Consider the following 72,089-nt stretch of genomic DNA (forward strand, 5'->3'; position numbering starts at 1 on the left):
GTCCTTGACATGAGGATAGGGCAGGAGTGATCAAGGGAGAAGCTCTCTAAGACAAAGCAAAGACCCCTTCACATTCCATTGGCTTGACAGAGGCCACTAGGGAAATGCAAATCAAAACCACAATGAGATCACTTTACACTAGGATTGCTATAATCAAAGAAACAGAAAATTATATGTATTGGTTAAGATGTGGAAGAACTGGTACCCTTGTGCACTGCTGGTGGGAAGGTAAATTGTGCAGCCTATGTGGAAGACAGTTTGGTGGATCTTCAAAAAGCTCACAGAGAGTTACCAGATGACCAAGCAATTCCACTTCTAGGTATATAGCCAGCACTGAAATCAGGAACTAAAACAGATTCTTATAGACAAATATTCATTGCAGCATTATCACAATAGCCAAAATGTAGAAGCAATTGAAGTATCAACACAGAAATGGATGAATAGAACACAATATGCATACAATAGACTATTATTCAGCCATCAAAAGGAATGAAGTTCTGACACGTTACAACATGAATGAACCTTGAAAATATTATGCTGAGTGAAATAAGCCAGACACAAGAAGGACAAATATTGTATGATTCCACTTCCATGAGATATCTAGCATAGGCAAATTCATAAAGAAAGGAAGCAGATTAGAGGTTAACGGGGCAGAGGGGAAAGGAAAATGGGAGTTACTACTTATTGGTTATAGAGTTTCTGTTTAGGGTAATGGAAAAAATTTGAAAATTTGAAAATAAGTAATGGTGATGGTTGCATGGCGTTGTGAGCATAATTAGTGTCACTAAATTGCACACTGAAAAATGGTTAAAATGGCAAATTTTATGTTATATATATTTTACCACAATAAAAAAAATGTTTCAATTATCTTTTTTTTTTTCTTTTTCTTTTTTTTTTTTTTTTTTGCGGGCCTCTCACTGCTGTGGCCTCTCCCGTTGCGGAGCACAGGCTCCAGACGCGCAGGCTCAGCGGCCATGGCTCACGGGCCCAGCCGCTCCACGGCATGTGGGATCTTCCCGGACCGGGGCACGAACCCATGTCTCCTGCATCAGCAGGCAGACTCTCAAACACTGCGCCACCAGGGAAGCCCTTAATTATCTTTACTGTAACTACTAACTAACCTTTCCACAACTGTCCTGATTCAGCTTCCTGATACTCAATTCTAGCTTTAGTTTTTTGTTGTTGTTGTCGTTTTACCTATATAGCCTGTCCAGAAAAGTTCCTCAGAGGGCCAGAATTTTATGTGTGCATCTTAGAATTTGAGAACTGGGATGAATTTAGACGTTATTTTTTTAAACACTCCAACCCTGTTTTTTTAAAGTTTAGATCCTCAAGAACAAAAATTCACCCATATATTTCCAGGTGCTATCACAATGCCTGACATGTCGCACTTGAAAATTGTTAATTTGAATAAACGAAATGAAAGAAAAGAAGGAAGCAAAATGAAACCCAGAGAAGTACATTTCAGTTCATTTTCTTCCTTAATCTAGCCATACATTCAAACAAAATTTGTAACTGCCTGCTTGGTGTTAGGGCTACAGGATGCTGATATGGTGACTTTTATCCCTAAGGAGCACAGATTCTATGGTGGGATACAGATATAGAGGGATATTTCCAGCACAATGGAGTGTATGGGCATATGTACAGTCAGGGGTAACATAGCCGGCCAGTTGGAGGACCAGACCATAGTCTCTTGTTTCCTATTTTAGCTTTATTCCTAAAAGAAGATTTTATTCTAAAAAAAGATTGAACAATATAAGTTGTTCCAATAACCTCTCTCCATTAAGGACTGGAACTAGGCCAAAAAAAGGTCACTCTGGTCTCTAACATTGTAGGGACTCTTGAAATTGCATGACTTGTGTTGGATTAGGCCACTTCCTAATTTAGGTGGCTGATCCTGTTCCTGGCTATGGTAAGATATGGGAAGTCTCTGGGAGATTATATCAGGACTCAAGATGCTCAGCATATGTATGGACTGAATATTTGTGTTCCCCATTATACATATGTTGAAGCCCCAATCCCCAATGTGATGGTCTTTGGAGGTGGGACCTTTGGGAGGTAATTAGGTTTAGATGAAATCATGGGTTGACCCCCCAGGATGGTTTTAGAGTCCTTATAAGATGAGGAAGAGAGCCAGAGCTTGCTCTCTCTCTACCAGGTGAGAACACAGTGAGAAGACAGCCAACTGCAAGCCAGGAAGAGGGAATTCACCAGGAACTTAGTCGGCCAACACTTTGATCTTGGATTTCCCAGCCTCCAGAAATGTGAGAGATAAATGTCTGTTGTTTCAGTTACCAAGTCCATGGTATGTTGTTATAGCAGTCTGAGCTAAGAGCATATACATGAAATGGGAGGCTATAGGTGCCTGGAGAGGGGGTGGGACTGGTTTGTCTGTTCTGGGTTAGGGTAGATGGGAGAAAGGTACTGGAATGCCTGTCAATATAAATGTCAATGCATGAGCTCAGAAGGTCAGCTTCATGCCCTGTGGTAGGACGGGGACAGCAAGGTGGGACCAGGGTAATAAAAGCAATGTGGACATTCAAAGCCAGCAGTTTACAAAAGAAGAATTGAGAGTTAACGTCCAAAGTTTAAAAAAAAGGGAAGATGAAAATAAGATGAAATATAGACCGTGAACAGGAAAGATGGGCATATTTCAGAGGCAAATTTATACATACACCTGTATAGGTTGAGCAGGTCCCTTTTAGGGGGCTGAGATGGGTTATACCATAGTACAGCCATCTTCTCACCTTGATTTCACTCGCTTGGCTCAGCCACCAGGAATGAACTTGGTTCCCTTTACCAGGACCATCATGGGTCTATGTGTTTTTCAAACTGTCACAATGGTCACAAGTCTGCTTCCTCAGGAACCTTGGAGGAAGTTTGTGAACATCACAGGGATGCCCAACGACAACCCTGACTCAACGAAGGAAGAAACCAAAGATACATTCATGACTCAGCTTCATCAGTGAAATATGATTTGAATTACTTTGTTCCTTTTTCCTCAATGGTTCATCTAGTTTGGCATAGGCCAGACACTTCAGAACCATACAAAAATTTCCTCTAATTCACTCAACTGTGTAACTGGAAACATCTATATTATCCTGAAAACCTTTAGCCAGATCAAAACTGCTTATCAATTTATGCATGAACACTGCATAATTTGTAAAAAAATTTTTGCATGTCATTGAAATTGCTATGTTTTACAATTGACAAATGCTTGGAAGTTAAAATTGCAACTACTTGCAATTTTTCATCATGCATATTTCTGGAAATCTGAGGGGTCCCAATTTAGAAGCTCATTTTTCTTTCTTTCATCCTCCTTAGCATTCCAACCTTGTTCCAAACCAGGCTCTATCTTCCAAATAAAAGATGCAAAGAGATTGCTCATGTTCAATTTTTTCCTTTTGGTTCATTCAGAGTGTCCGAACTGTTTATTTTGCATTGCATTTTAGGTTAGGTATTACTCTTTCTATATACTCTAGCTTTGGTAGCAAAAAAAAAAAAAAAAAAAAAAGCCCTGGTTGAGAATTTAGAAAACTGGTTCTTTCCCACCACACCAGCTTTGGGTAAATTTCTTAACTCTCCGAATTTCAGTTTTTATTGGCAAAATAGGAACAATAATTCTTGCTCTACCCACAATGCTAGGCTGTTGAGATGATTAAATGAGGATACCAGATATGAACAAGGCCCTGTAAAGAACACAGCACAACTCCAAGAATGCACAATACAAAAAACAGAAAAGAGTCCTGGAAGCTTAGTCATTTAACTATATTTTCAAACAAAGAACAAGTTGGAATCTTTCTGGAGCAGCTTTCATCCTGCTCCTAATCCCCATACTTGAGCAAGCAGTATGAGCTCTACAATAAAGTAATTGAACCACATGCCTGGAGAGGAATTTCCCTATGAATGTTAGGAGTTGAGAAAGAAGCATGGAAGAGCTTGAGGTAATTCCCAATCCCCAAACAGATAAGGAGGGGTTACAGGAAGGAACAGCAGCCCTATCCAAGAGAGAAATACTCTAGAATTCTCTATACTAGAGGGTGGAGTCCTTCTTACTTAGAAAACTGAAGAGATCCAGGGACTTCCCTGGTGGTGTAGTGGTTAAGAATCTGCCTGTCAATGCAGGGGACACGGGTTCCCTGGTCTGGGAAGATCCCACGTGCCGCGGAGCAACTAAGCCCACAACTAAGTTGTGCACCACAACTACGGAGCCTGAGCTCTAGAGCCCACGAGCCACAGCTACTGAAGCCTGCGCGCCTAGAGCCCATGCTCCACAACAAGAGAATCCACCACTATGAGAAGTCTGCACACCGCAACAAAAGAGTAGCCTCTGCTCGCCGCAGCTAGAGAAAGCCCATGTTCAGCAACGAAGACCCAATGCAGCCAAAATTAAATAAATAAATTTAAAAAAAGAAAGAAAAGAAATTGAAGAGGTCCAAAAGTCGACTCTGCTTTCTGCTTGCTCTCCCTTGAGTGCAACCAGACTTTCTGCCTTTCCCATACAGGAGAGAGACAACTGTTGGGAGAACAGACTAATTTAAACACTGAGGAAAACTACACAGTCCCTTTCTAATTAGCTAGTCACTAAATTAATTCATGGGTAGAGATGGAAAGAATCATCAGATAGCTGAAAGGGAGAAAATATATAAAAGGGAAAGATTTTGATCAGTTAACAGAACTGATACCAGAAGAACTAGAGATAATGTAGCAAATAAAAAAGAACTTAAAAATAATATTTTTTCTCTGGGAAATTTTAAAATATATTGTAGTCATAATATAAAACTATTTTGGAATGCAAACTAAGATATTTAGGACCAAGATAGCATCTTAGAAATTAGAAACATAATTCCTTAAAATGTAAAAGATCTAGAGTGATAGCTGAAGACAGAAATTTTGATCTGGAAAACAAAGTGTGGCTAATCTCCTAGAAGACAATGCAAATACATAAAATAATAGAAAAATAATGGAGAAAATGAAGAGATGTGGAAAATTATTCCAGAGGTCCAATATTTATCTAAAGGAGATCCAAAAGCATAGGAATTAGAAAGTGAAGATGGGAGGAATAATTTTTAAAAGATGATTATTTTTTCAAGCTGAGGAAAGTCACAGGTGGAAAGCTCTAAGTGCCAAAATGGGATGAATGGGGTAAACATATAGACAAAAGTGACAGGTAGATAGACAGATAAACAGACAGATAGATATCCATCCTGATAAAATTGTAAATAGTCAAACATAAAAAGAGTATTCTCAAAGATTTCAGAAGGAAGAAAAGCAGCTTATTAACATAAGAAGGAAAACCAGATAAATATTAAATTCTTTACAGATGCAGATACTAGAAGATAGTGGAACAGTAGCTTTAGAGTTCTGAGAGAAAGGGAGTTCAAATTTAGAGTTTCATACCCAGCCCCACTGGCATTAGAATGTGAAGGCAAAGTAAAGATATAAATCTGCCAAGTTGACCATCCACTTTACATCCAGAACTTTGCTAAAGAGTTGTTTATGAATATATTGCAGCAAAATAAAAAATGAATGACAAAACAAGGGAGGCAAGAAATAGTAGTGAGCAAAGAATCCAGTAGAATGCATAAACGGAAAGTTTACCTCTGTTTTAGGAATCCCGGTAGTATTCATGGATTAAACTGTACTATTAAAAGCGTGAAAAACTTAGATTATAATTAAGAAAACCTCACTCTATTCTTTTAATAAGTATACCTAAAAAATAACAAAGAAAGGTAAGACATACAGGGGGTGAAAGATATAATAAGCCTATAAAAATCACAAAAACTAGGAGTGGCAATATTAATATCAAACTAAAATTCAAGGCCCAAAATAATTGAACTGGACAAGGGGGAGACATTTCATACAGATGAAAGGCATAATCCACCTAGAAAATACAACATAAGCCTTTATTCTTTTGACAATATAGCTTCAAAATGTATGAAGTTATTATAAAAGAGTTGTTATAAAAATTAACAATTTCCACAAACTTATTGGGAATTTTACAGGCGTCTCTCAGAAATCAACAGATCAATTAAAAGACAAAGTATAAGGGCACAGAGCTGTGCTGTCCAACACAGTAGTCACTAGCCATATGTGGCTACAGAGCACTTGATACGTGACTAATTCAAATTGAGATGTGCTGTAAGTATAAAACACACACCTGATGCGAGAGGGGGAAGATGGCAGAAGAGTAAGTCGCGGAGATCAACTTCCTTCCCACAGATACATCAGAAATACATCTACACGTGGAACAACTCCTACAGGACACCTACTGAATGCTGGCAGAAGACCTCAGACCTCCCAAAAGGCAAGAAACTCCCCACGTACCTGGGTAGGGCAAAAGAAAAAGGAATAAACAGAGACAGGAGAATAGGGACAGGACCTGCACCAGTGGGAGGGAGCCGTGAAGGAGGAAAGGTTTCCACACACTAGGAAGCCCCTTCGTGGGCGGGGACTGTGGGTAGCGGAGGGGGGAAGCTTCGGAGCCGCGGAGGAGAGCGCAGCAGCAGGGGTGCGGAGGGCAGAGCGGAGAGATTCCCGCACAGAGGACCGGTGCCGACCGGCACTCACCTGCCCGAGAGGCTTGTCTGCTCGCCCGCCAGGGCGGTCGGGGCTGGGAGCTGAGGCTCGGGCTTCCGTTGGAGCGCCGGGAGAGGACCGGGGTTGGCGGCATGAACACAGCCTGCAGGGGTTAGTGCACCACGGCTAGCCAGGAGGGAGTCCGGGGAAAAGTCTGGACCTGCCGAAGAGGCAAGAGACTTTTTCTTACCTCTTTGTTTCCTGGTGCGTGAGTAGAGGGGATTAAGAGCGCTGCTTAAAGGAGCTGCAGAGACGGGCGCGAGCGTGGACCCCAGAGACGGGCATGAGACGGTAAGGCTGCTACTGCCGCCACCAAGAAGCCTGTGTGTGAGCACAGGTCACTATCCACACCTCCTTGCCAGGGAGCCTGTGCAGCCCGCCACTGCCAGGGTCCCGGGATCCAGGGACAACCTCCCCGGGAGAACGCACGGCGCACCTCAGGCTGGTGCAATGTTCCGCCGGCCTCTGACGCCGCAGGCTCGCCCCGCACTCCATACCCCTCCCTCCCCGCAGCCTTGGTGAGCCAGAGCCCCCGAATCAGCGGCTCCTTTAACCCCGTCCTGTCTGAACGAAGAACAGACACCCTCCAGGGACCTACAGGCAGAGGCGGGGCCAAATCCAAAGCTGAGTCCCGGGAGGTGTGCGAACAAAGAAGAGAAAGGGAAATCTCTCCCAACAGCCTAAGAAGCAGCAGATTAAAGCTCCACAATTAACTTGATGTACCCTGCATCTGTGGAATAACTGAATGGACAACGAATCATCCCAAATTGAGGAGATGGACTTTGAGAGCAAGATTTATTTTTTCCCCTTTTCCTCTTTTTGTGAGTGTGTATGTGTATGCTTCTGTGTGAGATTTTGTCTGTACAGCTTTGCTTTCACCATTTGTCTTAGGGTTCTATCCATCCGTTTTTTTTTCACTTAAAAAAATTTCTTTTTCTTAATAATTATTTTTTATTTTAATAACTTTATTTTTTCTTACTTTATTTTCTTTTATCATCGTTCTTTCTTTCTTTCTACTTTTTCTCCCTTTTATTCTGAGCCATGTGGATGAAAGGCTCTTGGTGCTACAGCCAGGAGTCAGTGCTGTGCCTCTGACATGGGAGAGCCAACTTCAGGACACTGGTCCACAAGAGACCTCCCAGCTCCACGTAATATCAAATGGCGAAAATCTCCCAGAGAACTCCATCTCAACACCAACACCAAGCTTCACTCAACGACCAGCAAGCTACAGTGCTGGACACCCTATGCCAAACAACTAGCAAGACAGGAACACAACCCCACCCATTAGCAGAGATGCTGCATAAAATTATAATAAGTCCACAGAAACCCCCAAACACACCACCAGACCTGCCCACCAGAAAAACAAGATCCAGCCTCATCCACCAGAACACAGGCACTAGTCTCCTCCACCAGGAAGCCTACACAACCCACTGAACCAACTTTAGCCACTGGGGACAGACACCAAAAACAACGGGAATTACTAACCTGCAGCCTGCAAAAAGGAGACCCCAAACACAGTAAGATAAGCAAAATGAGAAGACAGAAAAACAGAGCAGATGAAGGAGCAAGATAAAAACCCACCAGACCTAACAAATGAAGAGGAAATAGGCAGTCTACCTGAAAAAGAATACAGAATAATGATACTAAAGATGATCTAAAATCTTGGAAATAGAATAGAGAAAATGCAAGAAACACTTAACAAGGACCTAGAAGAACTAAAGATGAAACAAGCAATGATGAACAACACAATAAATGAAATTAAAAATACTCTAGAAGGGATCAATAGCAGAATAACTGAGGCAGAAGAACGGATAAGTGACCTGGAAGATAAAATAGTGGAAATAACTACTGCAGAGCAGAATAAAGAAAAAAGAATGAAAAGAACTGAGGACAGTCTCAGAGACCTCTGGGACAACATTAAACGCACCAACATTCGAATTATAGGGGTTCCAGAAGAAGAAGAGAAAAAGAAAGGGACTGAGAAAATATTTGAAGAGATTATAGTTGAAAACTTCCCTAATATGGGAAAGGAAATAGTTAATCAAGTCCAGGAAGCACAGAGAGTCCCATACAGGATAAATCCAAGGAGAAACACACCAAGACACATATTAATCAAACTGTCAAAAATTAAATACAAAGAAAACATATTAAAAGCAGCAAGGGAAAAACAACAAATAACACACAAGGGAATCCCCATAAGGTTAACAGCTGATCTTTCAGCAGAAACTCTGCAAGCCAGAAGGGAGTGGCAGTGATAAAGGAGAAAAGTGTTAAAGGAGAAAAACCCACAACCAAGATTACTCTACCCAGGAAGGATCTCATTCAGATTTGATGGAGAAATTAAAATCTTTACAGACAAGCAAAATCTGAGAGAGTTAAGCGCCATCAAACCAGCTTTACAACAAATGCTAAAGGATCTTCTCTAGGCAAGAAACACAAGAGAAGGAAAAGACCTACAATAACAAAACCAAAACAATTAAGAAAATGGGAATAGGAACATATATATCGATAATTACCTTAAATGTAAATGGACTAAATGCTCCCACCGAAAGACACAGACTGGCTGAATGGATACAAAAACAAGACCCATATACACGCTGTCTACAAGAGACCCACTTCAGACCTAGAGACACATACAGACTGAATGTTAGAGGATGGAAAAAGATATTCCATGCAAATGGAAACCAAAAGAAAGCTGGAGTAGCAATTCTCATTTCACACCAAATAGACTTTAAAACAAAGACTATTAGAAGAGACAAAGAAGGACATTACCTAATGATCAAGGGATTGATCCAAGAAGAAGATATAACAATTGTAAATGTTTATGCACCCAACATAGGAGCACCTCAATACATAAGGCAAATACTAACAGCCATAAAAGGGGAAATCGACAGTAACACATTCATAGTAGGGGACTTTAACACCCCACTTTCACCAACGGACAGATCATCCAAAATGAAAATAAATAAGGAAACACAAGTGTTAAATGATGCACTAAACAAGATGGTCTTCATTGATATTTATAGGACATTCCATTCAAAAACAACTGAATACACATTTTTCTCAAGTGCTCATGGAACATTCTCCAGGATAGATCATATCTTGGGTCACAAATCAAACCTTGGCAAATTTAAGAAAATTGAAATTGTATCAAGTATCTTTTCTGACCACAACGCTATGAGACTAGATATCAATTACAGGAAAAGATCTGTAAAAAATACAAACACATGGAGGCTAAACAATACACTACTTAATAACGAAATGATCACTGAAGAAATCAAAGAGGAAATCAAAAAATACCTAGAAACAAATGACAATGGAGACACGACGACCCAAAACCTATAGGATGCAGCAAAAGCAGTTCTAAGAGGGAATTTTATAGCAATACAATCCTACCTTAAGAAACAGGAAACATCTCGAATAAACAACCTAATCTTGCACCTAAAGCAATTAGAGAAAGAGGAACAAAAAAACCCCAACGTTAGCAGAAGGAAAGTAATCATAAAGATCAGATCAGAAACAAAAGAAAAAGAAATGAAGGAAATGGTAGCAAAGATCAATAAAACTAAAAGCTGGTTCTTTTGAGAAGATAAAAATAATTGATAAACCATTAGCCAAACTCATCAAGCAAAACAGGGAGAAGACTCAAATCAATAGAATTAGAAATGAAAAAGGAGAAGTAACAACTGACACTGCAGAAATACAAAAGATCACAAGAGATTACTACAAGCAACTCTATGCCAATAAAATGGAGAACCAGGAAGAAATGGGCAGATTCTTAGAAATGCACAACCTATGAAGACTGAATCAGGAAGAAACAGAAAATATGAACAGACCAATCACAAGCACTGAAATTGAAACTGTGATTAAAAATATTCCAACAAACAAAAGCCCAGGACCAGATGGATTCACAGGTGAATTCTATCAAACATTTAGAGAAGCGCTAACACCTGTCCTTCTCAAACTCTTCCAAAATATAGCAGAGGGAGGAACACTCCCAAACTCATTCTATGAGGCCACCATCACCCTGACACCAAAACCAGACATGGATGTCACAAAGAAAGAAAACTATAGGCCAATATCACTGATGAACATAGATGCAGAAGTCCTCAACAAAATACTAGCAAACAGAATACAACAGCACATTAAAAGGATCATACACCATAATCATGTGGGGTTTATTCCAGGAATGCAAGGATTCTTCAATATATGCAAATCAATCAATGTGATACACCATATTAACAAATTGAAGGAGAAAAACCATATGGTCATCTCAATAAATGCACAGAAAGCTCTTGACAAATTCAACACCCATTTATGACAAATACCCTCCAGAAAGTAGGCATAGAGGGAAATTTCCTCAACATAATAAAGGTGATATATGAAAAACCCACAGCCAACATTGTCCTCAATGGTGAAAAACTGAAACCATTTCCACTAAAGGTCAGGAACAAGACAAGGTTGCCCACTCTCACCACTCTTATTCAACATAGTTTTGGAAGTTTTAGCCACAGCAATCAGAGAAGAAAAGGAAATAAAAGGAATCCAAATCGGAAAAGAAGAAGTAAAGCTGTCACTGTTTGCAGATGACATGATACTATACATAGAGAATCCTAAAGATGCTACCAGAAAACTACTAGAGCTAATCAATGAATTTGGTAAAGTAGCAGGATACAAAATTAATGCACAGAAATCTCTGGCATTCCTATACACTAATGATGAAAAATCTGAAAGTGAAATCAAGAAAACACTCCCATTTACGATTGTGACAAAGAGAATAAAATATCTAGGAATAAACCTACCTAAGGAGACAAAAGACCTGTATGCAGAAAATTATAAGACACTGATGAAAGAAATTAAAGATGATACAAATTGATGGAGAGATATACCATGTTCTTGGATTGGAGGAATCAACATTGTGAAAATGACTCTACTACCCAAAGCAATCTACAGATTCAATGCAATCCCTATCAAACTACCACTGGCATTTTTCAGAGAACCAGAACAAAAAATTTCACAATTTGTATGGAAACACAAAAGACCCCGAATAGCCAATGCAATCTTGAGAACGAAAAATGGAGCTGGAGGAATCAGGCTCCCTGACTTCAGACTATACTACAAAGCTACAGTAATCAAGACAGTATGGTACTGGCAACAAAAACAGAAAGATAGATCAATGGAACAGGATAGAAATCCCAGAGGTAAACCCACGCACATATGGTCGTCTTATCTTTGATAAAGGAGGCAGGAATGTACAGTGGAGAAAGGACAGCCTCTTCAATAAGTGGTGCTGGGAAGACTGGACAGGTACATGTAAAAGTATGAGATTAGAACACTTCCTAACACCATACACAAAATAAGCTCAAAATGGATTAAAGACCTAAATGTAAGGCCAGAAACTATCAAACTCTTAGAGGAAAACATAGGCAGAACACTCTATGACATAAATCACAGCAAGATCCTTCTTGACCCATCTCCTAGAGTAATGGAGATAAAAACAAAAATAAACAAATGGGACCTAATGAAACTTCAAAGCTTTTGCACAGCAAAGGAAACCATAAACAAGACCAAAAGACAGCCCTCAGAATGGGAGAAAATATTTGCAAATGAATCAACTGACAAAGGATTAATCTCTAAAATTTACAGGCAGCTCATGCAGCTCAATAACAAAAAAATAAACAACCCAATCCAAAAATGGGCAGAAGACCTAAATAGACATTTCTCCAAAGAAGATATACAGACTGCCAACAAACACATGAAAGAATGCTCAACATCATTAATCATTAGAGAAATGCAAATCAAAACTACAATGAGATATCATCTCACACCAGTCAGAATGGCCATCATCAAAAAATCTAGAAACAATAAATGCTGGAGAGGGTGTGGAGAAAAGGGAACACTCTTGCACTGCTGGTGGGAATGTGAATTGGTTCAGCTACCATAATTCAAAAAACGTCATGTACCAAAATATTCATTGCAGCTCTATTTATAATAGCCAGGAGATGGAAACAACCTAAGTGTCCATCATCGGATGAATGGATAAAGAAGAAGTGGCACATATATACAGTGGAATATTACTCAGCCATAACAAGAAACGAAATTGAGTTATTTGTAGTGAGGTTGATGGACCTAGAGTCTGTCATACAGAGTGAAGTAAGTCAGAAAGAGAAATACAAATACCGTATGCTAACACATATATATGGAGTCTAAGAAAAGAAAAAATGTCATGAAGAACCGAGGGGTAAGACCGGAATAAAGACACAGACGTACTAGAGAATGGACTTGAGGATACGGGGAGGGGGAAGGGTAAGCTGTGACAAAGTGAGAGATTGGCATGGACATATATGCACTACCAAACGTAAAATAGATAGCTAGTGGGAAGCAGCCGCATAGCATGGGAAGATCAGCTCGGTGCTTTGTGACCACCTATTGGGGTGGGATAGGGAGGGAGGAAGGGAGGGAGACGTGAGGGGGAAGGGATATGGGAACATATGTGTCTGTGTGACTGGTTTACTTTGTTATGAAGCAGAAACTAGCACACCATTGTAAAGCAATTATACTCCAATAAAGATGTAAAAAAAAAAAAACACACACCTGAATTTTAAAGACAGTCCAAAAAATGGTAAAATATCTTATAATTTTGTATTGATTGGATACTGAAAGAGTAATATTTTGGATATATTGGGTAAAGCAAAATATATTATAAAAATCAATTTCACCTATTTACTTTTTTAATGTGGCTACTAGAAATTTTTAAATTACATATGTGACTCACACTACATTTCTATTGGACAGTCTTGGTATACATGGTTTGAGTAACACAAAATTTAAGTTTGATCTAATAGAACTTTCTGGTTGTATATCAACTTTGTATCTCCAAAATAGATAATTTTATTCTAATACCCATGAAAGCTTACAAAAATATATGAAGTATTAGGTCTCTTGAAAAATATCAATGAATTTCTCCAAAAGACAACATCAATGACAAAACCAAAGACAGAACAAATTAAAGAAGAAAAAAATCAAATATGCTCCCCAAACATTATTACTAATCTAAATAATCCTCGTACTAATACACTGGAGACATATATGGACAAATAGTGACCATGAAATGCCCACTCATCCACAGTCTAGCACCTTGATAATTTCTAGTTTCAAGGTAACTTGGTGATAGTGACAGTAGAGTGCAGGTTGCAGGGAGAGAAGGTATGTAGGCCATGGCATGGGTCTGAGTCCACCTCTGCTCTCCAAACAGGCCTATAATGACAATGTAGCACTTACATATTAACACAAATGCCATAGTCTATACATCTGTCATTCAGAACCAAGTTCATTGAGCATGAGATCTGAACAAGATACTGAGCTGCACCAAAATGAGGGGAAGCAGACTGGGGCAATGTTTAACAACATGGACTTTGGCATCAGACAAACTTGGGTTTGAAACCTAGCTCTGCCAGTTGTAAGGCTTGGACAATTTCCTTAATCCTTGTGAGCTTCAGTGTCCTCATCTGTCAAATGAGCCTAATAATAATTGCAAATTAGATATAATCCATGTAAAATAGGTAGCACAGACCTGGCATAGAGCAGCAATTAAAAAGAAAAAGTTTGTGGTTAATATCATTGTTATTTTAGGAATTAGCTAAAATAAAGGGCTAGAGGAATTCTAGTTAGAAGGAATAGAAAGAGGAAGGACTGAAACATGAAACAAAATAGTGTTTGGGGGTAAATACAAGCAATTTGATCTACTGAAAGGCGAGGAGTGGCAGGGAAGAACCTGCTGAGATGGGCAATGGCCATGTCGTGGAGAACCTTTAGATGACATGTCAAAGGGCTCACATTTTATGAAGTGATGGGTAGTTTTTGAAAGGTTGTCTTGCCAATAAAGACCTTTGCAATTTATAATGATAAGGACAGACTGTATTTTAGATAGAGAACTCTCTTCATGGGGTGGTAAGTGGATTACAGTGGGTCAAAGCCTAATATACACATACATACATGTTTATGTATATGTACATATACATATTTATATACATATCTATATATCCATACACATATAGGATAAACTTAGTGAAAGTCTGTGATTAAGTATAACTGGGAGGGAGAATAAAGTAGGTCAAAAATCAAGTTATCACCAAAGTGATAACTAGGAGAATGGTTATGCATATAATAAAGAACATATAAGGAAGAGCAAAACCGGGAGAGAAGATGAAGAGCTCAGGTTTGAATGTGATGAGTTTCATGGGCCTATGGGACATCTAACAAGAAGGCTATAGGAGTTTGTTTAGTAAGATTCAAAATCAAGGGAAGGCTGGAGGTATTGGATTGTGAGTCAGTGGTACTTGCACTTGGAAGTGCAAACATCAAAGGGGCAGTCAAAGGAAGGAATGGCTATTAGGGAGACTGAGAAAGTATAATCAGGATAAGATAGGAACTGGAGAGTCTGATGTAATAGCAAGTGCAAGGAAGGGGTGTCCAAAATCAGAGTAGTCTGTAAGGTGAAAGACAACAAAAAAGTCCACCAAGGTGAGGACTGAAGTATCCTCTCCTTGAAGAAATTTTTAAGCCACTATATTGTGAGTTTGAAGGAAGAATGAGAGCATGAATGAAATCACAGAATATGTAATAAAAAAGTAAGAAAAACAGGGGCTAGAGTGGAAGATAAAATGAAAAGATTTTTTTGGTGATTAAGCTGCAGCCTGCTGCACATCCCAAGTTATATGTTGTTCCACAGGCACAGCAAAATTAACAGGTTCAAAGTTAAACTCACCTTCATCCTGTGTTTTTTATTTTTTATGGGACTTCAACATGTTTGCAGAGTGAGGGAAATCAAACAGTAAAGAGGATAATGTTGAAAATATAGGAAAGAGAGGTGATGACTAACAGAGAACTATACCAGAAAAGATGGGAGAGGCTGGTATCAAGACCATCATGAGGAACTGTCCCACAACAGATGCAGAGAAACCCCATCCTCTGAACCTAGAGGCAGGAAGGTGATATTGGCGATTGTCTCAGGGTGAGGTGTGTTTGAAATTTTCCAGAAAAGGCACACTTTTGAGAGTGAGGGGTGTTAGGCTGGACGGGAGATTTGGTGAAAATGTGAGAATTTAAAATGACTTTGGACAGAGTCAGGGAAAGGAGAAGACTATGCAAAAGTGGAAGAAATATTGGTTGGTGTCTATCAGGTGTACAACTTTCCCCAACAGCACTCAGTAGCCTGGGTGGAAGGGATATGATGTATTGCAGTACTGATTCCCAATGGCTGAGTGTTCTACTGAATGGGTGCTGTAGCAGAAAAGTACTGTGTTGAAGGTGCTGGTGAGACAGCTGTTGAGTGAAATAGCCATGAGGCTCTGACAGAGTGAAGAAGTAAGTGAAGCCTAGAGAAGTGGTAAAAAAGGATACAAATATTTGGAGGTCTTAGTGATGTAAAATAGAGAATCATGAGAAATGGGATATAGAAGAATGAAATGGATGGGAGATTGTGGTAAAAAAAAAAGTCAGTTACTTTGAGTGAACTGATTTAGAGCCATTTTGGAGGATGATGAAAAGGCCTGTGGTAGGACTGAAGTGGAGTAGAAATAAAAATAGAAATAGAAATAAAAATCCCAATATTGAGGGCGCCAATGGGAGGAAAGGCCCTGATGTTGGATTATCCACCTGGCAGCTCCATTACCCAGGATGGTGATACATTAAGAGGAAGAGCTAACATCTCGGCCAGATGCCAAGAAGCTCAAGAAATGTGAAATTTGCAGTAGGTAAGAGGAGCGAGGTTCTGGTGTCACATGATCTTGGAAGATGGATGCGGTAGGCTGAATAACACCCCACCCCCCAGAATGTTATGTCCTAATCCCTGGAACCTGTGAATATGTTATCTTATATGGTCAAAGGAGCTTTGCTGATGTGATTAAGTTAAAGATCTTGAGATGGGGAGATGTCCTGCATTACCCTGATGAGCAAGCGTAATCACAAGAGTTCTTACGAGAGGGAGGCAGGAGGGTCAGAGACAAAGTGATTACCTGAGCCCACATCAAAGCGATGTGGGTCCATGAGTCAAGGAATGTGTTTTTCCCCTAGAGCCTCCAGAGGGAATGCAGGCTTTCTACCTCCTTGATTTTAGGACCTCTGACCTCCAGAACTGTAAGGTAATATATTTGTGTCATTTCAAGCCACTGAGTTTATGGTAATTTGTAACAGAAGCCATACAAAACTAATGCAATTGGTTTTGTTCAAACACACATGGGAGTGATAAAAGCCTCTACCAGGAAGACACATGCCAAGACATTGAAAGGAATATCTCATGGATGCAGAGGTCTTTGGGATGGATAGCTAGATGTGAGGGATGGGCCTTCTTTGAGTGAAGTGTGGTCCATGTGCTACTGATGAATCAGCCCTGACTTTCAATAACACCTCTTTCAACAATACCTCTCATGGTAGCTTCTTGAGGGACAAATTCTCAATGCAACTGCTATGGCCCTTCAGGTCTGGCTTTTCTCTTAGGATCTCCGATTCCGCAACCTCACATTTTCTTTCTCTCTAATATGGTGAAATTAGGGAAATATTTACTTCTCTCTAAATGAGATGTTTTCTCATAGTCACCTGGACGAGTTTGGGTTTTTAGAAACCAAAGCCTAGAAGACACCTTTTCACTTTCTGCTTCCTGACTAGTTCTATCTATCACCAGATGAATGAATTACAAAGCCTATGATCTGCTTGAATGGGAGGGAGGCACAGAAAGAAAAGGGTAGGAGCTTGGAAATAAAAGTTTCAGGAAATCAAAAAGTGGTTCTAGGCAGAAAGGTAGCAGAAACTCCAGACATTATCTAGATACCTATACAAAGTTCCAAGTAACAGGTATAGGGTATTAGAGTCAGAAGGCAGCTAGCTATTTACTTTGTTTTGAGTCACTTATTTAGTACTTCCTGCCCAGGGCAAGAGCTGGTCCCAGAGTTCAAAGAGTGGGGCAAATGGGTAAATATGACTATAGTGGAAGAGAAAAGGAACATGAAACAAAGGAGTTCTTGACAAGGTAATATTTCTCTATATTCCAACTGGCTGAGGATTAGAATCATGCAGTATTAAAGCTGAAAAAGTCTTCAGAGTCAAGAAATACTAGTAACGATTGAGCAGGGTGGGTTAAGTGTTAAGGTTGTGTGCTAAGTGATTTATATCCATATAATCTTAAAAATCAATCCATGAAGTTGACATTACTATGCTCATCTGACAGATGAAGAATCTGAAACTCAGAGAAGTTAACTGAACTGCCCAAAGGCATTCAGCTCAAAGGAATTCAGTAAATGTTTGAGACAGAAATAAAACTCACATACATCAATAAAAGATTACAAAACCCAAAATGTATGCAGTCTTGATTTCTACCATATTGTTCCCTAATAGTCTCAGCATGAATTTTCTGTTCCTATCTAGAGTTCACAACTGCAAAAACATTCTAGCGCAATCTTAGGCTATGCTTATATGAGAAGTCACATGCAGTCACACGGTTTTAATTTAACATTCAATCCATTTCCAAATGATATACATTGATATTTCCTCTTAGAACTATGGGCAAATCTTTCAGTACCTAGTAAAATGTGTCTGTAATCTCCCTGGATTCTACTTATTTCTGGCCAGCAAGGCACAGCCCAAATCACACTGCTTCGGTTTCTAATTTAATGGAACATTAAGCATCCATTTCTGGTACCTAAATTATCCAGTCTCTATTATTTTTGTTTTTGTTTTTGTTTTCTTGTGGTACGCGGGCCTCTCACAGCTGTGGCCTCTCCCGTTGTGGAGCACAGGCTCCCGACGCGCAGGCTCAGCGGCCATGGCTCACAGGCCCAGCCGCTCTGCGGCATGTGGGATCTTCCCGGACCGGGGCACGAACCCGTGTTCCCTGCATCGGCAGGCGGACTCTCAACCACTGCGCCACCAGGGAAGCCCAGTCTCTATTATTTATAGAGCTTACATGCAAAGTGTTTAACTAAAAAGTGGAAATAAAAATAGGAAATGGATGGGTGCCTGTCATTGAAGTCTCATGAGTGATTCCATAATATTATTAAGTCCAGTGGGTAATGAGTGTTAAACAATTTACATTTTAGAAATTTTAAAATAAAGACTTAATTACTTTCTTCTACTAATGAGCCTCCCGTTTTTCTTTTGTGTTGCAAACAGGGGCTTCTGCAAATAGGTCAGCCATGCTCCATATATCATTCAGACATCTCTTGCTCTTGGTGGTGGTACAGTAGGACCTCTTTCTGTCTCCCCCTCTCCCTCCCTCCTTTCCTACAAATCAGTGCTGTGATGCAGAAACCAGAAATGAACTCTAATACTGCACATGCTTGGCAGGGCAGCACGTTGTAAGCCTGTCCAATACAGTTTCAAAATTCCACTAATGAAAATAAATATACCTAATCTGAATGCTGTCTTTTGCTAGGGACATTCAAAATGGATATTTATTTTTGTTGATCTATAAGCACACGGAAAACAAATTTTTTGCTGACAGATTCAGAAATTCCAGCGGGTACTTAGTAAGGGTTTGAATACCTAGGACATAGATCTCCCCGCACACCAGTCTGACATCTGATTTCACTAATTGTTTGTTAAAAAGCAGTTGGGAGTCACAGAGTGTCTCTCTACCCTTCTCTACCTCATATGAGGTCCAAAGTCCAATCCCCTCTTTCCATGCAACTGTACCCATGCACACATGTTCTTTTCTGTCAGCGTTTCCCCTAGGGTACCACCCACATTCTTTTGATTCCCAAAGTACCCCCTGACTTTTCCTGATGTTTGGGGGCATCAGGTGTTTTACACGCTAGAACACCAATGATTGGAAGGAATATTAACCACCTGGAGTCCCTCCACTGTCCCTCTCACTAACGATTTCAACCTGGGCTGCTACTCGAAGGAAAGACTTGGCCCAGCGCCATGTTGCTCTGCTGCTTCCCCCCTCCCCACCCTCATCTCCCCGTATCACCTCCGCACACATTCAGACTTTCCAAGCAAGTTTCAACTTCTTCCTACTTTATTATGCAGAGCAATTTAATTCTCTCTACCTCACCCTCTGTTCATCCTGACCAGGCCGTGGGGGCTTTTGTTCTAGAACCATAGGTTGTTTGGCTAAACAAAACAGTTCTTGCGTGCAAGAATTCTGCAGCCAGGATTAACTGTATATTAGATTAATCCTTTTTCTCCTGATCTCACATTCCTGACAGCATTCTAACCTCACAAAGTCATTATCAGTTAGGCAGGACTTATACATGATCCCCATTCTATGGACGAAAGATCTGAGTCATAGAGTGGCAGTGACTTGAAGCTAGAAGATTAAAGATCTAAAACTAGAATACAGACCTTCCCATGCCTTGTCTTCTGCTTGTATTCTACACATGGTATGGGCTCCATGGATCATCACAGTTATAGCCAGTATATGCAAGGAGTGTGGCCAGTGGGAGATGTGGTGGTGAATTTTATGTGTTAACTTGACTGAGCCAAGGGATGCCCAGATGGCTGGGAAAACATTATTGCTGGGTGTGTCTGTGAGGTTTTCTCTGGAAGAGCTCAACATTTGAATCTGTAGACTGAGTAAAGAAGATTGCCCTCCCCTAATGTGGGTGGGCATTCTCCAAACCACTGAGGGCCTGAATAGAACAAAAAGGTGTTGGAAGGGAGAACTCTCTTTCTCTCTTGGAGCTGAGACATCCATATTCTCCTTCCCTCGGTCATTGGCACCCCTAGTTATAGGGCTTTTGGATTCATACCAGGATTTAGACCACTGGCCCCTGATTCTCAGGCTTTTGAACTTGAATTGAATAACACCACTGACTTTCCTGGTTCTTTAGCGTACACATGGCAGATTGTGGGACTTCTCAGCCAATTGGCCATGTCAGCCAATTCCTATAAGTCTCTCTCTTTCCACACGCACACACATGTATCTCCCATTCGTTCTGTTTCCCTGGAGAACCCTGACAATATACAGGGTTCTGTGGGTGCTCTGATAGCACGCACAATATACAGGTGCTATTGGAGCAATGCACTGTGATGAACATAATCATTGCTGGGCTCATGAATAAGGACTGTAATATATTGTCTACAGAAGGGTGGCATTAAACGCTTCCCATAACTGGACAAAATGTGTCCTCTCCTCGCCTGGGAGAGAATGAAGAGGAAAGAGAGAAGGAGGAAGAAGTCATGCCCCATGAACAAGCTCATACGTTTGGAATCAGACAGCCTAAATATCACCTTAGCTCTGCCACCAGACTTGAACAGCCAGACCTTGGACTAGTCTGTCAGTCAGGTCCTAGCAGGAGACAGAGGACTAAAATGATTGAAGAGAGTTTCAGAGATTATTTGCAGAGTTGTAGGAGGGTTAAGGAAAAATCAAGAAGGAATAGAAAAACTCTAAAATTAGCAACCTAGGGAAATTGCTACTACCTCTAGAGCAATGGGCCAGGGCCAATAAAAAGAACTCCATGAGACCTGGCAGGAAAGTGTCAGAAGAATAAATACTCCAACCTCTCTTTCTTCCCACCCACTCATCTCCTGCCAGTACCTCCCTTTGGCTGAAGCCAGCTGAAAGTCAGAGGGCATGGGAGGCCACAATGCAGTCCACAGACATCAGCCTCCTAAGGCATGGAGCAGGGTGGAGAAGGGTAGAGGGTTGATCTGGAGAGAGGTAAACAGAAAATATTCTGCACAATCAATATTAATAACAATCTCCTGGTACAAAATAGAGAACAAAAGTGCCCATCTCAAAGTTTTGTCCATTTTGCTTTTGCTCACTGAATGAGAGACAATGATTGCAAAGGACTTAGGTAACCTCTAGATATATGTTATTTGCAAAGCAGTGCTCTGCCAAAGAAGAAAAGTGACACTAGCGTGAAAATTCACTGGATCCATCTGGCACCATTATTTCTATAGTGCCTTTAAGTCAATTTATCCATTTACTGCACAGTCTCTGTGGGTGGAGGATGGGGAGTGGTGGTCCAAGCCACCTAAAAGCACCCAGGGTTGGTAGCAGCGCAGAGGCAATCCTTCATTACACTGATAATCCTTACCTCCTAGAGGATGATGAAGTGTTCCCTCGAGCAGTGACTATGGTTTATAGAAACACGTGTGAAGTTTGATTTATTTATCAGAGATTCTAACATGAACAAAGTAGTTCTGTAATCACATCCAAGAAAAAAAATGAGGCACTTGAGCCATATAACAGTGTCTGGGAAGGCATATTCTTGTCCCCAGCCTTACCAGGCCATGAGGACCAATTGTAAAGGGACTAATCAATATTTTTACGGCTGGTAGCACTGATTGGTTTTGGTTTCTCTCAGATGGGAACATAATCTCAGCTTAAAGGAAGGAATTCTCTGAGGTTTTGAATTTCATTCTCCTGGATTTGTAAAGATAAGGAATTTGTGACTTCATGTTTTAACTGTAAGCCTGAGGAACATTCAAAATAGCTCTGATCTAACTACGTTAGGTGCATACTAAAGCCCCAAGTTTACTAGATTGACATGACCACTGTCTACATTTTAAAATGAGGGGGAAACTGAAGGGACGGAGGAGAGATGTGAGTCCTGGGGAATGCAGAAATAAGACATTAATAATTTTGATGAAAATTTGGGATCCGTGCTTCCAAACTTAAAGGCTCAGGTGGGAAGAAAGAGCAGAGTAATTGAGAAATTCTGAGAAAACATCTAGCAAAATAACCAGTTCTGGGAAACACTGTTCATCCACTAACTCACTCATTCAACAGATGTTTATTGAGCAACTACTACAACTCAGGCACTGTCCTAGGTACTGGGGATATAGAAAAATTCAGGAAAAAAATGTCCTCATGGCATACAGTGAGCAAGTGACATCTGACAGTAGGAAAAGTAGGCAGGAGCCAGGTCACAGAGGACATAGAGATTTGGGTAAGAAGTTTGTAATTTATTCTACGTGTAGTAGTGTAGCATCAATAATGCATTCATCTACGAATGTTAGAATGCCCTAACTTAACTGACATTTAAAAGGGAGAAGGTTTATTATCTTATATAGTACATGCCAGAAGTAGGGTGGCTCCAGGAATTGTTAACTTAACACTTCGATAGAGCCCTCAAAGACCCAGGTATTTTACATCCATCTGTTTTGTCATCCTTAGCACACTGCTTTGTCTTCATGATTGCAAGATGGCAACCTAAGTTATATTCTGCAACTAGCAAACATGAAAAAGTTTAACGGTAGTAACTAAAATAAAGCAAATAATAGTGGCTTAAAGAGACAGAAATTTATTTCTTTTTGCGCAAAAGAAACTTGGAGTTGGAGTTGGTATGGTGTCAGCCTAAAGTTGTCAGACTCAGGTTCCTTCCAGCTCTTTACTACCATCATCCCTAGGATGAGACCCCATCCTCAGAGACAAATATAACTGTTGGAGCTCCGGCTATTTTATCCAGTAAAATGCAATGAGGAAGAAAGAAAATAGGTATATACCACTTGTCTCTTAAGGGGAGTTTCCAAAAGTACACTCAAAACTTCTACTCACATCCTATTGGGTAGCACTTAATGACAATGCCACATGTAACAGCAAGGAGATCTGTGACATGTGGTCTTACAGCAGGGCAGCAACATAGCCAGTTAAAAATTAGAAATTTATTAGCAAAGAATAAAAGGAGAATGAATATGGAGGAGAAATTGGAAGTCTCTGGCACTAAGAAGTATCTTCTTTTCTTTATGTCTCAATTGGAGAGCATGGAAAATTTCCAGAAGCATCTTAACAAACAGCTTAGTTATATAGGTTCTGAATTTAAACGAGTGGTTTGGAACCTAAAAGTTGGTTTTGCTGGATTGGCCAATAAGTTTCGTTCCGGTTTTTCCATAACATCTTACAGAAAAACCTAACGAACTTTTTGGCCAACCCATATCCCAGCTCTGTTATGCTGAGGTTCAATTTATAATATATAAAATGGGGATTCTAAGATTGTTGGGTGTATTAAATGAAATCATGTATTACAACAAATGGTGATGATAATAATAATAATAATAATTTAAAAGTGGAATTGCATTTCACTCCTGGGATCATCCTAGTGACCAACACAGTTCATCAGTTGATTTGATTTTTTTTTTTTTTTTTTTTAAGATGCGGGCGTCTCACTGTTGTGGCCTCTCCCATTGCGGAGCACAGGCTCCGGACGCGCAGGCTCAGCGGCCATGGCTCACGGGCCCAGCCACTCCGCGGCATGTGGGACCCTCCCAGACCGCAAAAGAAACTTGGAGTTGGAGTTGGTATGGTGTCAGCCTAAAGTTGTCAGACTCAGGTTCCTTCCAGCTCTTTACTACCATCATCCCTAGGATGAGACCCCATCCTCAGAGACAAATATAACTGTTGGAGCTCCGGCTATTTTATCCAGTAAAATGCAATGAGGAAGAAAGAAAATAGGTATATACCACTTGTCTCTTAAGGGGAGTTTCCAAAAGTACACTCAAAACTTCTACTCACATCCTATTGGGTAGCACTTAATGACAATGCCACATGTAACAGCAAGGAGATCTGTGACATGTGGTCTTACAGCAGGGCAGCAACATAGCCAGTTAAAAATTAGAAATTTATTAGCAAAGAATAAAAGGAGAATGAATATGGAGGAGAAATTGGAAGTCTCTGGCACTAAGAAGTATCTTCTTTTCTTTATGTCTCAATTGGAGAGCATGGAAAATTTCCAGAAGCATCTTAACAAACAGCTTAGTTATATAGGTTCTGAATTTAAACGAGTGGTTTGGAACCTAAAAGTTGGTTTTGCTGGATTGGCCAATAAGTTTCGTTCCGGTTTTTCCATAACATCTTACAGAAAAACCTAACGAACTTTTTGGCCAACCCATATCCCAGCTCTGTTATGCTGAGGTTCAATTTATAATATATAAAATGGGGATTCTAAGATTGTTGGGTGTATTAAATGAAATCATGTATTACAACAAATGGTGATGATAATAATAATAATAATAATTTAAAAGTGGAATTGCATTTCACTCCTGGGATCATCCTAGTGACCAACACAGTTCATCAGTTGATTTGTTTTTTTTTTTTTTTTTTTGAAGATCAATGCTCCTGGATAGACTTTGTGACCAGATAGTACAGAAGGGACTTTGGACTCACCGGCTCCTCTGTAGGCTATGTGTATGAGCATCAGAACTTGGCCTTTGAAGCCACAGAACACATGGATCCTTTCTCCTGTAGCAACTAGAAGTTTTATCATTTGCCACTTTCCATCAGGGAAAACTTTAGGATATTTTAGAATTTTCTTAAGTAGGGACTCAGCTGTAAAATATAAACTTTCAGAACACACGGTATGGAGTACAACTAATGCGAAAGTTCCAAAAAGAAGATCAAAATCCTAAAGGACTAAAAATACTTTCTTCAAACAACCTTTTTCGGTACAGCTGTTTCTTTGTTAAACCAGCTGTTAACTGACTCTCAAGGATACTTCTCACATGGGGCTGTATTTGCTTTTTTTAATGATTTAATTCTTATAGCTCAAACTGCATTGTGTTCATAATGGTTTTACATTTCTACCTCTGAAAGACAGAGAGAAGCAATGAAAAAAATTAAAGGCTGGAGGAAGACTGATGAAGAGTGGTGTATATCAAATTCAAAGTGTGGTGGTAGGGAGGAGCTGGCAGTATAGCCAAGAAAATGAGGATGTGAAAAATAAGGATGTTCCTGATGGAGAATAGCTGCAGATTTAGCAAATTAGGATATGCTCAATCTGCAGATTAAATAATTTCTACACCATATTGGCCAAAATACAGGAAAGTAGCTGAATGTGCTATTGAAGACAGTGTTCTTGGGAACACAGTGGATTGTGGAAATCTCAGTTCCTCCACTTATTAGTGGTGGGACCTTAGCCTCAGAAAAGTTATTTAGTGTCTTTGAACCTTGATATCCTCATTCTAAAACAGAAACAATAATGGTAATGTCTACCACATGGGATGACTGTCAGGGTCAACTGAGGCAACGTGTGTAAAGCATTTAGGACACTGCCTGGCACATACGGAGCCCACAATGAATTTAATGAATATTATTACAATTTTGCTTTTTCAGAAAAAGTTCATACTTGTCAAGAAAAAAATCAGTATATAAGAAATAGATTAAAATATACAAGAAAATGTTCTCTTTCATCATGGGCTCTGCAAGAAAAAAAGTTGTATAGTCATATCCTGTCCTTGAATGGGTCAAACTTTCTTTCTCATACTCGAAGCACACTGCCTAATATTATTCAGGCTTAAAAAAGAAGGAAACTGTCACATGCTACAACATGGTCAAACCTTGAGGATATTATGTTGAATGAAATAAGCCAATCACAGAAGACAAATACTGCATGATTCCACTTATATGAGGTATCTAAAGAATCAAACTTATGGAAATAGAAAGATAGAATGGTGGTTTCCAGGGGCTGGGGGAGGGGGAAATGGAGAGTTGTTCAATGTTAACACACTGTTGCACGAAGTTAACAATACTGTAATGCACATTTAGAATTTGTTAAGAGAATAAATTTATGTTATGTTTTTTACTGCATTCACATGCTACAACATGGATAAACCTTGAAGAAATTGTACTAAGTGAAATGAGCCAATCACAAAGGGGCACATATTATATGGGACCACTTATATGAGGTACCTAGAATAAATTCATAGAGACAGAAAGTAGAACAGTAATTGCCAGAGGGGAGGAGGAGGGAGGAATGGGGAGTCACTGTTTAATCAGTATGGAGTTTCAGTTTAGGAAGATGAAAAATTTCTGGAGATAGATGGTGGTGACGGTTGCCCAATAATGTGAATGCACTTAATGCCATTGAACTATACACTTAAAAATGGTTAAATGGTAAACTTCATGTTATATATTCTGTACCACAACTAAAACAAACAAACAAGCAGTCTTGTCTGTGATGGGGCTTACCAGTATGTCTTTACAATTGAATTGGTCTGATGGTAGCACGACCAACTGAGCACTTAAACAGCTGCCATATTCAAAGGCCCAAGAAAGAATGGGGCCCCACTTTCCCATGCAATGTGTGACACTCTGTGTAATGGAAGAAAGGTAAGTTTTGCTTAGACAAAAATCTTCTAAGGAGGGCTCCTTGCCTGATATATCTTCTGAAAGAACAAGAATCAAGGACATTTTTCCTTCTAGAAAAACACATAACGTGGATACTTAAACTCAGGACTTTAAGAAGATGGCAAAAGGATTTGCTGACCATGTTTCAAACCATTCTCTTAGTTCTGTAACCAATTTGTAATATACATTTAGGGATGGCACATTTTAAAAGATATATTTATTTATAATTCTTCCCCAATAAAGAACTTGTGTCAATCCCTTAACAGAAAGGCAAAAGAGATGATTCTTATCCAGACTTCCTTCTCCTTTCTTCAAACTCGATGTCACCTTATTCTGTCCCGTGAATTCTGGGACAGAATAAGGGGTGTCAAATATGGCTTCAGGGCCATTATTTATGATTTCTTGAACTTATGTAGGTACTTGATTAAAGTAGAATCATTTTGTTCTGAGCCTTTTGGAATCAATTTCTATAGAAGGCTTTGCTTCCTCCAAAATAATCAATACTGTTCTGGCTGTACAAATTCTTTACACCCCTAGTTGTTCTTCTGTGATCACCAACTTCTCAACACTGTAAATGGGAGGTGAATTTTAAACTGATTTTAGTGGAAAGGGTCACTTCTTGCTCAGATCAAAAGCTGGAAGCTAGTACTCAGCATGGAGTACTTCCTAGTAAAACCATTGTGTGTACCCAGCCCCCCAACAAGCTGAAGTAATAATTCAGAGCATTACTGTTTGACTCTCTATGTACTGTATCATTTTGATTTTATAAGGTGGAGATCTTTTGAAATGGAAGTTCATGAAAAGTAAAGAGGCTCTTTCTTTAAATGTTTTCCTATGAGAAAATTAAAAATAAATAGCTTAAAAAGCGGCAAAGCACTCAGAAATGATAAGCATAAAGAATATATTTTCAAATCACAAGTGAGCTCACAGGAAAGCAAGAGAAATCCCCAGGGGCCACAAAGCAAGAGAAGGAAAAGCGTTAAATTAATACCAATGCTATGGTTGCCTTGCGAATGGTTGGCATTTACAACACCCGTAACAAGGGTCTGGGATTTCAGCAGCCACACCAAGATATAAGATAAGCTGTTGGGCTTGTATAAGGTAGGACAATTGTTACTGAGACTCTTGAATAATGCTGAGACCCCGTAAGGGCAAACTCTTAGTGAAAAGGAAAATTAGAGGAGAAATCTATGCATTGCAAAGGGAGATAAGAAAACGTAAAACTCTTCTATTTCAGCACGGTCTTTGATAGAAAAAATTTTCTGTAACCATAAGTTTGTCCTCATATAGAATTGAGTTCCAATGTATTCTCCCTCTGCAGTCAAGAATACTTTAACCTAAAAAATTCATTTACAGGATACAGAGCTAATAGCAACGCAAGAAACTTGGCAAAGGAAAAGCAAATCATGTTTCAGGCTCATACCCTCAACGCAGGCCACCCATAATTCCACAAAAAAAGTTTGAATAAGTAAAAGGATATAATTACAAATTACATATTATGGTTAAAGCAAACCACCATGAGTGAGGGACAGAACGGCTATCATCAAAAAGACCACAAACAAATGTTGGCGAGAATATGGAGAAAAGGGAACGCTTGTAGACTGTTGGTGGGAATGTAATTTTGTGCAGCCACTGTGGAAAACAGTATGTAGGTTCCTCAAAAAACTAAAAATAAAATTACCATATGATCCAGCAATTCCAGTACTGGGTATATATCCAAAGAAAATGAAAACATTAATTAGAAAAGATATATGCACCACAATGTTCATAGCAGCACTATTTATAATAGCTGAAATATGGAAGCAACCTCAGTGTCCATCAAGAGACAAATGGATAAAGATGCTGTGGTATATACATACACTGGAATACTATTCAGCCATAAATAAGAATGAAATTTTGCCATTTGCAACATGGACAGACCTGCAGGGTATTATGCCTAGTGAAATAAGCCAGACAAAGAAAGTAACATACTGTATGTTATCACTACTTCTATGTGAAATCTGAAAAATGAAGCAAACGAACATAAGAAAACAGAAACAGACTTACAGATATAGAAAATAAACTAGTGATTACACATAGGTAGAAGGAAGGGGGAAGGGCAAGATAAAGGTAGGGGATTAAGAGGTATAAACTGCTACGCATAAAATAAATAAGCTTCAAGAATATATTATAGTGCACAGGGAATATAGCCAATATTTTATAACTTTAAATGGAGTATAATCTATAAAAATATTAAATTATTTGTTGTACATCTGAAACTAATATTATAAATCATCTATACCCAATAAAAATAAATGAATAAATGATAAAAATTTTTAAGTAGGTACTATTGCAAGTTGTCAGTTTGGGTACAAAATATGTATAATATCATAATCATATTGTAAAAGTTTATAATTAGTTGTATTAGTTTCATTTTCTTATATATTTTAAATAATCTTATAAATTAAAATTTATGGTATACTTATATATGAGCAGCATCTCTTTATATAAAAATATAGCTAGCTTATATTATGCAATTATAATTACATGATATAAATTTTTTATAAAATTTTGACAACTTTTATTTCCATTGATCAGATTGTTCAAATGCAAATATGAATTGCTTTTGAACCACAACGAATTCTAAGTAGACTTCTGCCACATTTATTAAGAATGTTATTTTTACAATGACATTGTGAGCCACCAAAATTTATTATTTGCATGATTGTTTCAAAAATCATTTTATCTTCAGTTGTTTAACTTTCTACTTGAACTTACAATAGCATGTATATCAATATCAGATGTTTTACTTTTGGCAGAATAATCTTTTAAAAGCTTTACTTTTGATTTCAAAAACTTATTAAAAATTGAATGATTAGTACTGATTTAATACTAGCATCATTTAACTGTTAGAAAAATCATGCTTTTAAAAGAGCCAATGTAGTAAATAACATCACCTCAATTTTCTTAGATATTTAAGAACCTTGGATTTGAAAATGAGCAAAATTAACTTTAGAAAAAAAGTCATTTTGTTTAAATAAAAGAAGTGAGGTTTCACAGTGGACAACTGCTTGTGGTAAATCACCATCATCAGAGACAGGCTCCCTAAAATACCTCCGAACAATTAAAGGTGATGCTAGGACTTCCCTGGTGGCGCAGTGGTTGAGAGTCCGCTTGCCGATGCAGGGGATACGGGTTCGTGCCCCGGTATGGGGAGATCCCACATGCCGCGGAGCGGCTGGGCCCGTGAGCCATGACCACTGAGCCTGCGCGTCTGGAGCCTGCGCTCCACAACGGGAGAGGCCACCGCAGTGAGAGGCCCGTGCACCACACAAAAAAAAGGTGATGCTGATGCTTCTTCAGCAGATATGTCTCCTGTGATTTTCCTGAGCTTAGTGATTTTGACATGATACCATGATATTGTGTAAATATCAATAAGCATTTTGTACATGGTCATTATCACCTTTCTTGAGAATGAAAAACAAAATTCAATCCTTAAATTTTTATTAAATGTACACTTCTTTCTTTGGCTCATTGTTGTGTAAAGGGTTCATTGTAAAATAAATATACATAACCAAGAAATAAATATGTATAGCTTTGTACCATATATTAAGTGATAAACTGCTATAGGAAGGCCAGATTACTCTCTTTACACTCCATGGCAGAACTGCTCAGCCTCTTATAAAGACTTCATGTATATCTAACTTGCAGCTTCCCCTGTTCACTATTGACCTTGCCAGCTGGTGGCTTGGTACCTTTATGTTTCTTCCTGGCCTTGGCCACAGCTGGCCAGCAGGGGCATCTGCATCCCTTACTTCTCCCACTACCACTCAGGGCAGGAAATAGGTAGCTATCCTCGCTGCTAGTACCTGACAGTACTTTGTTTTATTAGGGAATGATCCACATGCATTGCATTTCCTTTCATCTGGAAAGGTGAGAGAAAAGAGTTAATATCGAGAATAGTGTACTATGTGGAAAGTTCTGGATGCTCACAAGGTATATCTTTAAAAATGTAAAAATGTAGCTACCATACTTTCACTTCAATTTAAAGTGTTAGATATATTTAGTGGCAGTAAAAATAATTTTTTCATTAGGTTTCAAGTACAAAATTCAAAACCTGGTCATTTCTTAATGGTTTCACAAATGCTGATTTCTACCTTGTCAATTCTATTATAAGAAGCACTTTTCTGTCATGCATAACTAACAGTAATAATTTGACACAATTTTTGTACTCTGATCATTGACTAATCTTTAGTAGTACAAATTCTAGCATCATTTAAATATTCCTTTCTTTTACCAAGTAAACAGTCACTTTTGCATCACTACATATTTTGACCTAATCTCTTAATTTAGGAACATGTTTCAAAAGAACTCTCTCATTCACAGACTAAATCCATTTTGAACATACTAACATTGCCTGTGGGTCTTCCCTAAATTCTCACCTCCATAACTTCCTTTCTCATCCCCACTCTGCAGACATTTGATTTCCACCTCTCTCAAAATGCTCAAGTTTCTCTTTATCTTAAATGTAAAAGGCAAATACAGGAATTAAAAACAAATCTTTCCTGAGACTGTATGCCAGTGGCCTCTTACTAGTTTTAAAAATGCGCTCTATGCCTAATTTTCTGCTTCTGGTTTACTGCAATGTGGAGGTTTCAATCTATTTTTAGTTTTTCCCTTGGACACAAACTAAATTTGATTTTAAAATTTGCCTCTATTTTTGTAGAACTTGATCTCATATTTCACAGTTAATTTGGGGTTAGATACATTCAGTTGTAGTCTTATATTCCAAGTTGATAATCCTACCCAACTAATGTAGAACATGACCATAAAATCTTAATTGGTATGTTCCCCTGGTCCTAGGCACTGAGAGACAAATATTCTCTTACTTTCCAACATATACACATATGTTTTGATCATTATTGCTTAAGCCCTCTGACAGAGTTCAGATCATTAAACAAAGATTCTCTTGGTGCTTCCTTCTCTACAAGAAAAAAAAAACCTGAATTGCTCTGATATGATTTGAATTTAGATACTCTATGCACAGCTTTCTCCGAAACACGGCTGTTACCAAACACATTTTCCTCCTTTCCAGTTAAACACATCTAAGTATCTTATAGTGAAAGACTATAAAGCTTTTGAAAACATAAACAGACCAGTTTTTTCTAATCAAGTGATTTCAAATTGGGATTTTTGAAGAATTTCTAGGGAACAAATGTGCAGAATAATCTAGTGAAATCACAATTTGAATTTCTCCAAAGACCAGCAAAACTTAAATACCAGTGACTTTTACCTTAGACATGGGTTTGGTTAAGTCTGAGAATAGTACTGTAGCAGGGAGAAATGCCTGAGAGGTGTGAGATTCATCCACAAATAGGAGTTTGTGGATGAAGTCCAGGAGAAATGCCTGAGAGGTGTGAGATTTTTTGGTTTGTTTTTTATTTTAGGGTTTTTTTCCTTTTGTTTTTAATAATATATTAGGGAATTGTACAAAACTTAGAAACAGATCTGGTCAATACCATAGGAAGGGAAGAGATGGTGATTATGTAGTGGCAACATCATATAATGCAGAAGGGCAGATAATATTTAGACACTTTCTCCCACCTCTCTGAGCCTTGTTTTCCTCATCAGAAAGAAGAGGACAGTATCTTATGTATAGAGTGATGTACAACTGCAAAAAATTATGATAAATGCAGTGTGCCAAGGTCATTAAAATTTTTGTGCAGAAACAAATCAAAGAAAAAAAGAAAATCAATGCTAAATCAGTTAAGACACCAATATATCAGCCATAAACCAGGTAGGATGACCTGTGAATAGCTAAATGTGCCTACTTTTGCAAAGCATACTGTTTAGGGATTCTCTCTTGGCCTTTTCTCTATGATCTATAGTTGGTTTTTTTTTTTGTGGTACGCGGGCCTCTCACTGTTGTGGCATCTCCCATTGCGGAACACAGGCTCCCGACGCACAGTATCAGCGGCCATGGCTCACGGGCCTAGCTGCTCCACGGCATGTGGGATCCTCCCGGACTGGGGCACGAACCCGCGTTCCCTGCATCGGCAGGCGGACTCTCAACCACTGCGCCACCAGGGAAACCCTGATCTATAGTTTTTTAATCTTGGTCCTTTTTTGAATAATTTCCTCTTATGCCACCAGTGAGGTAACCCATCAGAAACATGTCTCAGAGGACTGTATTAAAAGACAGTAGGTCTGAACTAGCTCTGTTCTAATATTTATGGAGGAAAGGCTCATTCCTTTTTAAATAATCAGAGTTAGATCTGCCTTGGAAGGCAAGATTCAGGAGTGGATCAAAGCTAGAGAAGGAGAGGAGGACTCTCAGCATGCTTATGGCCAAAGCTTTGACAGAAGGGACAAATTATGTCACCAACTGCTATTTGAGAGTTTGAGACCAAAGCCACCTAAGAGGTTCCAAATAGGAGTTTGTGGATGAAGTCCTGCTTTAATCATAGAGTATCATTACCAGGAATCTCCCTCTTGCACATCTTTCTCACGAGTCTACAGAAGTTAGATTTTCAGAGTAACAACTCAAATCTACCATCTTCACCCACAAAAGCCTATTTTCCATTATCATGTCTGAAAAAATAGTATGCATGGTATAATTTAAGCCTGGACCCTGAAATCAGAGCATCATATGACAGAAAGAGAGTCTAACGATGAGTTTGTTCCCAGTCCCAGGGGAAGAGCTGGTCCTAGGACATATTTTAATAAAGACTCTACCTTATATATTCTCCCTGCCTTTCTCTTATATGTTCATTCTACCTCTTACACCCCTTCACGAATCCCATGCCATCATAATGCCTTAAGATATTATGATACTGTGATTTCCCAACTTGGCCTACTCTACTTCTATAAGTCTGCAAGTTCCTAATTTCCTATCTCCTAGCTCTACCCCAAACCCTCATGTTCTCTATACAGCTGGCTCAGACAGGGGTATGAAGGAATGCAGCTGATTAAACCAATTCACAGAAAGACTTGTATGCCTGACCTTTCACACCCCCCCAGATATTTGCATTTTGGGAAGAGAAAGCCCGTTAACTCAAATAAATGTATCATTAGTGAAATTTTTTGACAACTTATCAAAGAGAAGAAAAAAAAAAAAGTCAGGCTTTGACAGGAAAAGAGATTTAGGGAAGGGTAGCAGAAAGTAAACTCAATTTTGTCTGACCATCTCATTCCCAAGTATGGTTTTACTCTGGTTTCATAAAATTCCTCAACATACCAAGGTTAATAACAATGGTTCTCATGCAGCAATCCAAACACAGATGAAAATGCATGCATATATATACACACATGTACGTGTGTATGTGTGTAAGGGAAACAAGTTTGATGATAGGGACAACAGTAATGAATTACTTGTTTAATTGAGATCTGGCTACCACTAATGCCTGATGGTGGTTAAAAATAAAATAATTCTAGCATTCACATGAAAGGTCTCAAGTGTGAAACAGATGTTTCCTTTGGATTGGCTAATTATGCATTTGTCAGTAAGAGACTGGCAGCACTGGGAAACATTTAGGATGACTGTATTGGTTAACCTTTGCTGAGCAACAAACACCCCAAAATATAGAAGCTTAAAGCAATAATTGTTTATCTTCCCATGATTCTGTGAGTCAGCAATTTGGAATGGGCTCAGCTGGAAGATTCTTGCACTGGTTTTGCCTGGACTCACCTATGGGACAGCAAGTAAACAGGGGCTGAATGGTCTAAGGTGGCCTCATTCAACATGACTTGCAGTAAGAGCTTTAGGCTGGACGCCTCAGTTCTCCACATGACCTCTCCATCAGGCTTAGACTCATTCACATGGAAACAACACTCCAAGAAGGCAAGAATGAAAGCTTCAAAGCTGTCTGTGTCTAAGGCTTAAAATACACACAATGTCACTTGCTTGGTTCCATTACACTCTATTGACCAAAGCAAGTAGTAAGCCCAGCCAGAATCTAGGGCTAAGGAAATAGCTCCACTTCTTTATGGGGACCACTGCAAAGAACCAAGTTGTTAACAACCATAAAGACTTAGGAGTAGCACAAAAGGTTTGAAATAATTTTCTATTTGAGGTGTTTTCTTTTTTCTTTCACTTTCTCCCTAGTTCAGTCCAATGAGATTATCTTTTTCATAGAGAAATCACACTGGGAGAGCTCATGTTCCATTTATAAACTAGGTTTATGAGAACTGAGATGTTAGGTTGCAGATTATTCCATTTTAGGAAAAGTGAACAAAGCTAGACCTTATAGTTTTTAGGACATTTCAAGAATGACATGTAATCTTTTTTTCCCCAAAAAATGTCCTCTAGTGGCACTCTTTGGAAGAATTATACCACTAGAAAATTCATTGTATATCTTCTAAAGTTTTTATTTTAAACTGTTTGAGCAGATGTGCTAAGATATTTGCTTCACACATTTCCCAAATATTGACTTCTTTAAAGGGCGTGTTTAGCTTTTATCCCTTGGGACTCAGATTTTTGTTTCCTACCACACTTAATAAGGACTTGAGAGCTATTTTTTTCTGGCTGAACATCTTATTTCCATTTTTTAGGCTAATAAGGAAAAACGTTTAGGGGACTATTTTCTTAGTTTGTAATGACAACGTTTATGAGAGGCACTGATTTCTTGTGGTAAGCATCTGGTCATGGTTCATGATGGAATGTAACAGCTGAAATTATGTTGTGAGAAGTTGATATAGGTGTCCCAAGATCGAGCTCTGTAAGTAACATAGCCTATAAAATAAGATGATCAAGGATTCAGTCTAAACCAGCTTGGCACTAGAGCCAAACCAGCAATTTTGAAGAACAACAAATACCTATTTTTAGCCTCACCTTCTAAACAATGGAGACAGTAGGTGTGATGGGAACAAATCATGTGTTAAGGAAACAGAGGAAAGGAGCAACCACTGGGCACAAGAGGGTTCTTGTACCTTCAGACTCTCTGATCTTGAACGCCACTCTTCACCTCCATCTGTTTCTGTGCTTTATAAAGTTCAGTGTCATGAGCCAGGACAAGAATTAATCCACACTCTGATAAGCACCAACATCCACAAGGACCTCAGAAAGTGAAAATCCAGTCGTCAACTGGCCCCTGGCTTTCTTAAACCCTCCTTATAAACAAACTCTAGGCACAAGCCCAAATGTTGTGATAAGCTCCTCCCAACTTCCTCCTACTGAGGTGTCCATGATTCCTCAGTGTGCATTCTCCTTTGCTGCAGCAAGCTCAATAAACCTAACTTTAACTTTGATTACAAAAATAATAATAAATAAATAAATAAAAATAAAGTTCAGTGTCTTCGGGTTAAGAGCTCTGATTGAAGAGGTGACAGTTTCTATTCCCCATAATGTAAAGACCTGTGATTACAATCTAGTCCTCAAGGAATCTTTCACTCTGTTTTGTTTTGTTTCCAGATGAATTTTCATGCCTTATCTTGTTTTTGTTCATTTGTATTTCAGCATTTTGGAACAATGAACATACTTTATTTTGGTGAAAGGAAAAAGAAAAATGAACATTGTTTCTATGACTTGAGTTAGATTATAAAGGAAATTAGCCTGACCACCTATTTTAGACCACCTATCCTTCTTGCAAAATCTACAATAAACATACAGTGTACAATTTGCAAGCCATATCTCAATGAAAACCCAGGCGAGAAGAGTTTTCTACATTATAGTTGATTTTTTGTTTTTACATAATTTAGCCCATTTGACAGAAACCATGACCTCAAGAAACGTGAGTTCCTGCTGCCATTAAATGTATCTGTTTCTAATGTATGCTGCTCCTAAGATGATAATATTGTCTAGTGAAGTTTCTATGACTACTTAGATATTACATGCTCTAAAAAACTCTTTGTCATGAGTGTGAATCTTTCATAATAACTCAGATATTAAGCAGTTCATAGATATCATCCCTTGAGGAGAAGCCCTAAAAGGTATTGCAGGGCTTCCCTGGTGGCGCAGTGACTGAGAGTCCGCCTGCCGATGCAGGGGACACGGGTTCGTGCCCCGGTCCAGGAAGATCCCGCATGCCGCGGAGCGGCTGGGCCCGTGAGCCATGGCCGCTGAGCCTGCGCGTCCGGAGCCTGTGCTCCTCAACGGGAGAGGCCACAACAGTGAGAGGCCCGCGTACCGCAAAAAAAAAAAAAAAGGCATTGCAGCAAACTTGATGAAATTAAATACATATCATATGAAAACTTTTATATTGATTTTAAGTTTTATTCTTTATATACTATTTCCCACTATGGATGATGATGAGGCACACATTCAACTACTTTTCTTCCTCTACTTAATTTTCAAATTGCTATGGCTATGTAACTATTACAGTTGAATCCTTTGGTATACTATGATTCCATTTCCTTTCTTATAAACTGGATTTTTTTCTAGCTTTATTGAGGTATAATTGAAAAATTAAAACTGTAAATACTTAAGGTGTATTAGGTGCTTTAGGTGATGTTTATTGTGGTGTTTTAGGTGGTTGTGGTTATAAGATACAACTTTCAGTTAAAAATGAATAAGTTCCAGTGATCATTAGATGTACAGCATGATAACTATAGTTAATAATAATGTATTGCATACTTGAAATTTGCTGAGAGTAGATCTTAAGTGTCCTCACCACATACACACGTAAAATGGTAACTACGTGAACTGGTATGTTAATTAGCTTGATTGTGGTAATCATTACACAAGGAATCTTTCACTCTCTTGCCTCTATTTCCAGTCTGCTTTTTCTTCTAGTCCCTATTCTGTTTCTCATGTCCAATATGGACCTCACACTACCAAATCCAGTGGTCATTTCTTATCCTTAATCTTATTTGACTTCTAAGCAGCAGTTGTTATCACTGATCAATTTTTCCTTCCTAAAATTTCTTTTCTTGGTTTCTGTGATGCACTCTCTCCTGGACTTTTATTCTCAGACTCCTTTGCTAACTCAGTACTTCTCTTTGAACTCTGAATATTGGTACTTCCCAGGTTCAGTCTTGGATTTCCTTTCTTTTCTATTTCCACTCTCTTTCTCTACACAGTCTTAACCATTTTCATGATGTTAAATACCAGCTATGCCCCGTCTTCGAAATTTTTACCACTAGTCTTCATATAATTCTGGAATTGGATTGGAATAGCCAACTATCTACTTACAATTTCCATTAGGATGTCCAACAGGAATCTTAAACCTCACATGACTGAAGCAGAACTATTGACTTTGAGTCCAACCTGTTCCTCTGTCTGCTTTCCCCAATTTAGAACAGTGTCACCATTCTCCCAGTTTATGTAAACCAAAAATCCAGGTACAATTTTTTTCCCACTTCAAATTAATCCAATATCAAACCCTACTTACTTTATCCCCAACATGTATTCAGAATCCATCCACTCTTCCCATCTCAACTATTTTACCCAAGTCCTATCTACTTCTATCCCTTGCCTGAACTACTACATTAGCCTTTCCCCCTTACTCCATGATTGGATATTATCTTTTGTTGTTTATGTTTTAACTTATTACTAGAGTAAGTTTTAAACACACACAAAACTACAGAGAATATTATAATAAATCCCTAACAAAACCTTCATCTCGTTTCAGCAATTAACATCCTGCAAGTCTTGTTTCATCTATCATTTTCTCTTTCTCCTCCTTTGATCAATGAAGTACACTATAAAAGAAAACATGGACATCATTTGATTTCACTATAAAATCCCAGTATCTATCAATAGCAGAAACTGACTTATGATTTTAACATAATATAACTATACACCTAACAAAAAAACCCAATAATTTTGTTGCATCATGCAATATCCAATCCACTGTTACATTTCCTAGATTGTGTCAAAAATGTCCTCTTATGGTTGTTCTATTTGAATAAGACTCCAAACAAGATCCACACACTGCATGTACCTCTCTTAACCTATAATATCCGCCTGTATTTCATGTCATCCATTCGTTAAAGAAACCAACTTATTTGTCCTGTAGTGTTACCCACATTCTAGATTGGCTGGTTGCATATTCATAGTTCTTTAAACATATTTCTCTCTCCACATTTTTCCTTAGATTATCAGACCTAGAGACTTGACTATATCTAGGTCCAATCTTATTTTGTCAAAAATAATTTCACTTCATAAGTGATGTGCTATGTACTTCCAATTGCATGATATCAGGGGTATCAAACGTCTAGTTGTACCACTTTAAGTGATAATGAGATTAATCTGTGGGTTCAGGTGATGTCAGTTTGGCCCATTCATTGTATAATTCTCAAATAACTTTTTGCTTTAATGTTCTAGGAAACAGGGATGACCACTCTCTGTATCCATTGTTTCTGTATGGGTTACAAAAGGTGATTTTAAAAAATTCTGTCCTTTCACCTGCATATGTTGGCTGAAACTCCTCTGTAAAGAACATTCCATCAGCAACTATTTTGTTATCCTGAAAGCCACCTTACACAGGAAGGACGGGATGTATGTTAAATCTTTGCCCTTAATTTACCATTTTTCAGAATAATGAGCCAGTGCTTTGGAAACTACAACAATCAAAAAAATTTAAATTATTGTTTAGTTCTGTTTTTATTACCATTATGAATTTGCATATGTTTGATGGGTGTGAGTCCACAAAATATTCTTAAAATTATTCACCCCGTTACAATTAGATTCTTACAATATTTTTACTACATTGCAGTCAGTGTGATCTTTGAAAAACCCGAATCACATCATGCCATCTGTCATTTAATACCCTCCAGTGTCTCCCCATTACAATTAGAATATTCCCCAAATTCTTTATCCTAGAAACGTCTACATAACCTGCCTATTTCTCTAACTTCATCTCATATAGATCCCCCCTTCAACATCAATGCTATTCTGTTTCACAAATGCCTGTCATTCAGGGACTATGCACTGTCTATTCCCTTTATCAGTAGTGCTGTTATTCCGGATTTTTGCCTATGTCCTTCTACAGCCACCCAGTTATTTTACATCAGATCTCTCACCATGTTTTTATTCTTAATGTAGAATTACCTGATATTCTCTTACTAATGTATTGCTTTTGTGTGTTTGTTTTTATCTTACTCTCTCCTCTGGAATATGTCCTATTGAGAGCAGGGATCTTGCCTATCTGGTCTACTACTGAATCCTCAGTGCCTAAAAGAAGCTTAGCACTAGGTTCTCGGTAAATACTTCTGAGTGAATAACTGATTGAATGCATGAAGGGCTCACCAAATTTAAGACTGAATCTCCCCAGAAAAGAGGACCCTTGACATAAACAGATACACTAGTGACTTCTTGGTGGAAGAGATGGCTCTCATATTGCTGAGAAGGCTGGAGTTGCTCTAACCCAAGGATGGCAAGTAAGTTTCAACTTACAAATAAATAAAAGAGAAAAAATCCTTTGAACAATTTCACATTGAAAGAAAAATTTAAAATCAACACAATTTATTTTAAAATCTTTGTTAGTCTTTTGCAGCAAAAGTATTAATTTCAATTAATATTAGGAGTGATTTAAGTTTTACAGTTTGAAAATTTCTGTTTCATACTGTTAGCAGTGCCATACAACTTATTAAAACTGTATTATACTGCAGTGTGACACACAAAGATATTCTTTTGGTGTTTCTTATTTCTGACTGGATAAAATTTCATGTGCAAGGAAATTGACAAAAGACTTTTGGACTAATAAGCTCAATAGAAAAACGTCAAAAAGTACAAAGGTTTTAGGCCATAAGAACTACTAGGCTCTAATTGCCAAACTTTTGAACAATATAATATCAAGATTTTTTTTAGGTAACTATAAAATTTCATTTCATATACTGATGTTACTCCATCTCAATTACATGCTGGCTTAATGTCAAAATTCTGGATGTAAGTCTTTGTGGTCCATAAAGATTTTTGAAATTGTACATATATTTTATTTCTGATTTCAAAATATAGAAGTAATACCACAGTAACCTATAATACTTTTACAAATTAAAAACGTGAAATTATTTTGATTGTTTTGATTACAAATATGAACATAAAAATTAACCTTTATTTTAAATATTAGCTAGTGGGAAGTGGCTGCATAGCACAGGGAGATCAGCTCCGTGCTTTGTGACCACCTAGAGGGGTGGGATAGGGAGGGTGGGAGGGAGACACAAGAGGGAGGAGATATGGGGATATATGTATATGTATAGCTGATTCACTTTGTTATAAAGCAGAAACTAACACAACATTGTAAAGCAATTACACTCCAATAAAGATGTTAAAAATAAATAAATAAATGTATTTTAATAAAGAAAGTATTTGTGTTTTCTACTGCAACAACTACTGAAATACAATTTTGCCCAGCTATTTATTTTTGAGGATGCAACTGATTCTAAATATTAACAATTTCTTTGCATTAAAATACACCAAAACAAAGTGAAAAAGTCACAGTTTGGAAGACAATATTTACAATACAACTAACTAATAAAAGACTAGTATCCCAAATATACATAATGCTTAGAAGTCAATTTTTTAGAGTAAAATGGGCAAAGAACAGACATCAAGAGCAGATACTTTACAGAGAAGGAAACATGAATAGTAAACCAGTACATAAATAGCTGCTGAACCTCATTAGTAATCAGAGGAATGTAAATTAAGACCACAATGATTACAATTTTGCATGCAATATCTTGGCAAAATATTAGAAGTTTGATGATACCAAGTATTAGTGAATATAAAAATCAATGAGAACTCATAAGCAACTGTTTATGAGTGTGTAAAATAATATACCAACTGTGAAAAATAACCAGATACTATCTTAAAAAGTTGAAAATGTGCATATGCTCTTACACAAACATCCCACTCCTAGTTGTATACCTTACAGAATCTCTTGACTATTGACAATATGAGACATGTACAAGAATATTCAGAGCAACTAGTTTAATTTTTTTTAAAAGCAGGGATCCAAACCATAAATGCCCAGTAAAAAGAAAATATATATTTGAAATATATATATATATATATGAATAAAAGAATTACAGCTAGTCATGATAACATGGTTAATCTGAGAGCTACCATACTCAGGGGAAAAGGTAAGTCTCAGAAGACTATAGAAAGTATATACTTTTATAAAGCAAAACCAAACAATGTATTGCTTTGAGGTATAAATATATAGAGTAAAATAAATTTTAAACAAAGGAATTCAGGATAATGGTTACTTCTGGGTGGCTGGCAAGACAACACAGGATATAGATAGATTCAATTACGTTAGTAATATTCTAAGTAAGGTGATGGATTCATAGCCACCATTTTATTATTTTACCTCAAATTTTATAACCTTAAGTTCTGTTGCCAGCATGGATGACTGGGTTGATTAGGACCAACTTTTCAGTTGAGAAAAACTACAGAATCTGTCCAAAATGTATAAACCATCTGATTTAAGTTACTGGAGAGCTATCAAGGAAGTGAGAATTTTCAGGCCATAACCTGTTAAAATAGTGAAACTAAGAGAAGTATTTATGCATCACTTACCTGCTGGGTGACTATGGATTCCGCAAAAAGCACTGAATGAAAAGGTGAAAAGCTGAGCACGGTTTTCATTAGTCTGTGGAACTAGAAGAAAAAAAAAAAAAAAAGAAAATTAAGACTCAAGAAGAAGAAATGTGAGGGGTTAATATTATGTATTTCAAAATCAGGTTCTGAAGGGGTACACTCTGCAATTTACAATGAACAGCAAATAGACTAGATCTCAGAAGGACTGAAGCACATCTTTAAATTATCTCAAATCAGGTTTGGTTCATGTGGCTTGTCTCTAGCCTAGCTGCCTATCAGAAGTGAAATATATTATTTCTGGAGGAAAATACCATCATACAGAACTTTAACTTATTTCTACAATTTCTGACATGCAACTTTCAGACCTTAACAAAAACTACTGAGACTTACAAGTACACAAATTGATCAAAGGGGGAATAAATATTAGAACTAGACCCCCAAAAGATCAAGATGTTGACATTTTAAGGCACATACTTAGTAAGAACACAAAACTATGCTTAATATGATCAAGGAATTAAATTACAAGTGGAGAATTTAAAAAGAAAGCAAACTAAAGTAATAAATAAATAGTATATAGCTAAGAAAAATACAAAACTGAAATTAAGAACTCAGAGGATGAGTTTAATAGCATATTAGACTTAGAAAAAGAAAGAATAAAATGGAAGATAGGACTGACAAAAATCTAGCCTGAAATATGAAGAGACAGAATCTGGAAAATGCAGAAGTGAGTCTAAGAGGCATATAGTACACAGAGGAAAGTTGTCACAAGAGTCAACTGGTGCTCCAGAAAGATAACAGAGAAAGAGTAAGGCAGAGTAAGTATTTGAAGAGATACTAATAACTTTTCAAAACTGATAAGAGGTATAAATACACAGGTTCAATAAGTGTATGAACCCCAAGTAGTTTTCTAAGTAGGAAAATAACAACAAAAATGTGTATATAACTGCATCATAGGAAAACTGCTGAAAATTAAAGACATATGAAATCTTTTAAAAGCAGCCAGGAAACAAAAAAACGTACCTCCTGAACAGGAGCATCAATAAGATTAACAATGATTTCTCAACAGAAATAATGAAAGACAAAAGACAGTGGAATAGTATCTTTGAAGTAAAGAATGATGATGCCTTCTAACCTAGAATTCTGAATCAACAAATACAACCTTTTAAAGTGAAAGAAATATAAAGAAAATTTTAAACAACCAGAAACTCAGAGTTTTTATAATCAAACTTATATTAAAGAAAATAGTAGTGTATTCTTCAAACATAAGATAAATTATTCACAATGAAAACAAAGTTCTGCAAGAACAAATAAAAGAACAAAGAAGGGGATAAATATGTGGTAAAAATAAAATGAATATTTACAATATAATACAATAATAATATAATATCATGTGACATTTAATATATAAATTAAAATCCATGTGATAATAGCACAAAATCTGGTGGGTAGCTGGGTGAAAGGAATTAATTTGTTCTTTGATCCTTGCATTTCCTGGAAGATGTTAAATTTCTAATTTCATGAAACTTTAATAAGTCATGGACATATGTCATAATCTCTATGGTAATTACCAAAAGAATGTATAACTAGTAAAATAAGAAAGGACCATAACAGAATCACACACACAAAATCAAAAGTAAAACTATAAGAAAGAAGGAAAGAAATTATAAGACAGGGTAAATAGAAAATGAATATTAAGATGATAAATTTAAACTCAAGTACAAAAAATATGGAATAAATATTCCATTTTAAAATAACAATTGTCAATTCGGATGAAAGAAAACAAATATATGCTTCTTACAAGAGACATAAGTTAAATATAAGAGTACACAAAGAAAAACAGAAAAACTTACAAAAATTACCAAATAAAAGCTATTGTGGCTATACTGATATGATAAATTTACTTTAAAGCAATCAGTAATATTAGAGATAAAAATGGATATTTCACAATGAAAGGTCAATACACCAGGAAGATATAATAATGACAGAGTCTCAATATCTATGAAACAAAAACTGACAGAAATGAAAGACTAATAAAGTTGATAAACTTCTAAAAAGATTGACAAGGAAAAAAGAGAGAAGGCATAAATAGCTAATTCAGGAATAATACTGATAGTAAGAGAACACTCAGACACCTTATGATACTACATTTGAAAAAATAGACAGAGACAGGAGGAAATAGAACATTTGAATAGTCCTATAGCTATTAAAAGAATTGAATCATTTCAATTCTTTAAAGAAAAATTCAAAGAATTTGTGAAAAATCTCTTAACAAAGAAAAACCCCGCTCCAGAGGATCTTACTGGTACATTCTACCAAACATTTACAGAATAGCACAATGTTGCCCAAACTCTTCCAGATTATAGAAAGAAAGATAATGCTTTCCAACTAATTCTATGACACCAATACCTCCAGAGAAATAGTTTATTATTTGTGTAATTAAAATTATTTAAAAAATATATATGTTTATGTAGATAGAAAATATTTCTGGAAGGAGACACAAGAAACTACAAACAGAAGTTGCCTTCAAAGAGAAGAGCTGGGAGCACTAGTATGGGAGAAAGAATTACTCTTTATTATATATTTCTTGGTAATATGTGAATATATATGTATAGATGTATATATGATGTTTATGATTGACATTTAATTTTCAAAAATAAAAGTATAAAGAGTGGAAAAAAGGGACTGCCAGTTTCCAGTCCAGCACATAGAAGCTTGGAAGTCACTACTCCATCCTAACAACAAATAAAAAGCTGAAAAGTTAGGCTTCCCTGGTGGCGCAGTGGTTGAGAATCCACCTGCCAATGCAGGGGACACGGCTTCGGGCCCTGGTCTGGGAGGATCCCACATGCCGCAGAGCAACTAGGCCCGTGAACCACAGCTGAGCCTGCGCATGTGGAGCCTGTGCTCCGCAACGAGAGGCCGCGATAGTGAGAGGCCTGCGCACCACGATAAAGAGTGGTCCCCGCTTGCCACAACTAGAGAAAGCCCGTGCAGAGAAACGAAAGAAGCAACACAGCAAAAATAAATTAATTAATTAATAAACTCCTACCCCCAACATCTTCAAAAAAAAAAAAAAAGCTTAAAAGTCAACAACTCTCTCAGATCTGTAAGAGAAGAGAGGTCATAGACAAAATTGCTGCCTCTAAAACTGGAGACTGGCAGGCAAATTCAGAGAATCACACTTTACTGGATCAGAAACCTCCATAGGAGTCAGGACGGGGGTAAGGAAACCTGCACTATAATTAATTTCTGGAGGCTCAGAGAGGACAACTCAGAGTTAAAAAACCCAGGTCGGGGCAATCCCAGGGGGAGCCGGGGGGGGGGGGCCCCACTTTTTTTTTTTTTTTTGCGGTTCGCGGGCCTCTCACTGTTGTGGCCTCTCGCGTTGCGGAGCACAGGCTCCGGACGCGCAGGCTCAGCGGCCGTGGCTCACGGGCCCAGCCGCTCCGCGGCATGTGGGATCCTCCCGGACCGGGGCACGAACCCGTGTCCCCTGCATCGGCAGGCGGACGCTCAACCACTGCGCCTCCAGGGAAGCCCCTGGGTCCCCACTTTTGTGAGTGTTACTTCTCCCATCACTACCAGGTTCTCCCGGTGAACGTCAGGGGACAAAAAATCCCTCTGTGCTTCCGGCAGGAGGAGAGGAAAAGGAACCGTTTTGAAATAAACCACAGCATTCGGTCCTTCTTTACAAAGTTTAACCTTGGGAGAAACTATTCAACCAGATCCTAATCTGCTAAGACTTTATTAGAGCCTAACTAACCTGAGGGAAAGAAAATATCCAACTCCAGCCCACATGAACCATCCTGTCCCACCTATGCAGGTGGAGGGACTGGAAAGCGTGCATGAATTCCACAAGTCTGGAAACATAGGCCCACTTAAAGACTGACTCTCATCATGGGACTACAGAATGTTTCCCCTCACCCCTCACCTCACCACTAAGTTACTAAGGCCTATTTGCAACAGTAAACTATGGACTTTGGGTGATACTGATGTGTCAATGTAGGTTTATCAGTTGTAACAAATGTAGCACTCTGACGCGGATGTTGATAATGGAGGATGCTGTGCCTGTGGGGTGGGTGGGCAGGGAGTATATGGAAAATCTCTGTACCTTCCCCTCAGTTTGCTATGAACCGAAAACTTCTCTAAAAAGTCAAGTCAGTTAAAACAAAAACGAATTAAAAAGGGCTCCTTTGGCCTTTTTACCTAACTTGATGTATGTGAAATATTGAGACTGACTTATGACTATGGACTCTGCTGGGGGCTCCTGGACACTGGAAAGAGGGTGGATGTAGTGAATTGGTTGGTAGCCTCAGCTGCCATCCTGAAACTGGAAAAGACCGAGGGAACGTAAGTTATCCACCAACCTCAAGGCCACACTAGAGACCTGAGACATAGCTGTACCAAATGTTGCCTCTGTGACCTACTGCTTCGTGCCTGCCATATTGTGGCAAAGCCTTTAAAGGGGCCCATCTGCACTTTGGTTGATGTTAAATTCTCTCCTGTTCCTTAATCAGCAGCTTAAGAAACTGCTGAAGCTTGCCCTGTGGCATCATATGATGAATCTGGCTTCCTACACCGCTGATCAATGCAATGGTGTGTTAACTCCCCCGTGATTCAGATGGGAGAAAAATAGAAATTAAGATCAACGAATTGTTTTTATAAGCACCACTGTGAACGTAATCATTTTCTGGTTCCAAGATGTTGCCTCAGAGTGAATAATTCACAGCGCTGGTTTAATCACTTCTTCTATCTCCATTCCTATTGCTGTTTTTGGCAACTGACCAATTGTTGAGCATTCAGCTGTTTTGACAGCTTATAAAAAAGTAATAAAAAATGGTTGATTGAATGATATCTAGCATTGCAAGATTTAGATGTTGAAATATAGAAATAGGGGAGGTAACAGTCTGGAAATGTGGAATGTGGAAGGGCGAAGGAAGGCACAGGGCATCACAATGACTGGCAGACAGTGTATCGACTTGGAGAAGAAGGGGACAGACTGTCACATATCTGACAAAAGCAAGTACTGAGAATGCAGCAAAACCTCAGGAAAGAGGGGTGTGGTGGGGGCGGAGCCTCATAGAGGTTCAAAGGGATATTTCAAATTTTCACATATTAAAACATTTGTTTTGTTTTTAGGAGAGCTTCAGGTCTATAACCTCAGATTTTGTATACAATTCTAAAAGTCATTGTTACCCTGTGTTAAAGCATGTAACAAATGTTAACAAGGTACATGGGACTTCCTTTAGCAGATATCCTACAAAAAGATTAGGCTGACTGAAATAAAATGAGGGGGGAAAGCAAACACATGAACCTTCAATATCTAGCTATTTCAGATTATTTAGTAGGGAGACAAAAGACTCAAACACTTAATAATTAGGGCTCAAGCATCACTGTTTTGAAGATGCCAGAAATGTTGATTCTGAGTCCATCAAGAAAAAATAAATAAATTCTATATGCCATACCTATTTTAGAAAACAAAAGCATATGGAATTCATTTTAGAAATGTTTCCACTTCCAGATTAATTCAAATATGGAATCCCTAGCCTTATAGACCCACTCATTCTAAACAAGAAAAAAAAAAAAAAGATAGCTACATTTATTGAACACCTATTTTGTGCCAAATCATACCTTAATGCTAATCCTCAATAATTTTGCAAAGTGTTTATTATTATCCTCTTTAAAGATAAACAAACTGAGATTCAGAGAAGCTATATCTTATAGCTTGTGAATGACCAAGCTAGAATTCAACCTCAGGACTGTTTAACTCCCTGATCATGTGGCCTCTCAACTAGAATATTCCTAAGGAGTTCAGAGGGCTGAAATCTTGCAATAAGTGATCCTAAAAATAAGTGTAGTTTGTGGACAAGGCATATTCTTTGTCTTTCATGTGAGCAGAAGCGATCACAGAGTGATAAGAGCAGGCTCCCCTGTCAGCCCCCCTGTGCAGGGGCTACCTGTCCTGCTTTATGGCAACATATGACCTGGCACAGTAACCATTTCAAACCCCAGTGTCTTCCTCCACTAGTACAATCTGTATAATAACACTCATCTCACAGAGACTAGAAGAAATTCCCCGTGTGACACAGTAACTGGCACCATAAGATCTCAATAAAAGTTAGCTAATGTTACTTTACTACTGAACACACATATTTGAACACCTACTTCCTTCTGGACAATATTCTTAATCAAACAAAGATAATTAAAACCTCAAGCCCTTAAGTAGCTGATAATCTAATGGAGAAGAAATGTAAAAAAATATAAAACTTATTAAAAGGGATATAATAAATAAACGTATACACATATGAGAGAGAGAGACAAAACATATTTAGTTTTTTGTATTTACCCAAGAAGGCTTTCCAGAGATGAGTGCTTTTCCATCTTGAAAAGGACATGTGGTATCTAAATAAAGCAGCCCTTTTAGGGCATATGTGCTGTTGCCTGCTTCAAATATATTTTCTTGGAATGGTTCGCATATGGATGAAGTCACTGCTTCTATTAAAATCCCTCAGAGTCCTTTTCCCATTATCAGGGAGCACTGAAACACATTTCTGCTATTTCTTTGGCTACTTATTTGTAGAGAGCAAAATGTCAGGATATGATTAGTTGCAACTCCTGTATTTCCCAGCTATAGTTCTTGGGAGTCTAGAGGCAAAAGCAGAGTCTGGGTTTATTTCTCAGTTCAGTATCACACAGAGGCAAGGGGAATGATGGGAAAGGACTCCCTACAGGCAAGAGCCCTACTTTCATAGAAGAGCAGATGCTGGTTGTTCATGGTCACAGTAAAGTGGTAAATACTGCCTTTGAGATGAGTAGCCATCTACCTCAACCTGAATAGCATGTGGCCAGCCCTCCAAACTTGGTCCTTTCATATATATGATCGATCACTTAATCACTTAGGGCAGCCCTGATCAAGTTTCTGTTGGAGAGGCCTGATGAATTGACCAATCCTGGCCCTAGAGTGGGGACTGTTAGCACTGAGTCATCTGCTCTGGCTTTCTATCTACGTTGATCAAAATCACTAAATATTGGCCCCTCACCACTTCCTTTTGTGCTAAATCCCTGCCTGAGACAAAGCTCCAACCAAGGAAAAGGAACTTCCGGCAGTGGAGGATCAGCGGCCAGAAGGAAGGGCACCTTCCTCAGAGGGGGAAATGTCCCCTCTTTAACCTTAAATAAAATGTCCTAATTGGAGACTAAGAAAAAATAGTAGGTCAGCAGGGTCACATTACTACAAAGGCTACCACCACTCACGTTTTAAAAAGAGAAATTTCCAAAAGAAATCTGAACTTCAGGTCCAATTTCATAAATAGTTTCGATATGCATAACCTGCATATTTAAGGATTTCCTGCACCTTTAAACATCTATAGAATCAGATTCTTTTTACATATATTTTACGACATTCATGCAATTTTTTTCTGAATAAAATAGTAAATGTTCATCATACAAAATTTGAAAAATACAGAAAAAAGTATAAAGAAGAAAACCAAAATCCTCCACAATTCTACTTCAGAGAGAATCGTACTTAAGAGTTGCAGCCTTAGAAATTTTGAAAAATGATTTCAAAAAGCCAATTTATTTAAAGAAATTATAGTATGGTTTGATTTTCTGCTTCACTTCCACTGGAATAAAAATCAAATAAGAACTTCCCAAAGTCCATAACATTTAGGAGAAGAAAGGAATGAAAAGTTAAAAAATATAAAATTTCAATAAACCCATGAAAAAAATCCTATTTATTTTTTCCTTCTGTTTTTCCTCCACTAGTGAAGCCCGAATGCTTTCTGGCTGATGGTTTGAATTAACTGGGCAGGCACACTAGGTGACAAGTACCTGATCTGCAGACATTTATTTCTCTCCTGTGTCAGAATGGGGCTCTCTTTTTAAATAGGCCATCTTTTAGTATCTAGTCATTGTAGGAGCTACACATACTGAAATAAAGAAATCAGCTCAGTCTCCCTTCAAAAAAAAAAAAAATGTAGGACAAGATGTGAAAGGATTTTTCATTATCTTTGAGAAACAATTGTGAGAAAGGGCTGCAAGGAAACATCAAGGAAAATGTTCTTTCCCTTATCTTAGGAACAGGCTATATTTGTACATAGTTGCATGGACTTAGTACTTTGCCTGTATTTTTTTAAGGTGTGCTTATAGCTAGTCTCTTAGGTTACAGTTTGCCAAATTTCTAAAGTTAAACCCCAAATTCTGGGCCCTGTCTTTCTGAAGTAGGAGTGTTATGGTATGTGTCTTAAGAGTTCCATTGATTCTTAAAGAGGTTCTCGATCAGGAAACCACACTGACTTAGGTGTTTTGATGATTTGAGGTATAGAGATGGCACAGCATGGTGAAAAGAGCCTAGCAGACTTGGATTCAAATTTTATACTTTTATTTGCTAGCTTTTAGAAAATTATTGAAGCTCTCTGAGTGTTTTTCCTCACATGTATAACAGGAAAAATAATTTCACAGAGTGTGGTGAGAATTAGAAATAACACACAATGACTAACTGAAGTAGATATTCAACAAGTAGAAAATATATTAGCATCCTTTATATAGACATTTATAATCAGAGAAAAAACTGACCATTTTCTGTGGATAAAAGGAAGTAACTATAATAGGAAATCTCTAACAAAAAATACATTTTCCTCTGACTCTTTCTTTACCTCCCATCCCTTCCTGAAACCATTAGTGAGATCTGTGCTGGGCTACTGTGGGGGCTCAATGACCCACAGCGGGATGCCAGTGTGAGAGTGAGGGGATGAAGAGGGTGACTGCAGGAAACAGAATCAGAGCCTGAGAAGGATGAGGAGGGCATTCGCGCAGGGCACCGGCCTGGCAGCAACGTCAGAAACCAAGAAGAGTGAGGAGGGCATGCAAAGGGGATCAGTGCTGACAAAATTGGGGGGAAAAGAAAAAGTCCCATGGCACTATGTCTTGGAAATGCTAAGGTCTACAGGTTTGTTTTCTGTAGGTATGTTCAGTGTCTTTAATACACTAATTTACATTTCAACTCTCCAATAGTCTTGGCCATGGAACTCTTTCTTTATAAAAATTCTCTTATGACCACTTATCTGTGTTGATAGACCAGTTTATATTTTCAAATCCACCATGAACTGATACTTGTGCAAAAATGAATTAGTAAAAAACTGAAATAATCAAAGACTTCAGTTCAAACCTCCAATATTTATGAGAGTTTAGATACGTAGAATTACTCTGTCAAATTGTATTTATTTACTTTTATTTATTTATGTAATTGGGGTATAGTTGTTTTACAATGTTGCATTCCTTTCTACTGTACAGCAAAGTGGAGTTCCCTGTGCTATACAGCAGGTTCTCATTAGTTATCTATATTATACATATTAGTGTATATATGTCAATCCCAATCTCCCAATTCATCCCACAACCCACCTTCCTCCCCTTGGTGTCCATACATTTGTTCTCTACATCTGTGTCTCTATTTCTGCCTTGCAACTGGTTCATCTGTGCCATTTTTCTAGATTCCACATATATGGAGAATAGTATGGAGGTTCCTTAAAAAACTAAAAATATAATTACCATATGACCCAGCAATACCACTACTGGGCATAGACCCAGAGAAAACCATAATTCAAAAAGACACATGCACCCCAATGTTCATTGCAGCACTACATACAATAGCCAGGACATGGAAGCAACCTAAATGTCCATCAACAGAAGAATGGATGCAATGTATGCAATGGAGTATGACTCAGCCATAAAAAAGAATGAAATTGGGTCATTTGTAGAGATGTGGATGGACCTACAGACTGTTATACAGAGTGAAGTATGTCAAATTGTATTGAACATTTTAAAATGCCCATTCTTAATTTCTGCACTAAACTTGTCAGAACCAGAATTGAACCAACTGCACATGGGCACTGAACCGTGTAAGACTATTATAGGTCACAACCAGGTCCCTTGGTTTACAGATGTGGAAACCGTGGCACAGAGAGACAGAATGACCAATCCGAGACATACAACTATGGAAGGGAATAGCCAATACTAACGCTCAGGACTCCAGGCTAAAATAAGAATACTCTCTAATATTCTTTGTGTTTGATAATAACCTCTGGAAGGCAAGGAACAAATGTGTTTTGTCATTCTATCAATACTTGTTAGTAATGATGCTTGACTGTAGTACATTCTCAAATACTGAATGAATGCATATGTCCAAGTAAATATTCAAACCACTATCTTTCTTAACTGTTTCACTTTAAATTAACTGACTAATGTTACTATTTCTCCACACTGGTTTATCTGCACACAGTGAGTGTCTTGTGTCAAGGCATGTGGAACTGTATCTTCTTTCATAATTTTTATACACCTGTTATAAGACAATTTTAGGTGGAGAAAAACGTCCAGCTGAAACCCAGAATGTGGAAAGTTAGCAAAATCATCTGGAAGGGAGGGTGGTCTAGGATGTGAGAGACTGAGACAGGTAGATCATAGGCACAACTAGAAGTGTTTGTACTTCTTAAGTCTTTTGAAATCAAATCAGTATTAGGGAAAGTTAATTAAACTCTTTCCCCCCTTGTCTGACATGAAACCAGGTGGCTGCTTTCAGATAGCAACCAAAAACAGAAACAGTTCCATCAAAGGGAGAGCTGTTTCCCAAGAGTTAGAAGCCTTGTCAAAGGAATAATTAATACTTTTTTCACAAGCTCAGAAGGAACTCTCTCATTGCTTCTCCCCCAAATTAGCCTCTTTGTGGGAATGGTTAGCCAAGGGGGGGAAAGTCTGATATTAGCCTAGGAAATACAAATATTTCTATGAGCTTTATTACTCAAATTAAGAACATGAGGGATTTTGTGTTGAAGAACAGAAGATCACATAGAAATTCTTCTAAATACCACACTTCTCTTTGCCTTTAGCATCAGCAACCTTAGGGACACAAAAAAGGTTCCTGTTGAACAGTGACTCTTCTTACAGCCCTGCCTCTTTTCCAAATGCAGCACAGGGAGTTCTACTGAGTTCGTTCATCACTGACACCATACAAGGCACACAAATTCTTCTGAAATATGGAACTCCCAGCATGTCAGTGAGGAAATACCTGATTTGCTTAGTTCCACAGTTTATAAAATTGCACAGAAGAGCTTTGCCCTCTGCAAATATAATTTTAGCTAGAGTTGACGATAACTGTTATCACTCTGGACTTGCTGCTGGGTTGAGGCCTTAACATATCCTTTCTTGAGCAATTATTTCCTCTCTTCTGGTTTTTCCCTCCCTGTCTCTTCTCCATTCCAGCCACTAGCCTGAGGCCCGGGGGCTCAGAAAAATACTGTTAAGATGATAGCAAATAATCCCAAGTACATTGTCAAAAAACTAAGTGAAGATCCACTCTTGGAGAATGTTCTGCCGATGAAGCTACTATAAGACTTAGATAAAACTTCCTCCCAATATTTTCAATTATAAAATGCAAGTTTTAGGCTCAGTGGTTTCTGAAGTCTCCTAACTCTAAAATATTACAACTCAGTGGGGTACAGTACACCCACTTATTCATAAGTCAAGCTTTCTGGAACACAGCATGAAATGCAAACTTTAGGAGAAATCAACTCCAAGTACCAAAATAATTGTCATTTTCACCAAGTCTCTAGTTTCAATATAGGTAATTTGGCCTCTTAAGTCTTTTTTCCTCAATTACCACAAAATTCTTAAAAATGAGACTTATGTTTTTTAATCATTCTGTGTTCCAGGCACTCATCTTAGTTTATTTCATTTAATTCTCCCTGTTCTATGAGGGAGGTATTCTACAAATGAAGAAATTGATGCTCAGAGAGGTGTTCTAATTTTAAAAGGTCACTTAGTGGTAATTGTACCAAGATGACTTCTACCTTGTACTGGCAGAGCTTAGATTCAAAACCAGTAAAGTACATTGAAATATTACATCAAAAATTTGTTAAATTGTTGGGCTTCCCTGGTGGTGCAGTGGTTGAGAGTCCGCCTGCCGATGCAGGGAACACGGGTTCGTGCCCCAGTTCGGGAAGATCCTACATGCCGCCGCGGAGCGGCTGGGCCCGTGAACCATGGCCGCTGAGCCTGCGCGTCTGGAGCCTGTGCTCCGCAACGGGAGAGGCCACAACAGTGAGAGGCCCGCGTACCGCAAAAAAAAAAAATTTGTTAAATTATTAAGTAAGTACATGGTCATTGCAGAAATTTGGGAAAAATACTAAAAAGAAGAAAATAAAATTTATATTACTCTAGCAGTCCAGAGAAAACTGCCACTACATTAAGATATATTTCCTTCCAAGTATAAATATGTAGACTTTTTTTTTTTAAAGTGCAGCCCATAATCTTTTCTCCTACAAATTCTGCTTCCTGAGTTGCTTTTTTCTTCACTATCATACTAGAAAGAGCAAGCTGAAAAAATTATAATGGAGAAAACAATTAAAGATTGACAAATTGATAGAAGAATAAATGTCAGCATGAAATTAAAGAAGGATAAAAAGAAAGGGAAAACATATCAAGAAAAGACTAAATTGTCTTCTTTTTAAAACGATAGAAAAATGTATAATTTTTAAAAAATATCAAAGAAGAGCTAAACTTTCGTGGAAATATCATCACTTTGAGGTGTCAGCATCAGGAAATCTGAAACATTTTTTCTCTTGGTCCTCCTCATCTTCCAACAAGTTTTCCCCCCAGTCTTGTACAGGGTCTTTATTTTGGAGAAAGGGTCTATTATCTCTTGTCACCTTAAATCCCACATCACTCATCTATAGCCCACATTAAATCAGGGCTTAGGGAGTGAATTACAAAATAGCAACTCAGGAAAACAGCAACTTCCATTGTTGAAGGAAGAAGTGAGGGCAGGGATGAATGCTGTAACCAGTCTCTGGATATTTCGGATTGATTCAGGCGTTCAGCTAAACCACCTCTTTCTAATTCATGGGCCAGGAAAAATAAAACCTTCTACCATTATAACTCTACCATAAAGTAGTAGAAATTGACATCCAATAGCCTGGAACCCCAGTTTCTTCATTTCAATAGCTGATCTTTAACGTCTCAGTTTGGAGAATCCAGCTATTAATCTTTGTAAATACCAGCACAGAAAGTTATTGATGTATCTGCACTGCAGCACACTGGAACTGAAATTTTCTTTGGATAGTCAGCAAATCCACCAGGACAAATCAAGTCTTACGAACTGGAAGACCCTTATGTTATGTTTAGCTTTCCTGAAACTCCCATGCCCTAAAGGAAAGCTACAGACCCACAGATGGGCTCATAAATGCCTTAGAGAGATATAGACACACCTCATGTCCCATAAGAGATATGCTCTTAAAATTTAGTCATAATTTGGGAACTATACAAAATCACATGAGATTTGTAAAAGGTAAATCACTTATCAGTGTTATTAGCCCTCCTAAAAAGAATTGTTTCATAACAACAACAAATGCTTTTATAATGCAAACAATCACTTCTGTTCTTTGAAAAATAATTTCAAATGTTTATACGCTGGATGTGTTTAGAGGACACTTGACTTTCTTATCGTCATATTTTTAGCCAGCTCCTAGGTGGCAGTTGTGCCCCAGTAAATCTTACTAAAAACACTTTGCTTTTCGAAATGCAGACAGCCCCCTTCACCATATGCACCCCAGAAAGCCTAGTTGTAGGAACGTGAGGATCACAAGCTATATCCAGAAAAAAACTTCCTACTGCTCCAAGTTTTTTTTCCATTTTCATTTGTGAAGGTTTCTCTCCTTAAGCTGAACCTCACACTGTAAAGTTACCCACAGCCCTTTAAGGAGCAGCACATTTAAATCACAACCTATAAATATTAGAGATGAAAGATAACTTTTAAAAGGAGGAAGTTCAACTTCTGGTTGTTTGAAATTAGAAACTGAGGTCCAGAGAGATTAAGATAGACTGTCCATTTTTATACAGGGAGTTATCAAAAGAGCCATGATCAAACCTAGGTCTTCTTATACTAAAAAGCATGCTCTTCCTAGTATAAAATGCTGCCTCCTCTGCAGTACTTAAATCCCTGTAATTGATATCCATTTCTAGGCCTAAATCTGTAAGTAACAAGTATGATTAGAAAAAGATTAGAGAGTCAAATACTAACTCATATTTTTTACTTTGAGTGTGTTTTCTAGGTTCATCTGCACTAAAACAAAAAGATATTTTTAAAAATTTCTTCCTGCTCATAAAATTGTGAATTCATTCTTGAAAATGATGTTTACATTCTACGTACTTTCCAAATACAGAGATGCCTAAGACAGGGAAGTTTCAAATATAACGAAGGTTCTTGCAATTGAGAATACTCTCTAACCAAATTACTTCCATCAGCCTGGTGCTTCTGAGGTCTGGATCTAAGGGGAATATTTTCAAAGATGAGCATGAAACTGAAAGACAATCCAGGCCTCCTCTTATCTACCTGGAGTTTTAAAGTCATGAAAACCTTGTGTGCAGCTTCGAAAAGCTGCTCTGGAACATGGGATACAGCCCTTTCTCCCCAGTGCCGAAGGGGGCTTCTTCCAACTTCAGCTTTACTATTTCTCAAGAAGGCCAGTTAGATGAAACCATCCTTGCAGAAAGCCTGAGTGAGTCTGAGAGGCTCCCCAGCAACAAATTAGGTAGAAAGAAAGTGAGCTCCAGCGGCATGTATCGTGTAAAGATTTGGCTCCCAAACGGTTGCTCATTGGAGTAATCTGGGGAACTTTAATAGTACTAGCTGCTCACAAAGGTTGCAAATATTCAGTGGTGTTATGGAAATTTCCATTAATATGTTTTGAAAATCCTGACCTACTGATTGAATTTCTGTTTGATTAATTGATTTATCAATCTATGTCCCTTTTATGACTCCTTTTCTTTCTTTTAGGCTTGGAGTTTCATTAAGTTTACCCAGATCTTAATGCACACATATTACTTGATGATTTACAGTGGATTTCCTCTACTATAATATTCTTCAACCCTGTACATTGAGAATCATTTGGGGAGCTTAAGAGGAAACAACAACAACAACAACAGATGCCCAATCCCCAAAAGAGTCTGAGTTAATAGATCTGAGGTTGAACCAGGGCTTAAGTACTTTTTCAATGCTCCCCTTAGTAGCCAGCCTTCAAGATGGTCTCCAATGAATTCCACCTACTGGTACTTGCATCCTGGTAAGGCCCTCCCACACTGTGCCAAGGGCTGTTCTACATGACCAATAAAACAGTGCAGAAGTGATGATATAATTAGGTTATAAAAGACACTGCAGTTTCCATCTTAATTGTTCTATCTCTCTCTCAGATTTTTGCTCTGGGGAAGCCAACCACCATGTCATAAGCAGCCCTATGGAGAGGCCTATGGAGTGGCAAGGAACTGAGGCCTCTTGCCAATAGCCATGTGAGTGAGTTAGCAAGTCGATTCTCCAACCCTATCAAGCCTTTCAATGACTGCATCCTTTGTCCACATCTTGACTGAAACCTCATGAGACACCCTGAGCCAGAAGCACCCAGCTAAACAACTCCCAGCTGCTCAGAAATTGTAAGAAAGCAAATGCTTATTCTTTTAAGGTGCTAAGTTTTAGACTAATTTGTCATACAGTAATAGATAACTAATATACTTCCCACATGATTTAATTAGCAGAAAAGACTGAGCCATGAAAAAGATTAAAGTTTCTGGATAGCTTATTATTATGATAAGCTATTTTCATAATTCTATTATAAGAGAATATACTATGTAAAATTTCATTAAAAATTTTATTGAGTTCTTTTATGGCCCACAACTTGCTGAAATTACTATGTGCACTTTAAAAGAACATGTCTGTTTTGCATTTGTTGTGTGTGCTGTATTATAAATGTCAGTTAGATCATGCCAGTTGATAGTATTTTCCAGGTCTATGTTTTTTGTTGTATACTTTAAATATTTTTATTTTATTTATTTATTTATTTTTAACATCTTTATTGGAGTATGATTGCTTTACAATAGTGTGTTAGTTTCTGCTGTATAACAAAGTGAATCAACTACACATACACATATATCCCCATATCTCCTCCCTCTTGCGTCTCCCTCCCACCCTCCCTATCCCACCCCTCTAGGTGGTCACAAAGCACCGAGCTGATCTCCCTGTGCTATGTGGCTGCTTCCCACTAGCTATCTATTTCACACTTTGTGGTGTATATATGTCCATGACACTCTCTCACTTCATACCAACTTACTGTTCCCCCTCCCTGGGTCCTCAAGTCCATTCTCTACATCTGGGTCTTTATTCCTGTCCTGGCCCTAGTTTCTTCAGAACTTTTTTTTTAGATTACATATGTGTTAACATATGGTATTTGTTTTTCTCTTTCTGACTTACTTCACTCTGTATGACAGATTCTAGGTCCATCCACCTCACTACAAATAACTCAATTTCATTTCTTTTTATGGCTGAGTAATATTCCATTGTATATATGTGCCACATCTTCTTTATCCATTCATCTGTCGATGGACACTTAGGTTGTAAATACAGATCTATGTTTTTACTCTCTTTTTGCCTAGTTATTCTATCAATTTCTGAGAGAGGACTGTTAAATTCTCTAACTATGATAATGGATTTATCTATTTCTCTTTTGAATTCTTTCAAATTTTTCTTCCTATATTTTGAAGCTCTGTTAGATGCATGAATATTTATGATTGCTATATCTGCCTTATGAATTCACCAGTTTTCCTTATTAAATATCCAAATATCCTTCTTTGTCTCTGGTAATAATTTCTGTCTCTGGTAAAACTCTTTTCAAAGCCTACATTATTTTTGATATCCCTTCTTTTAATATCTCTAACCTTCTATGCTTATTATTTTCATGGCGTATCTTTTTTCATCTTTTTATTGTCAACTTATCTGTGTCTTTTATTTAAAATACATCTCTTATGGAAAGGCTATAGTTTAATCTTGTTTTTAAAATCAGATTTGACAGTCTCTGACCGTTAAAGTGTTTTGTCTACTAAATGTAATTATAGACATGTTTGAATTGGAAATGAGTAGGTCTATAATTTTACTATTTGCTATCTCTTTAGACCAACAGACATTTTTTCTTTTTTCTTGACTCTATTAGGTTTTTCACTTTTTGTTTTGTTTGTTTGTTTTTTGTGGTACGCGGGCTTCTCACTGTTGTGGCCTCTCCCATTGTGGAGCACAGGCTCCAGACGCGCAGGCCCAGCGACCATGGCTCACGGGCCCAGCTGCTCCACGGCATGCGGGATCCTCCCGGACCGGGGCACGAACCCATGTCCCCTGCATCGGCAAGCGGACTCTCAACCACTGCGCCACCAGGGAAGCCCAGTTTTTCACATTTTAAAGTATCTGTTTATCTGTTGACTTGTTAGTAATAGACCTTTGCATTCTTAGTTGTTGCTTAATGATTACAATATTCATTTTTAATTCTTCACAGTCAATCTTTAGTTAATATATAACTTGACATAAAATAGAACCACATAAGTCAATTTACCTGGCATTTTTATGCTTTTTCCTTTGTATTACACCTGAATGCATTATAAAATCCAACAAAATAATAATTTTTAGTCTTATTTTTAATTAAAAGGAAAATATATTTTATATCACAGATATATACCATTTCTGATATTCTTTATCTCTTCCTGAAGATCTGAGTTTCCCTCTGTTATCATTTCCCTCAGTCTCAAGAAATTCCTTTAATGATTTTTATAGTACACTTCAGCTGGCAACAAAATATTTGTAGTTTTTATTGATTCAAAATGTTTTTATTTCACCTACTCCTGATGTATTATTTTTAATACTGAAGTTTTTTTTAATATGAGATAAACTTCCACATGACAGTACACAATTTCACATTCCACTTACAATTCTCAAGAGGATTTTCAAAATGTTTGCACTCTTGAAGACTTGCTCTTAAAGTCAATTTAAATATCCTATAATTGTATTAAATTCTTTTAAAATTTTTGATAAATTTTGTAATACTGTAAGTTTGGTAAATTTTGGTGCTCCTTCTCCAAAATTATTTGGAAATCTGTAGTCAACTATTCAACAAATGTACTGCCACAAAATTTCAGCCTTTGAAGCTTTAAGCAAACTATAATTACTGAAAATAAAGCTTATGAAGATTTAGAAATTTATCTCAAAAAAGGGGAACTAAACTTATTTTTAATGAGAACTAAAATGATATGGAAGATTTAGGTTTAATTTCCAGCCATTTTACTTTTGATATCTCACCTTGTAAGAAGATGCTTTTAATGGAGCATCTATAAAAATAGATAAATTTGTAGATAAACTTTTATTATGAACTGGAATGGGATGTAATTAAGACGACCTACATTTTTCAGCATCTAAATTGGTCTTTTTAATGTCCATGGGATCTGTAGTGAAGTTCTCACTTTCATTTCTGGTAATAGTACTTTGTGTTTGCTCTCTTTTTTTCTTAGTTAGCTTGGCTAGGCATATCAATTTGATTGATCTTTTCAAAGAAGCAGTTTTTGGTTTTGTTGATTTTTTCTATTGATTTCTTCTTTTCAATTTAATTGATTTATGCTCTAATTTTTCTTTCTTTCTTTCTGCTTTGGATTTAATTTGCTCTTCTTTTTTTAGTTCCCTAAGGAGGAAGCTTAGAATAGCTCTTTTTTTCTAGTACACACATTAGTGTGTTTCCTAAGGAGGAAGCTTAGAATATTGATTTTAGCTCTTTCTTTCTAATACACACATTATATGCTATAAACTTCCATCTAAGCACTGCTTTTGCTGCATACCACAAATTTTGATAAGTTGTGCTTTTGTTTTCATTTCGTACAAACTATATCTTAATTTATCTTGAGATTTCTTCTTTAACCCATGTGTTATTTGACGTGTGTTGTTTAATTTCCATGTAGTTGGGTATTTTCCAATTATTTTCTGTAATTGATTTCTAGTTTAATTCCACTGCAGTATGAGAGCAGACATTGTATGATTTCTATTCTTTTACATTTGCTAAGGTGTGTTTTATGGCACAGAATTTGGTCTATCTTGGTGAATATTCCATGTGAGCTGCTATTGTTAGAAGTAGTGGTCTTTAGATGTCAATAATATCCAGTTGATTGATGTTAGTTAGACATCAACTATGTCTAACTTACTGATTTTACTGTCTGCTATTTTACTTATTCAGCTTACTGATGTTCTGCATGTTAGATCTGTCTATTTCTAATGGGGGGGGGGGGAGGTGCTGAACTCTCCAACTATAATAGTGGATTTATCTATTTCTTTTTGCAATTATATTAGTTTTTGCTTCATATAAATTGCTGCTGTTTTGTTAGTCACATACATGTTAAGGATTATTGTGTCTTATTGGAGAATTGACCCCTTTATCACTATGTAATGCCTTTCGTTATCCCCTATAGCTGTTATTGCTCTGAAGTCTGCTCTTTCTGAAATTAACATAGCTAATCCTTCTTTTTAAAAACTAATTCTAACATGGTATATTTTCTTCCATCCATTTACTTAAAATTTTTATTTTTGAAAATAGCATTTGAATAGAACTATTTTCTAAGTTTCCCAATAAAATAAGATCAATTGGTTGGTCAGTAAATATCTCAAAAATCACAAAATTTATTTTTTTTACCTTATTTCACTGTCAAAATTGAGCCTGTTGGGGTGATAAATTATATCCTTGCCCTAGCCCCTCATTATGGGAAACTTTTTCCTGCTGTGACCCAACTCATCCTTAAAGATGAGCCAGTTATTTTCAGAGTCAGAGTGAGAACCAGTAACAGGGAGCTCCACTTATAAATATGTGTAACTGACACTAACCTCCTTGTTTCTATGTATTACACCACTAGGAACTACTGGTTCTTATCTTGGAAGTGGCAGTTAAGGGTAGCTATGCAGAGAAGACACTAGACTCAGTTACAATATAATAATATCATAGAACCTTTCTATTTGTATCTACTATGGGCTAGGCACAAGTTTGGTATTTACATTATTTCAATCCTGACACATAGGAATCCCTGTTTGTCACTGATAAGACTGTGAGTCAAGGAGATTATTTTATTGCCTAAGATTATAACCTGGAACGTGAAAGAACTGAGACTAAGCAGTAGGTCTCTGTCATCTCTTTCTTCTTTCAGATTGCCTCTCCACTGAACAGCTCTTAAGAGAGTGTGGTTAGAAATGTCTCTGGAAGGCATAGATGTTACTTTTCATTTTTAAGTAATGCTGCAACTTCTTTCTGTCTCACGTATGCTGGAAACACTGCTGGGCATGTAAAGTAGGGATGTCTGAAATTTCCACAATTTAAGTAGGACCCATAAGTAGGGACCCCAAGTCCTGGACCAAGTGTTACTGCCTCACAGAACACTGCAGCACAAAGGAGCAGCACCCATGGACATGTTCTATCCCAACTTTCTCTCTAAACTACCTGAATTCCCTCCATACTATGTCTATCACAGGTGGAGTTGACCTTAGTGCCTGCCTGGTGGAAGTATAGAGGCAGCCCTGGGGCACTATATGATTCATTTAGACTGTCTTCATGGTCAACTTGGATAATTCATATTTTTAAAAACTACTGCATTGCTTTAAATTATGTACCTTTTTTCCTATAGAGATCAAATTAGTGATGTGAATATCAAATATTTTCAGTCTGTGTAATAGAAATTCATCATCAGATTAGAATTTTATTAGCTTCTTTCACTTGTAAAATATAAGGTAGTACGTGAGTCTGTACAAACAGAATAAGGTATATGGTTTTAAAAATCATTCAGTTAGACCTGTTGCTCATTTTTGCAAGCAACAGCTACAAGTATTTATTTAACTAAAGGATTTGAGATATCAAGAAGATTTTAAAATATTACAACCCTGCTTCCATTCCCCTTTCCAGTTCTAGACATCGCTAATTGTTTACAGCATTTTTGTTGTTGTTGCTGTTGCTGAGCTGAGATGTAACCTAGAATTCTTCTCAGATTAATAACTTGGCATTGGATATCTGAATCATGTTTTGATATATGCTGCTTTGCTTAGTTTAAAGGTAATATGAAGACCAGATTAGTTTTCAACATTGCCCATCTCTACTCCCAACCTACTTATACAAATGTATCTTCCAACTCCCCAGAATTTTCTGATGTGGGTCCTTCTTGCCATTCAGATAAATCATATTGGTTGTATTGACACCTGTGCTTATTTACACTTCTGATAAATTGATTCTGTCAGATTTCTAAACGTTTTTGATTATATACCCATAGTTTTGGGGCAAGTACCCCCAATATATTAGTATTTATTGAGTTGGCTAAAAAGTTCATTGGGGTTGTTCCATAAGATGTTATGGGAAAACCCAAATGAAATTTTTGGCCAACCCAGTATTTACCTATGAATATCATATATGCACTATTGTGTTAATATGGTATATATAAATATATATAAACATACAAACACACACTTTTTAAAAATGAGGATAATAATAAATATAAATTCTAATACCCCCTTAACTTTTGGACACTAGTGTCTTATACAGTGGAGTTATGGACTCACAGTCTATGGAAGCTAGGTTCTAAAGTCAAAACATAAGGTTAACTTCACAGACAGCCACGTTACCCTTAGAAATCACTTAGAAGACACTGTTTTAGAGACTGATAAATAATTTCTCAGGTTTATAAATAAACACACAAGTTCGACATAGCTTATTTTTTAATGTTGAGAAAGTAGTTGTTGCTTCAGTTGGACAAGTTGTGAAGTAGTTGGCTTAGGGATCAGATTGCATGAAAAATATGTGCTAAACATTAGATCATGCCAAATTTTCTGTGATATTCATACTATGTACTTTCAGAGATAGGAGGGGACTGAGGAACAAGGGGTGGAAAAGCAGATTCAAATCCCTTATTTCACATTCTCACCAGGACATATGGATCATTCAATGCTATGGGGGATGGAAGCACCCACACAGTTTAAATTCTGTCTGTCTGCCTCTGTCTGTCTCTCTTTTCCTCTGTCTCTACCTCTATGTCTTGTTTCTTTCTCACACCATCAGCCTTGTAACTGAGTTCAAATGAACTAAATCCAAGTTTATAATGACTTCTTTGCATAACACTTTTCTTCTCCTTTCTCATTATCAGATCACTTACTATGCTTTTATCACGAGCCCTTCCCCAGCTCTCTCTCTCCAAATTCTACTAGTATTTTAAGATCAATTTCAAATTCAACCACCCCCCAAACTAAAATTTGCAACAAATGTAAGTTCTTGCCATATTTGAATTATGATACCAATTCCCCTCCTGTTTCATTAAATTTAATATTCATATGAAGTTTATTTACCGTATCTCCCTAACAGTTTAGGCATTTTGACTTAAACAATTAGGCAGAATGGTAAGGATAGTAGTAGGAATCCTGGCTTGAATCCTAGTACCGCTCTAACAGCCTAGTGCTGTCCATTTAGTATTTCTGATTATCCTCTTTCTGATCATAGAGTAAGACTGCACTTCCCAGGTTACTTGAAATTACATATGATCTGTGATTTCCTTTGGCTGATAAAATGTGGGCCTTTCACTTTGAATTATATGAGTTGTCCTCCCCTGACCCCTGCCATAACCCAGAGTGAAGCGTCCATCAACCTGATTCCTATTCTGAAGACAACATGGAGCAGCGACACTAACAATTCAAGGTAGACATGAAGCATAAATGAGAAATAAAATGTTTTTTATTAAACCACTACAATTTTAGGATTGTTTGTTACTACAGCATAACTTGCTCTATTCTGAATGCTATATAGCGACATTTCTATCATGCACAAAATAGAGATAACAATAACTTACCTTAAATGTATCATCAAATTTTATAAGAATCAAATAAAATATATAAAATGCTATAAAATTCAGAGAAGCATTAAGAATAAAATAGGAATATCAAAAATGTCTCAACTTCTGTTTATTACTGTTTCTACTGATGATCAGACATGTAGACTATTTCCTCTTATACTGTTAGTACTTTTTACCTCTTTAATTAATTGAACAGCTATTTATTGAGATGCTAAAACCAGCGCCAGATAAGGACAATGAAAGAAAACTATAAACCTATATTCCTCATGAATATAGATGCAAAAGTTCTCAATAAAATATTAGCAAACTGAATTCAACTACTCATTAAAAAGATATGATCATCTCAATACTTGCAGAAAAAGCATTTGACAAAATACATCTTTTCATTAGCTCATAGAAGGAACACATTTGCTACAGAAGGAACATACATCAGTATAATAAAGGCCATCTATGGGACAAGGTGGTGGAGTAGAAAAACGTGAGCTCACCTCTTCTTATGAAAAAACCAAAATCACAACTAACTGCTGAACAACCATCAACAACAAAAAGAAATACTGGAACCTACCAAAAACGATACATCCAAAAAAGACCTACATCCAAAGACAAAGAAGAAGCCACAACAAGACGGCATGAGGGGCACAACTGCAATAAAATCAAATCCCATACACACTAGGTGGGTGACCCACAAACTAGAAAATAATTATACCACAGAAGTTCTCCCACAGGAGTGAAAGTTCTGAGCCCCACGTCAGACTCCCCAGCCTGGGGGTCTGGCAGCAGGTAGAGGAGCCCCCAGTGAATCTGGCTTTGAAGGCCAGCAGGGTTTCATCACAAGAATTCCACAGGACTGGAGGAAACAGAAACTCCATTCTTGAAAGGTACACATAAGGTCTCACACGCACCAGGACCCAGGGAATAAAAGCAGTGACCTCATAAGAGACAGAGCCAGACTTACCTGATACTATTGGAGGGTCTCCTGTGGAGTCAGGGGGCAGCTGTGGCTCACTGCAGGGACAAAGACACTGGCAGTGGCAGTTCTGGGGAGTACTCATTGCTGTGAGCCCTCCTGGAGGCCACCATTTTCTTACCAAAACTTAGCCCCACCCCCCAGTCTGTAGGCTCCAGTGCTGGGATGCCTCAGGCCAAACAACCAATAGGGCAGGAACACAGCCCCATCCATCAGCAGACAGGCTGCCTCATGTCTTCCTGAGTCCACAGCCCTCTGGACACAGCCCTTGGCATGGCCCTGCCCCCTCAGAGGGACAAGACCAAACTCCACCCACCAGTGGGCAGGAACCAGTCCCTCCCACCAAGAAGTCTGCACAAACCTCTTAGACAGCCTCATCCACCAGGGGGCAGACAGCAGAAACAAGAAGAACTACAATCCAACATCCTGAGAAATGGAAATCACAATCACAGAAAGTTAGACAAAATGAGATGGCAGAGGAATATGTCCCAGATGAAGGAACAAGATAAAACCCCAGAAGAACAACTAAGTGAAGTGGAGATAGGCAACCTACCTGAAAAAGGCCATATACAACAAAGGCCACAGCTAACTTCATACTGAACTGTGAAAGGTTAAGAGATTATCCTCTAAGATCAGGAAGAAGACAAGGATGCCCACTCTCACCACTCTTATTCAACATAGTTCAGTAAGCCCCAATAAATAAAAGGAATCCAAATTGGCAAGGAAAAAGTAAAATTGTCATTATTTGCAGATGACATGATCATACATATATAGAAAATACTAAGGACTCAACCAAAAAACTGTTAGAGCTAATCAACAAATTTAGTAAAGTTGCAGAATATAAAATCAACATACAGAAATCAGTTGCATTTCTATACACTAACAATGAAATATCTAGAAAAGAAATAAAGAAAACAATGCCATTCATAGTAGCATCAAAACCAATAAAATACTCATAAATAAATTTAACCAAAGAAGTAAAAGATCTGTACAATGAAAAATATAAGACTTTGATGAAAGAAATTAAAGAAGATACAAACAATTGGAAAGATCTCTCTTGTTTATGGATGGTAAGAATGTTATTAATGTGTCCATATTATCCCAAACCATCTATAGTTTCAATGCAATCCCTATCAGAATTCCAGTGGTGGTTTTACAGAAATAGAAAAAACAATCCTAAAATTTGTATAGAATCACAAAAGACCCCAAATAGCCAAAGCAATCTTGAGGAAGAAGAACAAAGCTGGAAGCATCATACTTTCTGATTTCAAATTATACTAAAAAGTATAGCAATTAAAACAGTATACTGTACTGGCATAAAAATAGACCCATACACCAATGGAACAAAATAGAGAGCCCAGAAATAAGCCTATATATATGATCAACAAATATTTAACAAGGGAGCCAAGAATACTCAATGGGGAGAGAATGGTATCTTCAATAAATGGTATTAAGAAAGGTGGATAATCACATGCATAAAATGAAACTGGACTCCTATATTACATTATTCACAAAAATTAATTCAAAGTTGATTAAACACCTCAACAGAAGACCTGAAACTGTAAAACTCCTAGAAAAAGAGATAGGGAAAAACCTTCATGTTGATCTTGGCACTGATTTTTTTGGATATGACACCAAAAGCACAAGCAATAAAATAAAAAATAAACAAATGGAACTGCATCAAACTATAAATCTTCTGCACAGCAAAAGAAACAATCAACAACATGAAAAGGTAGCCTTTGGGTGGATGAAAATATCTGCAAACCATACACTGGATAGAGAGTTAATATCCAAAATCTATAAAGAACTCATACAACTCAATAACAAAACAATAAATAAGAGGAAGGAATAGACATTTTTTTCTAAAGAAGACATACAAATGGCCAACAGGTACATGGAAAAGATTCTCAACATCACTAATCATCAGAGAAATGCAAACCCAAACCACAATAAGATATCACCTTACACCCATTAGACTGGCTATCATCAAGAAGACAAGATTTAACAAGTGATGGTGAGGATGTGGAAAATTGTGCATTACTCAGTATGTAAGTATAAATTGGTTCAGCCACTATGGAGAAAAGAATGAAGGTTCCTAAAAAAATTAAAAATGGAGCTACCATTTGACTCAGCAATCCCACTTCTGAGTATATACCCAAAGGAAATGAAATCAGGATATTGAAGATACCTGAACTTCCATTGCAGTGTTATTCATAATAACTCAGATATGGAAACAACCTAAGTCTCCATAAATGGATGAATAAAGAAGATACATATATCTTCTCTATCTCTATCTCTATCTCTTCTTTATTTATACCTATCTATCTATATAAAATGAAATATTATTCAGCATGAGAAAGAAAGAAATCTTATCTGTGACAACACAGACCTTGAGAGCATTATGCTAAGTGAGATAAGTCAGAGAGAGGGATAAATACTCTATGATAGCATGTATTGATATATGTGGAGTCTAAAAAAGCCAAACTCATAGAAACTGAGAGCAGAATAGTGGTTATCAGGGGTTGAGGGCTGGGCAAACTGGGGAGATCTTCATTAAAGGGTACAAACTACAAACTTGCAGTTACAAGATGAGTGAGTTCTGGAGATCACTATAATCTAGTGCTTATAGTTAACAATACTGTATTATACACCTCAAAGTTGCGAAGAGAGTAGATCTTAAATGGTCTCCCCGTAAAACAAAGAAATGATAATTATGCAACATGAGAGAGGTATTAGCTGATGCTATGGTGGTATTCATATTGCAATATATAAATGTATCAAATCAACACACTGTACACTTTAACCACACACAGTCTTATATATCAATTATATCTCAATCAAAATAAATAATAAAATAAAAATTTTTAAACGATGATAAATTTTGTATATGTAACAGTTTTTCAGAGATTCCATTGGTATGTTTCAGAGATTTTTTTCCCTCAATACAAACTACATGAAACCAATTTAAAATACTCTGTGGAAGTGTTACAGCTCTTTTAGAATTTGTCTAGCAGGTTTTTCAGGCCACATGGGAAACCACCTCCTTCCCCCCGCCAAAAAAACACTCTGTGGAAACATGTATGCTAATATGCATAAACAAGAATGCCTGTGTAGTAGACTTTCTACTTTATGAAAAGAGAGTGATATAAAACATCTGGCCGCACATTAGGAATATAACTCAACCCCCAGTGAGACCAAATCTGTGATATAAATATGTGTTTTTTCTACTCATGCTTTTAAAACAACATGCAACCTTATGATGGGCATTTTTCAGGACTTCCATTTAGCCCAATGGTCACCATGGTAACAATGTGACCACACTGATTTGTATACACTTTCTCATCTAAGGCTGAATGACCAGAGCAGGCCATTTGGCACCTGATGTTTCCAGATATAACAACACATACTCCCCACAGAGTTCATAAAATTGCTCCTCAGTCAATCTGAATCAGTTGATATGGTAGTCAAAATGGCTGGTTGGTGTTGCTGAAAATCCTGATACTTCTGGCATCTTACACACCAGAGTAGACCAATTTTACCATATGTTTTTCAAAGTGGCAGGGCACTGGCTACGCCCATGGATCTTACATGGTGATTGGTTGCAAGATAGATAATTGGATAAAATCATGTAGATGATTAAACAGGCATCTAGGTAGAAACAAAAAACATTTGAAATGTGGGTAATAAATTAATTAATTAAAAAAAAGAACAAACCACAAGTAAAAGATTTTAACTTTATTGCATTAAAATTAAAATTTTATTTATTACAAAGAACCCACAGATAAATTCAAAAGGTGAGTCAAAGACTGAAAGAAGTTATTTGCAATGCATACAACCAAAAAGAATTGTTATTCTGAAATTTTAGGGAAAGTTTACAACTGAATAACCCAACAGAAAAATGAACAAAGGAACAGGAATATGAAACTATGGTCAACTTTGCTAGAAATGCAAATTAAATAACAGGAGGAAATGCAGATTTAACCAATAAAATGCAATTTCACGTAGGTTACTTTGGTAGAGTCATCACCCTTGAGAGAAGGATTGACCCAAAAACAGTGACTTTGAAGGCAGCCAGATGAAGACAACATTTCAGAAAGAGAGTCAAGGGAAATAAATGCACTCACTTCACTCCCCTACCTCATTCTGATCTCCTGCCAAAGCTCCCTATTGGCTTAAATGAACCAGAAACTAGAGAGATATGGACATGTGGATATAGTCCATATGGCCAGACTGCCAGCACACATAGCAGATGAGGCAGGGTAGAGAGTGTATCTGGAAGAATGGATCAAAGATATTTGACACAGAGGCTCTGATGCTTGGTGCCCTGCCCAAATGACAAATGTCTACAGTTATTAAATGTTAAAAAATGTATAATGCACATACATGACAAAATAATTTTTAACTAGGAAATGGAAAACTTCTTTTACATTATTATTTTTAAAAGTCTAGTTTTAAACACTGTATTAAAATTCCTCTTTTGATTCAGATGCATAAATTATCTTTCTACTGGGAACATACTTTACAAAACAACCTATTCTCAAAATTAGATTACAGAAATAGAGCATTTTAGTCTATTATACTAATTTCAAATAGTACGATTTTTTGATGCTTTACAAAAAGAGTCCTCGAGGGATCAATTTTAAAAAATAATTTCCTAGAAACAGTATAGAGAAGTATATTTATTCTCACTGTTGTACAAGATTTTTTATGTTCTTTGAGGCATACCTTGGTGATATTGCAGGTTCATTCCAAACCACTGCAATAAAGTGAGTATTGCCATAAAGCAAGTCATGAATTTTTTTGGTTGCCCAGTGCCTATAAAAGTTATGTTTATACTATACTGTAATCTGTTAAGTGTGTAATAGCATTATGTCTAAAAAGATGTACATACCTTAATTAAAAAATAATGCTGTTAGAAAAATGGTGCTGATAGACTTGCTCTGTGTAGGGTTGCTACAAACCTTCACTTTGTAAAAAATGCAGTATCTGTGAAGTGCACTAAAATGAAGTGTGACTGTAATTTATTTTCATTTTACATTGTTTGCTTTTGGCCTCTGCAAGTAATAATCTAAAATGTGAGAGTTCATTTTACTCACTTGACTGCACTTTTAATTATACCCTTATGGCACTAAAGGAGCATCTGCACAGCCTAGTTCTCTCTTGATTTAGATGGAAGTACATAAACTGAAATCTAGTGAAAGTATCTCTAACAGCTTTCAACTGAGTTTGAAAATGCTTTTCTTTATAGTATGAGCTAGGTGGTATCTATATCAGTTAAGGTAACCCAAACGAAACAAACTTTTAGTTCTTAGTAGTCTAATGAAATTCAACAATTCATCCAATGCATATTTTGAGTATCTTCTAAGTGTTCCCGATGCTTGAGCTACATCACTGAATTATAGAGAAAGATTTCTGTGCTCCTAAAGCTCACATTCTGGCCATGGAGACAAGCAATATGTAATAAACATAATAAACATATGAATTGCATAGTATGTTAGAAATGGATATATGCTACAGAGAATGGAAAAAGTAAAAGAGATAAGAGGGACTGGGTTGTGGGGCATATTGCAGAGTTAGGATTAGCTTCATTGAGAAGGTAATATTTATATCAAGATGTGAAATAAGTGTGGGAGGTGACCAAGCTGGAGGAAGAGCTTTCCAGAGAGAAAAGCCATATTCTATATATAAGAGAGTGTGCATGTCCTGAAATTAAAAGACAAGTAAGTGTTACTTAGCTGGTATATCATCTTTTTCACTTAACCTCTTCTTTATTACATCTAAAACACCATACTTCCTCACCAAGAATTCTGGTTCTCAAGTACAGTGGAGATGATCAAATAAGAATAGTCTCATAATTACCCATTTGCTTTACCTCTTACTCCATATGTAATACCAATACTATTACCACCAATTATGATTACTGAAAATAGTTAAGAAATTTTTTTGGTTGTTCCCATTTCCTCTATTTTCTTGTGGCTTTCAGCATTGTATGCTGCATATAAGAGCATACAGCCATTACAGAGAATATTCTCTCCCTTCTATTTACATTCAGTATTAATTCTATAAGTAAGTGTATATTTGATGCTCACCACCAGACTTATATTGATGTATCTCTATACATATTGATTTTCTGAAGTTTGTTATTTAATTCCTCAGAAAGGGAACATGGCAAGAGCATTTCCTGAGTTCTTGTATGCTGATAACATACATGCTATCTATACTTGAAAGTCAGTTTTGCTGGATATAAAGTCCTTTCCTAAAATATTTAAAATATATTAATCCAATTCGTTGTGTTATAAAGT

Source organism: Lipotes vexillifer, unplaced genomic scaffold (assembly GCF_000442215.2).
Source record: "Lipotes vexillifer unplaced genomic scaffold, Lipotes_vexillifer_v1.1 scaffold877, whole genome shotgun sequence".
NCBI classification, from domain to species: Eukaryota; Metazoa; Chordata; class Mammalia; order Artiodactyla; family Lipotidae; genus Lipotes; species Lipotes vexillifer.